The sequence below is a fragment of the Miscanthus floridulus genome, chromosome 19, assembly GCF_019320115.1.
Source record: "Miscanthus floridulus cultivar M001 chromosome 19, ASM1932011v1, whole genome shotgun sequence".
NCBI classification, from domain to species: domain Eukaryota; kingdom Viridiplantae; phylum Streptophyta; class Magnoliopsida; order Poales; family Poaceae; genus Miscanthus; species Miscanthus floridulus.
In genome coordinates, this window is record NC_089598.1 from 82,142,576 (window position 1) to 82,214,393 (window position 71,818).

At 46.4% G+C, this 71,818-nt stretch overlaps 3 protein-coding genes across 4 annotated transcripts; 2 read left to right on the forward strand and 1 right to left on the reverse strand.

The window, feature by feature from the left end:
- Nucleotides 1-12,261: 12,261 nt before the first annotated feature.
- On the reverse strand, nt 12,262-22,894 carry LOC136529617 (uncharacterized). Of its 2 annotated transcripts, none has more exons than XM_066522695.1 (5): nt 22,698-22,894; nt 22,358-22,482; nt 13,381-13,524; nt 12,859-12,909; nt 12,262-12,356 (listed from the first exon to the last, which is right to left on the reverse strand). In XM_066522695.1, exons 1-5 carry the CDS (start codon nt 22,850-22,852, stop codon nt 12,292-12,294), a joined length of 540 nt encoding a protein of 179 aa, XP_066378792.1. In that variant the 5' UTR covers nt 22,853-22,894; the 3' UTR covers nt 12,262-12,291. The 2 variants fall into 2 exon arrangements, with proteins under 2 accessions (XP_066378792.1, XP_066378790.1); XM_066522693.1 differs by having other exon boundaries at nt 13,381-13,542.
- Nucleotides 22,895-32,282: 9,388 nt separating this feature from the next.
- Nucleotides 32,283-33,011, forward strand: LOC136526257 (uncharacterized). The gene has a single exon (XM_066518990.1). The coding sequence runs from the start codon at nt 32,283-32,285 to the stop codon at nt 33,009-33,011; it is 729 nt and encodes a 242-aa protein (XP_066375087.1).
- Nucleotides 33,012-33,601: 590 nt separating this feature from the next.
- Nucleotides 33,602-36,195, forward strand: LOC136526259 (uncharacterized). The gene is made up of 6 exons (XM_066518991.1): nt 33,602-33,726; nt 33,952-33,989; nt 34,519-34,656; nt 34,820-34,923; nt 35,972-36,051; nt 36,144-36,195. The coding sequence occupies exons 1-6, from the start codon at nt 33,602-33,604 to the stop codon at nt 36,193-36,195; spliced, it is 537 nt and encodes a 178-aa protein (XP_066375088.1).
- The last annotated feature ends 35,623 nt before the right edge of the window (nt 36,196-71,818 follow it).

Here is a 71,818-nt window from a genome sequence, read left to right on the forward strand (position 1 = left end):
TATATTTCATTAAGTTGAAAAACTGAGTATGGAATAAAATACAAAGCTAATAGCATGTTTTGAACAAAGCTGATAGCATGTACTGAATAAAAACTGATAGCATGTTCTGAACAAAACTGATAGCATGTACTGAACAAAACTGCATAAGTTGCTGGCCTTTTTTTTGCCTAATTTAGTACAATATTATTGCCTAATGGGTTTGACTAAGTTGCCTGCTGTCATAATATAGTAACACACACTTATACTTATTGTTTTGCATGCAGGTCTTAAATATGAATCTTAACGAGCTGCCACCAAATTTGGATGAAGATTTCTTATATGCATTTGATTTGGATTATGTGACCGGTTGTCGTGGGGTCAAAACCGCAGCAAGCATGTTGTTCGAGTCGATGTCAGAGTACGGGCCCCGGTGGCTCGGGTGGACTCAAAAACACAAGAATCACGCAGAGAAGACACAACGGTTTATCCTGGTTTGGGCCAATTTGGTCCCTACATCCAGCAGCTGATGATCCTTATACTCAAGAGCACCCAAAATCTGGGGGTTACAACAGAGTGTAAAGTAAGAAAGTTTGGTAGGGGGTTAGCTCGGTGCTAATTCTAAGGTTGCCTCACAAGTTTGGTAGGGGGTTAGCTCGGTGCTAATCCTAAGGTTGCCTCACCGCCGGTGGAGTCTCTCCCTCGTCGAAGAGGAAGGAGACGATGGGATGTGGTGGAGAAGGGGCTCTCGGTGCCCCTCTCCAGGTTGCCTTGCTCTTGATGCAGAGCGGAGGCAGATGGAATGGAATGGAGTGTCTCGTGATCGAACTGGGATCCTCTCCCCTCTAGGTCTGATCTTATCCCTTATATAAATAGGTCGGGTATAAGGCGGGTTGGGGGGTCTAGTCTATGCTCTACGTGCGCCAGAGTCCAGGAGGGGCTTATAACGGTGCGTCATGAACCGTTGAGTTGTCTTGGTGCCAAAGAAGCCTGGGCATTGTTCGACTGCTCTGTTCTGATGCCTTGCATGTCAGAGGGTGTCTGCTTGGACCGGCCTCCTCGGGTGAGACATTCTAGAGTCTTCTTGGTGGCGAAGGAGGTCGGCTCCAGGGGCTGACGCGTGGGCCCAGAAGCCCCTGAGCCCCTAAGGTCGCAGGAAGCTTTGTCTTCTTGTGTCACACCCCGGATGTGGCCCTATTGGAGGAGCAGTTGGTAGGGGCACGCCTAGGGAGCGACGCCAGGGAGCCCCCGGACATCGGTAGCCTAGGGCTTGTCTTCTTGTGCCCGGGCCTTGGCTGGCATTGTTAGCCGGACAGGAGCCAAGGACTGGGCTTGGTCATGCCGTAGATCAGGAGCCCAAGGCTCGGGGAAGCCCCCAAGCCCCAGGCGGAAGCTGCGATCGAGTCAGGCTTGGTCGGGTCTCTTTGCCAGAGGGTGCGCGCGAGCGTGCCCGATGGGCATAGCTCCCGAGCCCCTGGGCGATCTTGAAGGGGTCGGTCGGGGGTCTTCTTCGTTCGGGAACCATTGGACCCGAGGCTTAACATATCTATATATTAGGATCTCGTCACCGGTAACCCTACCTTTTGCACTCAAGTGTATGTAATTCCTCAGCCTGATGAATAGCATGTGAACCAGCAGATTTTGCCTAGTATTTCTGAAGTTGGTCACGTTGGTTTAGCAGAGGCGGCTCCTGTAGTTTCAGAAGAGGTTTCTCCTACTGTTTCTGAGATCATATTGTCATTTGAACAGGCAATGTGAGGACAGGAATGAAAAGTTCTACTGTTAATCCCGTAGTTGCTGATAATGAATTAAATGGAGCTGGAAATGAAGTAGCAGAAGAGGAAGGAAAGAGGTGTAGTCTACTCCTCAAATGCCACACAATGGGAATCAACCTACCTTCTGCACTCAAGAAAAATATGGTAATCAGCCTGCTCGGCTGCAATTATTTGGCTGTGGCTGTAGCTTATTGTAGTTATACCTACAGTATAGTCTAGTTTACTTTTACAGCCAAAACTAGCAGCAGTCGTCTGCAAGAAGTTGTATTTTCTTAGGCAATTTAAGTGTCATTCATTAGGCAATAATATCTTCTTAAATAGGCAATTTTGTATTCCGAAAAAGGAAGTATAGTGTTCAAACAGCAACAAAGCATTTTAGTCCTCACCTGCATCAGTCGCCACCCCCCAATTTTGGCACTTGCACAGTGGACTCAGAATCACCCTCTGGACACAAACATCGCCAAACATTGATTTGAGATATGCACAAGTTATATTAAAAAAGAAACAGAAAAAAGGTAACATATTGTTACCTTAATAGACAATTATCAAACAAAAACACAATGACGGTTGCTGCCTCTAGTGTGAGCAGAATCTCAAATACACTAGCTAACTACTGAGTTCTCTAGTGTGAGCAGTACTCAATGATCTTAAATCAAGTACTCAACAAGCAACCGCATGCATCTACAAAAGGGAATGACCAAATTACCATTTCCATCATTCAGTCACACACTTAATAAGCACCGAACCCATTGAGCCCTCAAATACCAACATATAGATTACAGAACTACATATACGGCAACCACGGAAATCTTAAGGAAAATTATAACTAAAATCACTCAATCACAAATCATTGAACATTCAAAACAAAAAAAAAATCATATTCTCACCTCGCTGTCAATCTGTCACTGAGGAAGGATTGACAGTGGGAGTAGACGAGCCCAAGTAGGCAGGACCGCAGGAGCCAGGAGGCAGCTGGCAAACCGGTAGGGGAAGGGGCAGTGGAGGGCCGAAGGACCTGCCGGCCGACAAGCCTGGTCCCTGCCGCAGCCGCACAGGCGGCCTGGGAAGCTCCGCGCCTCAGTGATAGAGGATGGTGGACGAGGCGAAGGGCCACGCCGCGCTGCCGTCAGGCGCCGCACGGCGGAGGAGTGCCGGGAGCCACCGCTGCAGCGTCTGTCGGAGTGGGCCTGGTCCCATGACTCCTGCGACCTACCTCCGCTCTCTGGCCCCGCTCGTCTTCGATGTCACAGGATTTTGCGCCGCCAAGGCCAGATCTGGCAGTAGGGCGGTAGGAGGTGGTACAGGGCCGGTGGATCTGAGGGGTCGCCGGCTCATGGGGAGACGAGATCAGGGAGGCGAGGCGGATTCGCAAAGCAAGGCAGACGATGGTGAGGAGGAGGTGGAGGGTGTAATAGAACCGACCAATTTAAAAGAACACAAGTACAAAAACAATTACTGGAGTGATCAAACCGTCATACTTGAACCCATATAAATCTGGTAGTCCGATAAAACCATAAAGGATTTCAAAACAACTGGCATAAAATCAAGATTGTACATGATTCAACATAACAAGCCACATGCTACATACATTTCACAAGTAGTTCACAAGTATCTCGCGTACATCGGAGTTCACATAGTTATTACAACACGAGTTCACAAATAACGGAAGTAAAGTAGTTGGAAACCCTCACACACACTTAGTTCAAATACAAGCCAGTACCATAGTCATATCCAGCAAAAGCATCACGATAAGATAACATTGACGATCATGTCCATGATCTAGTCTTCATCACCAGCAGGGTGGAGACAATACTTGCAGTAACTGTTATAAAAGCACGTCATCTGTAACAAGAGGGAATAAACCCTGAGTACAAGAATATACTCAGCTAGACTTACCTGTCGTAAACTAAAAATAAATGACCACAAGGAGTATGCAAGGTTTTATCGGCGGATCTCGCTTGAGAACCATTTTGCATAAAATCTTTAATGATACAAGAGCATAATTTAAATTTTGAGTTAAGCAGCAAGTTACCAATATTAAACTTATCATCTAGATTAGCACATGTACTAAAGCAATCACTTGATTAAGATCCACACATTAGTAACCATATCCGGTGTAATGTTGTAACATCATCATCATCATTATAACCATCAAGTTCAATTAGGTGTTTCTACGTTGCCGCTGCTCAGTCAAGTTCTCACTATCCAGGAGACACGACGACTCGAATCAATTCCTATCCAGCTGAAGAATTATTCCTAACACACACCCAAGCAACCTGATCAGGGGGTCATCTCGGGTCACCTTTGGTACAGCTCAGGAACTAAATTCGTAGGCCCGATCAACGCCGCACTCTCAGGGAGTCCACTCTGCTAGGACGTCAATCTACCCTCGGACTTACGCCAATGGCTCCCCGCACATCCTTACTACCACCAGAGTGCACGCTTTCACTTCTTGGCTTCCAGCCTGAGTTGAACTAATCGGCCTCACGGTCGGAATGAGTTATCTGGCCAACTAAGTGATAGGCATGCGTTCAACATGACATAAGGATGTACAGCGAATCGGTCCTTAACCGACACAGACGGGGATAGATCCACACCCAAGAACTCCATGCCTTGTTGCTTCTCTATCGACATCCCGCCCAGCCTCCATTCATTATTAACACGTGATTATTTCCACGATAGCAAATATAGCCAACCGTGACCAAATATCATTCTATCTTGCAGGTGATAGGAAATCACCTAACTTTACCGGTCTAAGCATGGTAAGCATTGATTTGCTCCTGAACCTAAATAGGATTTAGGGTATATTTACTGGACAAGGAAGAGATAGATATGTAACAAGTGTTTGCATCCAACTTCTATAACTTAATGCATCAAACATATAAAGATACTTAAAGTGACATTTTTAAAATATAGGAGACTTAGTGACATTTTTAAAACATAGGAGACTTATAATGCTCCGGGGCTTGCCTTTCAGAAAAGAGGAAGGTTAGTGATCTGGGCACTCAAGCAGTTCTTCTTCGTTGATTCCTCCTTTTGGGGCCTACACTTCCTGCTCCTGAACTTGCTATTGCTCCTTCAGAAGTCCTTGTTTGAATTCGAGAAGAGTGACTCCCTCCGAAACACCTATTGCATGCATATGTACAGCATGAGAGTCATGAATGCAAAAAAGATGGAAGGTGATGATGACTTGTACAACCATGTATAGATGGACATATGAATGACATGATGATATAAGATTAATATTTATTTTACTGAGTAGGTGCATATCTCTTCTTGAAAACAAGAACTACATACTCACCAAGCTTTAACAACCTAAGATAAAGTTGTTCATCTTCAGTAAGAGGTCTAGCACCTGCAACTAACAACTTATCTTAATCAGCCGAAGCATCTAAATCATCACATCAACTCATATAAAGCAATCAAGTCATTCACTGCATTCAACAGATTCAGGGCTGTAGACAACAGTTGCTAGTTTAATTCATAACTAGAGTTATGCCGACCCAAAAGACATGCAATAAGATTTTCTGAAAAGCTTATGGAATTATCTACAATTCATCTTTAATCATCTCAGCATGATTCCCAAGTTAACAAGGTCAAACAGTCACATTTCTCAAATCTGGTCCAGAAATTCCAGAGAACAACTAGTTCTAAAGACCAACTTTGAACAGTCATAACTCACAAATGATTTGGCCTAATGCCATAAAAACTTAACACAAGCTATATAAGTGAGTTATCTACAACTTTCTTATAGACAAGGTTCATAGCAAATATCATCTTCACCATGTAATTTGCTTAACTCTAGAAACTGTCGAAAAAGTCACTATTAGTGAATTTTAGGGAAAATAATATTTCACTACATACAAGAATGATACTTTGAGTACTACCAATGTTACCAACAATTAGCATACATCGAAAGAACACTAGAAAATATAGTGGTCAATCCTAAATAAATTCTTTTCATGCCTTTATTAATTTATTTAGATAATTAGGTGAAAAAATAAACATATAGCAAAAGTGTATAGTAAATTCCACAAAAATTACAATAGCTTATACATATCCCTAATAGGCTAATGTACAAATTTTATAGCATTTGAACATGTATAACATCTTACACGAAAATGACAAGCCAACAATGATTATAAAAGCATTTAAATAGAATAAACCTCAAAGTCCTATTTCTAGTAAGAGCACTATAGATCTAGAATTTTTTTCTAGGCAACACATATGAACACAAGACCAACCCAAGTGGAATCACATTTTCCACATGCACCAAACTCAAGTTATGAATTTCCCAAGTTTATTAAGGAATAAGCAAGATAAATATCCAATAAATAATTTACTGCAGAACATAACACATTTTATATTTTTAATAAAAACTAGACATCACCGAGCACAACCCAATTTGAACCACTTAATTTGGACTCCTAAAACTCAAGATATGATTTTTACAATTTTGTAAAAATTCCTGGATTTAATTAAACTAAAACCCTAGACCTTATACCGCTGACAACTGGGCCCCGCAGGTCAACGGTCCCACCCGTCAGCCGAACAGAGATAGGGGAGGAGGTTTGACCGGCGCTAGCTCACCGACGGTGTGCTTTTCGGCGAAACCGCCCCACCATCGTGATCCTCTCAACTTCCGCGTCGATTGGTGTAGAAGGTTGAAGCGTAGACGCGCCGGAGAGGGCTCGTCGCTGGCCAAGGTGGCACGGCGGTGCTGCGCGGAGGTACACTAGTCGTCTCTAGCCACGGCAAGGCCCTACGAGGGGCGCTAGGGTTTCGTGGTGACCATGTGGACCTACCAAGGCTACCTAGGGTTTGGTTGGAAGCGTCGACGGGGTTCGTCCGCGTGCATGGCGGTGCGGCGGCGAGAGCGCGGCGATGCTAGCCGTCGTGTTCTACTTAGGTGAGACTACGGTTTGCCATAGGGTCACCCCCTAGGCTAGGTTACACCCGGAGCTAGTGCTAACGTGAAGAAGAAAGGAGAAAGAGCAAGGGAGCAAAGCAGCGACGAGCTCACCGTGATGGCGACCATGGTGACTGTGACTTCGGCGAGGACAAGAATGACGAATTCGCCCTCACCATGGCTTGCCTGGCCTGCAACTAGGTTGAGGATGTAGAGAGGAGGTTGGCGAAGCTGTTGGCTAGCTGGAGGCGGCAATGGTGCGGTGGCGAGGGAGCTAGGAGGTGGCAGAGCTTATGGCGACGACGGTGTTGCTGCTGCGGCTCACGCGAGGCAGCGAGGCAATGCGGATGAAGCGAACAAGGGCAGCAGTGCATCATGGCAGCTTCGTTGCCCCTCCGGCCTGACCGGTGGACCCAACGCCGGCGTACGGACACCACTTGGCGCGCGCAGCCTACGCCCGGTCGGCCACGATGGCCAGGCCGAGATGGCCATCAGACCACCATCAGGTGCCTGACAGAGAATCTTCACCCCCTCCTAACTCCTAAATCGTGACACTTTGTGATCAGCCAATTTCACCATTGTGTAGACCTAAGTGAGTACTAAAAGAGCCTGAACTGATTCGGCTTAGTTTTCAAATGACAATGCTCCAAAGAGGAGTAAAAGGAAACTAGAACAACTCCAACACTTAGCCAAAATGACTAAGTCCAAAACAGCCCCCAAATCAGACTTGTGGGCCACTTTTGAGCATGTTGTGAACATTTCTAGCTCAAGGTCATTAAACAACTTTTGTTCCTCATAAAATTTTCTACAACTTTGCTTAAGGGTGCATAGCCATGCAAACACTCTAAGCTAGACTTTTTAATAGGTCAAACAAAAGTGTTCTAGAGAGAATCCTAGTCAAACACAGATCTAGGAGCTTAATTATGCAATGTCGTCAACATGAACATTGTTCCAAATTGCATCCTAAGCATAGTTAAGGTGTTTTAGTGACCAAACATCAACCACTTGCACTTAATCACACATGATCATAAGCATACACATATTGGAAACATAGAATAACAAGGCATGTTTCACATGTTTCAAAGCAATGTTTCATGTTTGAATTGTATGTTTCACATGTAAATGCTCATATATGAATGAATGATGCTTATGCTCATGCAAATGCAAGTGCAATTATGCAATCCTAACACCTAGGGTGTTACAGAGGGAGTGCAGATAAGTTTTGGGATCAACGGCTGGTAGTGATGGAGCAGGCCGTGCGAAGCGACAAACGTACGCACGTCCAAAAGGAAGTCTTTATCAAAAAAAAATGTTCCTTCTTTTGGAAAATCCCCTGACCTTCCTCGATTATTATTGTTGTCCGATTTACCTCTCAAACTAGAAAACATGATGTTTTAGCTCCTTCATCTATTGATAGTTTTCTTCTTTGGTGGTTTTCAAGCGGCGTAGTCTGACATGACACCACATCAGACGTTCTATGTAGCACTACATCAACTATGAGGTAAATCGGACTATTTTTACACCTTGGTAATAAATAGTTAACAAGGTGTAAAAATTTCAGCTTTTATTAGCTATTAAACAAGCATAAATCTAGGTAAATCAATAACTCAGTCGTACATGCTCCACTGAAGCTAAAATTTTACCATTGGTCAATGTGTAGCCTACCATAAATATTTCACCACAATTGGAACATAGGAGCTGGAGTTATGAATTAAACACAGAATAGATCTACAACTACCGCAGAAACTTGAAATTAAAACATGTCATATATATATATATATATATATATATATATATATATATATATATATTGCATAGATCTACTCATGTGGAGTCTAGCAAAATTGGATTTTCCTTTTTTATGATTTTCTACGATTTTATATCATTTTTTCAAAGTTTCAACCAATTTATGAAATAAAAAATAGAGCACGTGGCTCCACATTAGCGGCCACGTAGGCAACAAAGTTCATGAACCCAAATGAGCGAAAAAAAGTTCATAGACCTAGGTGAGAAGTGGGGAAAAGTTTAATGGCCCACCGTGCAATTCACTCTTTTTTTAAAACCATGCTCTATATTATGGTGCATGAATTAGAATTATTTGGATCTTATATGGTCTCGTTTGGATGTTTACTTACTAGTATATGATCTTATATGTTCATTTTGATGTTTATTTACTCTCTTCAATTCGAACGAAGGGATTACCTTTCATGGCAAGATTAATTGAGCGGTGCACAATCGATAACCCGAGGAGACGTAGTGCTGTGATTGTAGGGTTCGTGTCTTTGTGATAGTGGGTGAAGCTACAATAGTAAAGGAGCTTTAAAGCCTGCTAACTCACTCAGATCATCATCAATCCCATCATCCACATTAGCTGTTTGAGGGGCACTAGTAATGGGAGCAGTATATGTAGGATGAACAATCATAGCATTAGTTCCCACAGCAGCTACCAAAGAGCCTACTTGCCCTTTAGAAGCATTCATCGGTAGCCATAAGGAAGATCTATGGTCTTAGGAGCCGATGTGCTGACAAAGGGCAGCTAGGAGCGGTAGATTCAGTATTAATTGGTTTCTTAAAACTAGCATTATGCTGCTTAGTATCCATCCAATTAATAATACTAGCATCCTGTGCCTTTAATTTTCATCCATCCACTTAAGTTGTTCTTCTGGAGTAAATAGACCGGATGGAGGCTAACTTGGAAGTGGATTTACCTTTAATGTTCCATCGAAGGTGAAGACTTGGATGTTGACTTGCTTGTCTTGTTCAGCCACGTTACTTGAACGAGTCTTGAATGAGCATGCTCCTAATGCTGTTGCTACATTAGTAGTGTTCTTTGCCTCCACATCCTTGCGAAGATGCTCCGAGAGTTGATCAAGAGTAGTAGGACAGAGTATATTGCCCTCATTGGACGCACTAGAGAGGTCACCTTCATTCTTGGCTTGATCTTGAGGCATCTTGTTCTATTGATTGATCTTCTTCCCTAGTGGAGTCGCTAAAAAGTACGTTGACGTTGGATTGAGATCCAAATCACACGCCAGTAAGGGCTAGCACAGCCTAGGCTGCAAACAAACTATCGCACGCAACAAGCAACTCTTGGGATCGACTAAACCAATTAGGTCGATCTAGAGCCCATCCTTCGCCGCAAAAGCCTAGGAACGCCTCCTGGGAGGATCCGTCGGCGAGGAGTAGGCCTAAGATTGTTCTAGGATCAGCATGGCTACCTAGAACGCCGATGAATCTCATGGAGAGATGCAACGAACAACAAGAGGGTTGGAAAAGGGAAAAAGTTGGATAATAGATGCAAAAAAGACATTCAATGTTGGATCCTTCAATCCGTCGATCCTTTGATATATAGAGAAGGGGTGGTCTTATCCCAGTAGAAAACAAGTCCAACTCATGTTCTCCACACTTTCTACGTAAATCATGTCCAAAAATCAATATGAAAAGAGTCTGGTTCGGACTATAACAGGAAAACCGGCTTAGTCGGTTGCTGAACCGGCTAAGCCGGTTCTATCGGGGCCGAGGCAGCTTGGCTGGCCGGCCTTACATAGGAACGGGTCTGGTTGGGCGGTGGCTGGCGCAACAGGACCGGATATGGCCTGGCAAGCATGGATGCTATTGGACCACATTTATATCATTTTCTCCAAGGAAGGATATGTCCTCAAATGGCATCTACTACAATATTGCTGCCAAGCCAAACACTACTTGCATAGTCATCATCATGCCTTCCTATGGTACATTTACCTGCACTTTATATTTACCTGCTGTTCCGAACATATTTAGTTTTCTTATAACACCTTATGATACATTTTTTATTAGAATTAGTTACAGTGAGTTCTCTCATGGATCTAGCTGGTGTAGAACAGAAGGGGTCATCTACCATGCATTTTTTGGGCATACAAGGCATTGCATGAGTTTTTCTTTCCAACTGATATAAAAAGAAATTAAAAGACAAATAGCAGTTTGCTTTCTCATTCATTAATTGTATAATGCTGGTACTTCCGACTTTGTTCCTCATTACGATGATCCAGGCATTGACTAGCTGTACAATATTCATTTTAGGAATTCCTTAGATGTGATTCAATGGAACAACATTATAGAGTGCTTCTGTTTTTTATTTTGTTAATTAGTGGTTGACTTGTGCACGCCAACCTTTGAGAGGTGGTCAGTTTGGCATGCCCTGACCAGTCTAGAGTTATCATTGACTCATCCTTTATCTTTTATGAAACCATTCTTACAATGCTAACCCTTTTGTTTAACTGAATAATGAATCATGTTTCTGCATACTAGCCTCATAAAGAAGGTTCTCAATTTTGCATATGAGAGGATAGAATTCATTGTGAAATGGCAGCTAGATATGATGGCCTAATATGTTGTTGATGAAGATTGAAGAATAGACATGTTCTTATGAACTTTTTTCTACACTCTCAGTCCAAGAAACGCATTTCCTGTAATCCTCACCTAAATTAAATAGTGAACTAATATCTCTGTACTTTATATATGTTTCATTTAGTGTTCTGCAGTGCAAAATTTCCCTTTCTACTCTTTTGTACATCCCCTGTATTATATCGCCCGAACTATGTAAGTATCAAATAGTTATTCGTAATGGTGTTGTAAAGCATAAATGATTTAGTCTTATCTCATATATATGTATTTCCAGAAAAAAGATAGAATATATATGTTGAGCTAAGATGTTGTTTGGTTCTGAGTGTTTTCCGGCGTGAACCAGTTACATCGATAACAGATAGCGGTAGTTTTTTTTTTTTTTTGGAAACCAGATAGCGGTAGTTTTTGTTTGCTTCACCACCGACGGGATCCAATACCAGGGTAACCAATACGTGCTTCAGTAAGTTGATTACGCCCGATTCGATCGGTAATCGATTGCGCTCCCGTCCGCTCTTTATCACCGGTGAACCAAACAAACACATAATCAATGATTCCCTTCCCATTCTAGCGACGGAGACGTTTACTTTATTTCACGTAACTTTTACATAACCAAACAGCACCGCTTGCATTACTTTAAGATATATGTTCAATTTTCAAAAAAATCAAAAACATTAAGGGCTCGTTCGTTTGGCAGGGAATCATTGCCTGGAATGAATCCTACCTGGATTGCTTTGCAAAATTATATAAGCATTGATCAATTGGAATAATTCCTGGTGCAATCCAGCAAAACCGAACGGGTCCTAAGTAATAATCCTAACATAGGAGAAAGAAAACAGTGCTAATGCAAATGGTCTGCACTAGCTAATAAGTCATTGCTTTGAATGATGCCCATGCTAACGCCACAACTGTATTTCAGAGATGCACGTGAAAACAACCAGATAATGATATTTTTTTCCCATGGCTTAAGTTTCACGCAATTACTATCAGTGCAACAACACATATTCTATTGCACGTGCTACTGCTACGGCATCTAGAAAAACAAATCAAACAACTAAAAGATAATATCATTTGTTGTTGCACTGATAGTAATTTTTCTCAATACCAATTAACATATAAAAAGTAAAAACATCTAGGCTATGATAGTTTAGTTTTTTTTGTCTAGGAACTCTTCCAGTGTAGATATATTCTTGAAGAACCATAGTACAATGCTCATGCTAGCGCTACGGTAACATTCTAGGTAATGCAGTTTCAGCCGCTTGTAGGAATTGGTCTTCCATTCAGTTTCAGCCGCTTGCACACGTCCAATATCAATCCTGCACCAAGAAAGTATTATATATTTGCTAGCACCACAATACATTGCTACAGATCAAGTATTCACAAATATTGCAGTGGTATATGTAAGCTCAAGGATTTGACTATTTAATTAGTTGGCAGTTGACCTAGGACTGAAATAAGAAGGCAAAGAAAATCATTTGCTCAAGCTGATGGCCTTTACGGTTGCAGACTTGCACGTCACTAGGAAAACTAAAAGGGATGACTATTTCATCAATTCGGAGACAATTGGATTATTGTTCATGTGCTCTGGAAATTCAATCTCTATGTATTGAAAACAGAGGGTATCAACTGGAAACAGAAGCTATTTTATTCATTGCTGAATATACACAAACGGTACTGAATCAGATTATGTAATTAGATACTCAGTCCAGGCAAAGATCATACACTTGATATTAGCCTTAGTTATTTTTTTTTTGTATCAATCCAGCTACCATCATGACCATCAGTAAAGAGTAATAATAGAACAGGTCGCTAACTTACCCTCTCCTCCATGATCCATAGCATTGCCCATGGTATGAACATTTGCATCTTCTGAAAGCAGCAAAAAAGAATGGACTGAAATCAATTTCCATGATTCACCCTGAAATCCAACACAACCAGTCGTATTCTATGAAATCCAACACAACCAATCCTAAACACTGAAATCTAACAACAAAAATTTGACCACAATTGGAACAGTATGATCTTCTTAGATAAAATAGTGGAAAATGTCATTTAATAAAAAAAAAGATCCGCGGCAGTTTCATATTATTCTCTATGACAGTTTGCCAGCAAATCTAATTAGGCAATAGCTAAGTTCACTATCTGACCACTTTAGAGTCTATTCCCAGTCAAGTAATTTTACTGAGGTATGATTCTTTTACACGATCTTATATTAAATAGTCAGCTCAAGAGAAAAGTGGAATGATAAACTGGAGTTTATAATTTGAATAGTAAAACCAGCATGACAAAAGATTAGGATCCTAACAGTATTATTGTCAATCCACAAGGAAGCAATCTTACCACTAGGAGTGGGCTCAATTGCCATCTCCCAAATAACAACAATACCATGCGAAGAAGTAGAAGCAAAAATTGCAATAGTATCAGACACCACCCTTCTAGCAAGACAGGTGATCCCTTTCTTATGCATCCCTGGGAGCTGCAAGTCTGCAACGCATGAAACCACTGCAAAGAAGGTGTGAACAGTAAGCTGCAGCTTACAAAATGTAGCAGACCAGGAGGTAAGGCTAAACATAAGAATTAGGTTTGTGTGGAGATTTGATTTTCTTTTTGTCGGTGCAGAAAGTGACCAACAAGTAAATATTTGTAGTTTTGTCGTACGTTGTGATCGGAGGTGGCCCAGCACTTAATGATACAGGGTTTATACTGGTTCAGGCAACGTGCCCTACGTCCAGTTTGAGTCGGTCGGTGACTTTATTCCTGAGCCCAGGTGCTCGAAGTTTGCAGTGGGGTTACAAACGAGAAGGAGAAAGATGGGGTGCATGAGAGGTCCGGTCGGCTCCAGTCGGAAGGGCTGAGAGCGACAGGAGCTCCTCTATGAGCTAAGTGTTCAAGCGTGTGCTTGAGGTCCGAACCTGACGGTTCTGTGGTTGTGAGCTAGTGAACTTGATCGATCTGGATTAACTTGTTTAAACTTGAATCAACTTTTGTCTCTTGGGAGAGAGCGCGTCCCCTTTTATAGATGAAGGGGGTGGCCTTACAAGTGAGAGGGAGAGAGTTCGTATGCTTCTAAGTCTTATTGCCCACGCCAGTGGGTACGGGAGGATGGTAGGCGCCCACAACACTGTTGGATGTCGGTTGTATGTGGGAGGTTACATCTTGTTTCGGGTATGGCAGATGTCGGCACCTGTATATACTGTTGATGCCCAGAGGCATGTGAGGAGTCTCACCATGTTCACTTGGTATGGTAAATCCCGGCGCCCGCAACACTGTCGATGTCCAGAGACATGTGGGGGGCCTTACCGTATGGGAGTTAACGACGCCCACAATATTGTAGAGGAAAATGTCGGCGCCTACAATACTATTTGTGTCAGGGTGGTTACAGAGTATTGTTCCTGTAGGTGACAAGGTACGGTCCCTGGTATCATGGTTTGACTTGAGCGCCTTGGCTTGCTTTCTCCATTCGTTCCCTGGTCCCTTCCGGGCGGGCGTCCCCGATCCGTTGGTCCTAGTCGGCTCTGGTTGTGCCAGTCGGAGAAGAGCAGTGAGCAGGGTCTTTGCATACCACGGTCGGAGACGTGGGGTCAGAGTCGGAGGTAGTGCTTTGCCAGGCCTTCCGGTCGGAGAGACCGTCCGGAGGCGCTGGAGATAGAAGTGAGTGCTCCGGTCGGAGAGGTGGGCCGGAGTCGACAAGCGGGCGCTGTTCCTCCTCGGCCTGACCTTCCGATCGGTGATTGGACCGCCCTCCTGGCCTATTGTTTTTGACACTTGGGCCGACCCATGAGTTGCGCGCTATCTGCTTAGGCCGAGCCTTTGCGGGGAAGCCGGTTCGCGAGAGACCCCGGGTTTATGAACCCAACAGGAGCCCCCGAGCTCCCGGGCGATTCGGGCAGAATCGTGTGGGGGATTTTTTGCCTCAACGGCGGGTGCGCGCGAGCGCACCCACGGGTGTAGCCCCCGGGCGGTTCGGGCAGAACCGTCTAGGGGGTTTTTCGTGTTGCCAGCGGGGGAGGTTTTCATTTCGTCGGCGGGTGCGCGCGAGCGCACCCGTGGGTGTAGCCCCCGAGCCCCCAGGCGGTTCGAGCAGAACCATCTGGGGGGTGTTTGTTTAGCGGGCGTGTGTGCGTGTTTTTCAGTCGAGACAGAGTCATCGACCAAGGAGTCGTTGCGTAGCCGAGGCGGTTAGTTTCGAGGGATTGGGTGAGACAGAGCTTGCGGGTCCTAGCGTCGGTGCGCGCCATGGGACCGGGCGAGGCAGTTAGTCTTAGGGATCGGACAAGGTAGAGCTCGTGGATCTTGGCGTCGGTGCGTGCCGTGGGATCGGTCGAGTCAAAGTTGTGGATCCTGGCCCCGGTGCAGCCCACGCAGCCGAGATAGTTATTTTTGGGATCGGGCGAGGCGGCAAGGCGATGCTTGCGGATCCTGGCATTGGTGCAGCCCACGCAGCCGAGGCAGTTAGTTAGTTTAGGGATCGAGCGAGGCGGCAAGGTGGTGCTCGCGGATCCTAGCGTCGGTGCAGCCCGCGCAGCCGAGATAGTTAGTTAGTTTAGGGATCGGGCGAGGCGGCAAGGCGGTGCTCACGGATCCTGATGGGGCGAGTTTGGGGTCGCAGACCTAGGCATTTTGTGTCTTGAGCCCCCGAGCCCCGTTGGGCTTTAGTAGGGGTCGGTTTGAGTTGTGTGCTTTACCCCGTCCTCGGTTCCTCACAATCGGAGGGGCTGAGTTTTGTCACTTGTTCCAATCGCTCGGGCTCGAGTGACGTGCTCGGTGAGTTCGCTAATGGGTATCCATCATTCATGACAGGATCGGCATAGCCCTCTTGTGACATTCCACTGCTCCTTTACCTACAACCCAACAGATGCCTGGGTTGTTCCGGAGACTGACCCGGGTGTCCTAATGGCCTCCCCTCGATGGAGATTCTGTGGGCTTGGTAAGAGGTTCAGGATCAAATGAGAAGGTTGAGATGACCCTGTCTGCCAGACTGGGTGAGGGCCACACGGGGCTCATCTGTGTTTTTCTCCCCTGGCTCTGTTGTTGCTCATGTCGAATGAGGCAATTGCCGCTTCAAGACGCAACACGGAGCGTTGTGATGCATTTCGCTGCACGTGCGATGCTTAGTTCTCAAGCCCCCGGGCGGTTTAGGGCCCAAATCGTCTGAGTGGCACGGGCGTATGGAATGAATGCGCGTATGGATGTATGAAATGATTATAAAGAAATAGAGGGGGTTTGGTAGTGTTACCTTGACGACCCGAGTGACGGGGTTTGGAGAGCTGCAGTCGGAAAAGTCTGACCGAGACCCGTGCTTGTCGTTCATGACGGAGTCGGCATGGCCTACATGGGGCATCCCTTCACTCCCTACCTATCTCTCGGTGTGTTTCTTGTATCAATGAATACATTAGTACTGTTTTTTTGATAGAAATCACTATCCATTCCTTGTTTTTATCCTAGCATATCTTTTGTTTTTTGTCCTTTCTTTTTCGTACCCGCCCATTAGTTCCATAGGCTATAACTTTTTTAAGAGCCTAGGCATGGCCTACGGGGCTCAGCTGCTCGTAACTGTAGGTCGTGGTGGGGTGCATTCGGTTAGGAGTAACAAAAGTTACGTAGGGCAATCAAAGGAAAAGGAATGCACTTCCGTTTAGGGATGAAGTTGTTTACCATGTGTCAGTAAAAAAGGGAATAAAAATGAGAGGTAGTATTCAGTATTGTACCCTTATGGAGCCCCCGAGCGATCTAGGCTGAAAGTGTTCGGGTTGGGGTGCTTTATAGGGGCAAGTGTTGACTAAAAAGTGGTTAGACCAAATTTAGGGGAAAAACGACGTAGTTGTTCAATGTTCCAAGTGTTGGTGAGAACGTTGCCGTTGTTGTCCTCCAGTCGGTAGGTGCCCGGTCGGATTACTTCGGTCACCGTATAGGGCCCTTCCCATGGTGGAGAGAGCTTGTGTTTTTCCTTCGTTGATTGGGTCCTCCGAAGTACGAGATCGCCAACTTCGAGTATCCTCCCTCTGATTTTCCTTTTGTGGTACCTGCGGAGGGTTTGTTAGTAGCGAGCAGAGCGAATGATGGTCATCTCATGGGCCTCTTCGAGCAGGTTGACTGTGTCTTGTTGAGCCTCCGTGGCTTGGTTGCGGTCGAAAGCCTTCACCCTTAGGATGCCGTGGTCGAGGTCAGAGGGCAGCACTGCCTCAGCTCCATAGGCTACGAAGAAGGGTGTGAACCCTATGGATCGGTTTGGGGTCATTCTTAGGCTCTAAAGGATCGCTGGGACCTCTGCAACCCATCGCCCGACATACTTGTTGAGTCGGTCGAAGATGCGTGACTTAAGTCCTTGGAGGACCATGCCATTAGCACGTTCGACCTAACCGTTAGTTCGTGGATCTCCGACCGAGGTCCAGTCGATCCTGATGCCGTATCCATCACTGAAGCCTAGGAACTTCTTTCTGGTAAAGTTAGTCCCGTGGTCAGTGATGATACAGTTAGGAACGCCGAACCAAAAGATGATGTCGAGGAAGAATTTGACTACCTCCTCCGAGTGGATGTTGGTAATGGGCTTGGCCTCTATCCACTTAGTGAACTTGTCGACTGCAACGAGTAGGTGAGTGAAGCCGCTTGGGCCCTTTTTGAGGGGCCCCACCATGTCGAGGCCCTAGACCATGAATGGCCAGGTGATGGGGATGGTTCGGAGCTCCTGTGCCGATAAATGGGTTTGCCGAGCGTAGAACTGGCATCCTTCACACCTACGAACGACCTCCTCTGCATCTCGTAGCACGGTGGGCCAGTAAAAACCTTGGCGAAAGGCTTTTCTGACCAGCGACCTTGGGGCCACGTGATGTCCACAAATCCTAGCATGGACCTCGAGGAGGAGCTGCTTCCCCTGGGTGGTGGGGACGCACTTCATGAGCACTCCTAACGAACTCTATTTGTAGAGCTCATCACCGAGCGCGAAGAAGGTCTTGGCGCATCGAGCGATTCATCGGGCTTCAGTCCTTTCAGGTAGGAGAACCTCCTCGAGGAGGTAGGCGAGTAGCGACGCTCGCCAGTCGGTTTGACCGAGTGCCAATACGGCGACATTTGTAGGTGATGTCATCATGGAGGTTCTGGGATCGGAGCCCCTGAGCGCCGGCTTAGCGTTGGGGTCAAAGCCCCTGGGTGCTGGCTTGGCATTGGGGTCGGAGCCCTCGAGCGTCGACTGGGCGTCAGGGTGTGTCTGGATCAGACCTTCCAGGATGCAGGCGAATGGCTCATGGATGTCATTGATGAAGACCCCGCTTGGGGATGGATCCCTCCTGGCAGCCAATTTCGCAAGAAAATCGGCGGCATCGTTGTCCCTTCGAGGGATGTGATGTAGCTTGATCCCCTAGAATTTGTCCTCGAGCTTGCACACCTCTTGGCAGTATGCTGCCATGAGGGGGTTTTTGCAGGAGGACTCCTTCATGACCTGATCAACAACTAGCTCTGAGTCATCTCGAACGTAGAGTCACATAGCACCGAGCTCGATGGCGATGCATAGTCCGTTGATGAGGGCCTCGTACTTCGTGACATTGTTTGAGGCTAAAAAGTGGAGGCAGATGGCATAGCGGAGCCTACTCCCGTCTGGGGAGATTAGAACCACTCTAGCCACCGAGCCGGGTGCCATTACAGACCATCGAAGTACATTGTCCAGTACTCGTGGGTGACGTCCGGGGTCGGTAGCTGTACCTCTATCCATTCAGCGATAAAATCCACGAGAGCCTGAGATTTAATGGCGGTATGGAGGCATGGTTAGTGGTGACGTCGAGCAGGTCGTGGGTGGTATGGGGTTTCAGGCATTCACACTTGTGGATTAGGGACTCGTAGGTCATCCCGGAGAGGAACGCGCTGATGACATCCGTGTCAACGACATCAGGGAGGGAGTTGCATCGTTGGGAGAACCTTTGGATGTAGTCCCACAGGGACTCGCTGGGCTCCTGCTAGCAACTCTGGAGGTCCCAGGAGTTCCCAGGGCAGACATATGTCCCCTAGAAATTCCTGATGAAGACCCACTTGAGGTCCGCCTAGTTGCGGATGCTGTCGTGTGGGAGGAATTCAAGCCATGGCCGAACATGTTCCCCCACACAATGGGGAGATACTGAATGATGAAATAGTCATCATCCACCCCTCCGTCTCGGTAGGCGAGCCAGAAATCTTGAAGCCAAATACCGAGGTTTGTCTCCTCGATGTATTTGGTGATGTTGGTGGGCAGTCGGAAGCGTTGTGGGAACAGTGCTCTCTGGATATGCCGGTCAAAGGCCCGTGGCCTCGAACCCTCAGGGCTAGGACTTCGGTCGTCTGGTCGACAACCGTGCTTGGGGCATGTTTCACCGCTCCCCTCGATGGTTCGACCGAAATCCATGTCGCATGCTATTGCCATCGCCCGATGGACATCATCATCGTGCCGGGCCTGATGCCGGTTGTTGACGATGCTGCGAGCGTCCTGGTGTGGACCGGGCCGCTTGTGTACCGACAGTTGGTGGGGAGCAGGTGCCAGGTTAGACCATGGCATGGCTGCCACCCCTCGAGCTGCACCTGGCGGCTGTAGCAGTGAGCGGATGGAGCGATCCGTCTAGCACGTCCCCGTTCCCCCTGTGGGGAGAGAGGGCACGTGTCGGAGTCGTGATGCGGAGCTTTCCGCCTATTGAACAGTGGCGGCTTCTACTAGAACCTAGAGGTTCTGGTAGACTGCCCGCTCATGGGGGTCGATGGGCTCGAGAACGCCGTGCGGAAGCATTGCCACAGTGGCAATGTTCTGGCCAGCCCAAGCGAACTGTGGGAGATCGTTCCCCTCGCTCATGATGCCATGTTGAACTTGACGAGTGCCACCCGCCGGGCCATGCGCATGGGGCGCAACGTGCTGTACCGAATGCGCCGCCGCAGGCGGTGGCTTGTTCTGCCGTCATTGTCGTAATTCCTCGGCGTGTGCTTGCGCAGATGCGAGGGCCCCCGCACGCGGGTCCGGAGGGGTGTGAGTCTGCGTAGATTCTACAACCACTGGTGGCTGTCCCAGTGCGTCCGCCATAGCGCACTCCCAGGACGGACAGTGGTGAGGTGCCACGTCACCGATGCTGGAGCCGTTGCTCTCACGCTCATCATCTGGGAGTTCGTGGAGAGTGGCAGGAGCATAGCTCGTCATTCCCATGAATTCGGATGTGAGGGGGGATGGTGCCAGCATCCTTTGGAGCCCCTGAGCGTACGCATCCACGGGGGGGGGGGGGGCGTGAGGCCGTAGGGGAGCCAAAAATATGGTGTTCGTGGCGCGTGCAGTACGGTCCCTCCGGATGATCGATGAAAGATAGTAGATAAAGAGTAAATAACAATATGCATATTACTTACAGCGGGGTTTGAGCAGAGAGTTTGCTCGGAATGGCACATAGATGCCGCGTCGTTGAAGTCGTGTGTCCTGGAGTCGATGGAGGGCACCCCTCCGACGGGTGCTGGGACGAGTGCCTCCTCGCAGAGGTGTAGTACGCCGAGCCGGTCAGCGACAAAGTCCAGGCTTCCGAGGAGGAAGGCCTAGGATGGCTCGAAGACGAGTGGAACCCACATCCCAACAGGTGGGAGCACGGGAAACTATAGTGAGCCGAAGCGAATCGAATCGCCAGAGCCCGCCACGGCGAGGGTGGCAGAAAAGTGGGCCATCCGAACGTACAACGTCTTCCCCACGGATGGCGCCAACTGTCGGTGCAGAAAGTGACCAACAAGTAAATATTTGTAGTTTTGCCGCACGTTGTGATCGGAGGTGGCCTAGCACTCAATGACACATGGTTTATACTAGTTCAGGCAACATGCCCTACGTCCAGTTTGAGTCGGTCGGTGACTTTATTCCTGAGCCTAGGTGTTTGAAGTTTGTAGTGGGGTTACAAACGAGAAGGAGAAAGATGGGGTGCACGAGAGGTCCGGTTAGAAGGGCCGAGAGCGACAGGAGCTCCTCTATGAGCTAAGTGTTCAAGCGTGTGCTTGAAGTCCGAACCTAGCGGTTTTGTGGTTGTGAGCTAGTGAATTTGATCGATCTGGATTAACTTGTATGAACTTGAATCAACTTTTGTCTCATGGGAGAGAGCACATCCCCTTTTATAGATGAAGAGGATGGCCTTACAAGTGAGAGGGAGAGAGTTTGTATGCTTCTAAGTCTTGTTGCCCACGCCAGTGGGTACAGGAGGATGGTAGGCGCCCACAACACTGTTGGATGTCGGTTGTATGTGGGAGGTTACGTCGTCTTGTTTCGGGTATGGTAGATGTCGGCACCTGCATATACTGTTGATGCCTAGAGGCATGTGAGGAGTCTCACCATGTTCACTTGGTATGGTAAATCCCGGCGCCCGCAACACTATCGATGCCCAGAGGCATGTGGGGGGCCTTACCGTATGGGAGTTAACGGCGCCTACATTACTGTAGAGGAAAATATCGGCGCCTACAATACTATTTGTGTCAGGGCGGTTACAGAGTACTATTCCTGTAGGTGACAAGGTACGGTCCCTGGTATCATGGTTTGACTTGAGCGCCTTGCCTTGCTTTCTCCGTTCGTTCCCTAGTCCCTTCCGGGCGGGCGTCCCCGGTCTGTTGGTCTCAGTCGGCTCTGGTTGCGCCAGTCGGAGAAGAGTAGTGAGCATAGTCTTTGCATACCCCGATCGGAGACGTGGGGTCAGAGTCGGAGGTAGTGCTTTGCCAGGCCTTCCGGTCGGAGAGACCGTCCGGAGGCGCTGGAGACTGAAGTGAGCGCTCCGGTCGGAGAGGTGGGCCGGAGTTGACAAGCGGGCGCTGTTCCTCCTCGGCCTGACCTTCCGATCGGTGACTGGACCGCCCTCCTGGCCTATTGTTTTAGACACTTGGGCCAGCCCATGAGTTGCGCGCTATCTGCTTGGGCCGAGCCTTTGCAGGGAAGCCGGTCCGCGAGGGACCCCAGGTTTATGAACCCAACACTTTTCATTTGTATGTTAAGTAAAGACTAACCTTTGTTCCTGTCAAATATAAAATAAAGAGCTTAACATACTCATATATGCTCCACTTCACATCAAAATCTAGTGCACAACAAATATAATTTATCAGAAAGAACAAAAAATCAAATGGCTATGGCAAATGAAGCATCAAATAAAAGGATGGACCAAAACTGTGACAAATAATTTTACAAAAGAAAATAATTAGCAATGTTCATTGTCACAATCTGAACAAAGGATGTGGACCTCTGTGATAACCACATGCTTGTGACACTTGCTGATGATTGTTTGTCCAGTTAAGGTGCAAAGTAATTTCATTCATAAAACTGATGATTGTTTATGTGCAGCTGACAGCGAAGCAAATGAGTTACCCAGGACAGGCAAGATTTTCTTGCAGACATCAAGGAAGGGCTTGGTAAGAATGACTATGTTCTCTGCCTTGACATGCTCCATCCCTTCTAAAGAGGGGTGAACACCGTCTGTGCCATCTATGAACCTGAAAGAATCAACAAATATATCAACCCATCATCGCAAGCTGGGGCAGACCCAGTAAGGGACATGGTGTACACATGTACACCTAATAAATTTTGCAAAAGAAAGTATCGTATTCATTAGGCAAATACATATACAAACTTTCTTTAGATCAGATCCGAATAGGGTTCGGGTGCTCGGTTTTGGACAGAAGCAAGGGAAGAGAAGGGGTGCGAATACCTGGTGGTGTTGGCCGGCGGTGGCAGGTATATGGCGCCAAAATCTCTTGTGTGGGAGGGTATGGGCGCCACCGCTGGTTGGGGAAGAAGACGTGCCGTCCGTTGGAGAAGGGGGTGCCACCGCAGGTGGGGATTGGGTACGGGGCGCCGTCGCATGGAGGAAGCTGTCGTCGTGGTTGACGTCGAGGTGAGTGTCGCCACCGGATCTAGTCCGCGGAGTCGCAGGCTGGGGGCGCCGCCGCTGTCGTCAGAGAGAGGGCACAGGAACCATGGCCGCCGCCTCGCGCCCTGCGGCTCCGCGTCGTCGTTGAGGCAGCCCATCGCGGCGTATCCGGAGGCAAGGGTTTCCTCACGTCTCGCTCCTCTTCCCTAGCGCCCTAGTGGTGGGGCCAGCACTGGCCTCGTGGCCAATGCGGCCGGCGGGGTGGGCTACCCTACGTGTTGGTTTCCTGGCGATTTGTTTCTTCTCTAATCTCTCACGGTAAAAAGCAATGAAACAGCAGGAGGGAGAAGGGAATCGAACCCGCGTCGACGAGCGTGGGTAGATCGCGCGTGTGCATGGGAAGCCTCACATCACACATAAGAGATCGACCATCAGATTTAGTTTAGCTGTTTTATTAGCTCTTATTTTAATGGAGATAAAGTCCTGTGTATATTTTTTTTGTTACGTAATGGTTTGAGGCTTTCAGAGGGTGACATTTTTATAAGAGAACCTAGTATAATTTTAATTGATCCATTATAGCAGATAATAGGAAAAACAATATAATGCATCATACCACTAAGAACCATTCAGCCCGTCATTAGAATCCTCCTCCACAGCCGTAGACATTGCAGGCATATATGGTGCATTCGACCAGCACCTGCGGTACAGCAGCTTGGATGGAGTGACAGCAGCTTCCTTGCAAAGGCCGCCTTCTCCATTTGGCCCCGTTCGTTTCGCTGGAAAAACAAGCTGAAACACTGTTAGGCTGATTTGTTGTGAGAGAAAAAACACTGTTTCGGCTAAAAAAACAAGCTAAAAAGGACGGATTATAAGAAAAACGAATAGGACCTTTCTTGGAGAAGCTCCTGATTCTCCATGAGGGTGTTCAAAACTATTTTGTAGTAGGACGTCCCCTTCTGCCTGCGAGCCTTCTTGGTGGCTCTTGCAGGCTGTTCCCCTTGCGAACATCTATGATGACTCGCAGCCACGTCTTCCCCCTTTGCCTCCTCTTTTGGAACCTTGTGGCCTGCTATGACTCAGTGTAACAAATAGTCAGCGGCGGACCTAGGATTTAAGCACATGGTATGCCGCACAAAAAAATTTCTTGTGCAGTTCTGTATAACCATTTTCAATTGGGTAAAACATATTCTATTTTGGTAAAACCACATGCATTAATAACAAGCCTGAAATTCAAAGATTAAGCTAAAAACTATGACAAATTACGATATAGAAGTTCAAATGAAATACAAAATAATTTGAAATATAACCATCTTCTAATACTAATATTGGGCGAACTACAAACCAATCTCTAATAACTGATCCGGCTAATCTCCATGATACACAACTAATGTTGGAGTGCAGACTTTGTAAAGGGACATGCCACTCTATATAGCTATCGATTTTCATTCCATTTCATGGCGTATCTCACATGCCACAAGATGGGATGAAAAAAAATGCAAAATAAAGGATGGAATATATTATTTATATCTATAATATTTAGAGGGGATAAAAATGAAAAGATAAAAACAAAGACACATCTGAGGTCTCATGAGACAAAACAAGAGGGGATAAAAATAGAAAAACTAAAGGATGAAGTATATTATCTATAGTGAATTTTAAAGGGGACAAAAGAAATGGAAATTTAAAATAGCATTGTACATAGCAATAGTGACAATGAAATGATGCCAAAGTGATATCACTTTTATTTGCCATTCTATTTCAGGGCGTCGTGTCTCACTAGGGCACACAACATCGGATAAAAAATACAAAATAAAGGATAAAATATATCATATATAGTTATTAATACCGAGAGAGGATAAAAGATCAGAAATTAAAAACTACTAGCAACTATGGTTTCACGGCACACAACATGATAGGATAAAAATAGAAAAACTAAAAACAGAAATATATTATCTATAGTTAATTTTGAAGGGGACATAAAAATGGAGAATAAAAACAAAAAATGCAGCTTAGAATGGTTGAACAAGCGACCTTATGGTTAAAAGGATGACAATCCAGTGTTAAGTACAAGGCATGCCCCACAGGGTATGCCATGGCCCACCTAGCATACCCCGTGTGTGCGCCCATGCAAATAGTTATGGACATTAGTATTAGGGTTCTCTCGAGGCTAATAATACTATGCTACGCAAAGTTTACTATGCGACCGTCGTGCGGACGGAGCGACGTGGGCCGGCCCACCCTCTCTCTCTCCCTCTCCCTCTCCCACGCGATCACGCCCACGCGCCCGCGCCCGTGCCCCACCGGAGAGGAAGAAGACGACAGCGACGTTAGGATTAGGGTTCCGACGGGTTAGGGAATCAATCTTCGGTGGCCTTAGAAGGGGGGTTTTAGGGGCGGCAGCCACGACACGGCGGTAGAAGCTAGCGAGACGACGTCGTGGAAGGCGGTTGGGCGGGGCTGGCGGCGGGGACGTCGTGGCGGAGCTCACCGGTGCCCTGCCCTGGGATTAGTGTGGGCGGGGTAGAGGGGTGGGGGCGAGGATAAGGACAACGCTGGTGCACCACCCTGTGGTTAATGAAGGGTGGGGTCGAGGGGTGTGAGAGGTGGGAAGGGCGGCCAGCGGCGAGGCAGTAGCTAGCTAGGGGCGACGGGGGAGGAGGCGGGGGTGGGGCAGGCAGGGCGACACGAGGCGCACAACCGGTCATGGCATATCAACCTCCATGCTATAAGGTAGCATTTGGTTGGGAGTTAAAGTGGAGTGGGATGGTCCCGACACTGGTTTGTGGGGCGGGACGACTCCATTCTTTGTTTTGTGTATGAGGGATGGGACAAAGCCGTTTTCTGTTTGGACCAGAGACAACAAAAGTGGGATCTGGTACTAAGAGGTGGGACCTAATTGTTAGTTTTTTTTACTTTTTTCTCCTTTTCTTTCTCCTCTCCTTTCTCTTCATCCCCACCGCTTGGGCTCACGCACGGGCATAGCGCACGCACACCTCGTCTCCTCCACTGGCGCCTCCTTCCCCAGCAAGCCAGCCCTGCGCCTCCTCCTAGTCGTCAGTGAGCCCGTCCCGCTCCTTGTTCCCAAGCGAGCCCGACCGCCACAGCAGTTGTCGCGCTCGCAACCGACGGGCGACGGCGAGGATGAGCGGGGCCACGTTATGTGCGGCGCTGACAGAGCTCGTCTCGCTTGCCCGCCCGCCGAAGCTCGTCTCCCTCGCCCGCCCATCGGATCGTACCTCCCTCGCCGGACAGCTGGAGCTCGCTTCCCATGCTCGTCCGCCGGAGCTCGCTTCCCATGCTCATTCGACGGAGCTCACCTTTCCCGACCGCTGGATATCGCCTCCCCAGCCCGCCGGAGCTCCCCGGGGAGCAATCCACGCCGCCGTCGCCGCCCCACCCAGCCTTGTCCTCACGCGCCCCTCTCTTTCCCACATGTGCCCATGCTGCTCGTCCCACTTAGTCCTTCTTCGTCCCCTCAATTTTTGGTTACGAGGGCATCCTGCATATCGGCCGAATATTCCTGCAGGGGATGTCCTCGTTCCTACATGACTGCCAACCAAACAGGCCAAAAACAGAAACCATCCCACCTCATCCCACCAACCAAACTCTAGATAATAGGCTATAGCAGACCAAACAAAACTAAACCTGAGTACAAATAATAGCAGAAGAGATTTGGTACCTTGCTCCGAGGACATCTTCTAAAACCTCACGGTCCACTTCTTCTCCACATTCCTCCTTGATGTTGCTAAGACCTTCACCAGCCTGCTACGTGAGCCCGCACCCACTGATGCCAGAGCTGTGTCGCGCACGTGCCTCGGCGTCGGTGGTCCTGAGCTGCAGCGCGCGGATCTCAGCCCACAACCCCATCTCCGTCTCGGCGGCCCTGCGGATCTGAGCCTTCGCCTCAAGGGCATTGTACTTGTGCGCCTTGATCGTCCTCAGCCTCTGTGAGCATAAGCTCGCGTGCAGCGAACACAAGCGCCGCATCGACGAAGTCGGCTGTGCGGTGGGAGCGGTTTAGGTGTGCGATGAGTTCTCAGGGTTGAGCTAGGGCGCAATGAGAGCGTTGTCCGTCGAAGCAGCTCCGGTGTGGGCTCGGCAGCTACCTCAGGCGCGAGATCCGCGGCCACGGGATCTAGAACCTGAGACCATGCTTCCTTGTAGCTGTAGCTTGAGGGGATCAACACGGTGAGATGGCAGCAAGGACCACGAACCCAGCGAACCTTTAGAGATGGAGGAGGCGTCGGTGAGTACTAGCTATACGGCGGGCGTATGGAATCAGGAATGGGGGCAGCTAGCTCTCGCTCACGCCGCTGGGTCAATCGGAGGTCCGAAATGGAAGGTTGGTGGCTACGGCTGGTTTGGTTGGTGATGCGGCCTGTGAATTAGATTTATTTGGGCATGGCAGCCGGAGAAGTGTGAGCCTGTGAGAAATGGAAAGCGGCGAACCAGAGAGGTCTGCTATTGTTGTGGTACTAGCTGTAGTGACATTAGCAGCTTTCCACGTGCATAGTGTTGTAGGGCAAGCCTTCCTTTCGTGCATGCAAACCGGGCCGAATTTTTTTACTATTTAGCCTTTTTTTTAAGTTTCTCTCAAATAGACCCCTGGTGAAAATAATTCTAGAAATGGACCCTTGGCTCGGCGCTAGAGTGACTGGCGCCGAGCTCGGCGCCACGGTCATTGGCGCCGAGGTCCTGGGCACGGGAAAATGGCCTGCCAGGGGCTCGGCGCCAGAGTGACTGGCGCCAAGCTCGGCGCCGTCGATCTTGGCGCCGAGACACCTGCATTTAACCCAGCCTGCACTTCTTCCCCGAGCTGACTTTTGGCTTATGTCTGTCCCACGGTAAAAATCAAATTTGACAATGTCCAAGTCATGGTAAAAATCAGCATGTCCATCTCATGGTAAATTTAAAGACTTAGCCAAAATTTTATATATCCATCTCACGGTAAATTTAGGGTGTTTGATGTGCTTGCTAACCATCGGCCTCACCAAACGTAGGCCTCCAAAGGGCAAGGTCAACCCTTCTGTTCTGCTCGCGCTTCAATCGACCCAATCGACCCTTCTGTTCTGCTTGCTAACCATACGTTTGGTAAATTTAAAGACTTAACCAAAATTTTATATATCCATCTCACGGTAAATTTAGGGACTTAGCCAAAATTCTAAGTTGCCGGTGATTGTGAGGTAGGGTGAAGTGGCGAGAAAAAAACCCGAGACAGAGGAGAAATAAGAAGAAGAACGCTTGGAGAGTGACTGCATAGACACCAGGGTTAAATGTAGGTGGCTCGGCGCCATTCAGACTGGCACCGAGCTCGGCGCCAAGATCGACGGCAGTCACTCTGGCGCCGAGCCAAGGGTCCATTTCTAGAATTGTTTCCGCCAGGGGTCTATTTGAGAGAAACTTTCGAAAAAAGGGCCAAATAGTAAAAAGTTCGGCAAACCGGGTGGGGATGGAGCCCACGAGGGAGGGGTGTGCATTGTGCTTTTTTTCAACCGTTTTCCTTGTGTTAACCTAGACCCACAGTGCCGATGAGCTGTCTGACGCACAGTGCTTTGCGCCTCTGCTGCAGCCGCTGGTGGTCATCCGCCAGCCAGCCATTAATCGAAAACCAGTGTGCTAGCATAGATTCATATACTCGAAAAAGGCAGCAAATAAATGCAGAAGATCAAACATGTTAGCTTGTGTACATGTGCTTATGAGTTGTAAGTAATCATAATCCAGTGTGTTGGGATATGTTCATAAATGAAAACGGCAACAAACACTACGCCATATCTAATAATCATTGTCGGGTCGGAAGCCCCCATTACTGCCAGAATCCATGCCGATGAAGATTAATCGGCGATGATAGGGTGGCCTATAACTGCCAGGAGGTGACCCAGCAGTGATAATAGGCACGACACTATTGGCCTATTGGGTCAGAGAAGAAACCGACAGTGATATTCATGACTATCACTATCGGATTGAATCATCAACCGGCAGTGATGTGCTGAGTGTCATTGCCGGTTTAGGCCATGACGCGACAATGGCACTTATGACACCAATACCGAATCAGTGCACACCTGAAAGGTCCTAAATGGCTAGAGGGGGTTCAATAGCCTAATAAAAAAAATCTACAAAACACTAGAGCAATTGGTTAGACAACTAACTGACGATAATGCAATTTTGCTCTAGCTCTACAATAGTAAATGTCACTCACTCAAATTAACAAGTTAAGTTGCTACTTCTACCACAAGTGCACTAGAGAACAAGCTAGTTACAAATAATTACAACTAAGCAAAACAACTAGGTAGGCAACTAACAAGATAAGCAACTACTATACAAGAGATATATATATGTATGAAATGCAAGAGTAGTAGAGAGCAATACCAAACTGGGCAAGTGTCCAATATGAAATCCAGTGAGACACAATATTTATCCCGTGGTTCGGTTGCTTGCCGGCAACTTAATCCACGTTGTGATGACGCACTCACTTGGTGGCTCACACATAATAGGCATCAAATGCCTAGCCCAACACTTGGCGCCGTAAGAACCACAACAAGATGAGGGTACACAAGTCGCGAGCAATTTACTAGAGTTGCCTTTCAACTCTCATGCTATAACAGGGGTAAGCCAAATGATAAGTGTAAGGCATTGATAAAAATAATCCAGAGATAGAAATAGATACTCATAAGTGTAGTATGGCTGGGCAGGAGATTAATTATGAGAAAAGATTCCTAAGTCATTTCGTATTTACTAAGTCTTTTGTACACTCTAATATATATACTTTCATCTATAGCATAACTAACTCTGTATCTACGCATAAGGAACATTACTAAGGAAGATCAAGAACAAAGCTTGATTCCCTTCGCAACCGGGTTCTACTTGTTCTACAAATGGGGAGTGGACTACAAAGGACTCAACGAGAGTGTCACACTCGCGATCTACCACATGACCCGGAATATAGAGTGCATCCGTAGGTAAACAATATTTAAGCACCATGCTTACATAATGTCGACCACTTAACTCACTCGAGTACTGAGCTAAGCGTTTTATGAATATATGTATAAATTCATCATCAATCATAACTATATCAAGCATATAACTAGAGCAAACTAGGAACATAATAAATAGAAACATAGTATTGAAGTAGCACAAAGTCATAAAATAAAGAGAGATACAATGGCTTTACCAGCCTCCAGACGGCGAATCCGGAACCCTAATTTTTTATCCTTCTTGACTTAATGATCAATGTTATACTAGGAGGGTGGCAGGGGCTGTTATACATAGGGGGAAGCATCAATCCTGAGCCCTCAGATCAAACTGGCTTGAAAGAACGGCGGAGATGCGAACCCTAAGACGGCGGAGAACTGACATAGCGAGGAGGGGCTGCCCTGTGGGCCCCCTGGGCCGGCCGACCTGTAGGTGGGGCCGGTCGGCTCCACCTGTCACCCTCTCGTGCCCTGCTTCGGTGGAGTACCTTCTGGTGTCCTCTGGAACCTTCTGGAGATATTTTCGTCGTGGATAATTGCGATTAATTCTGACGATTGGGTCCACCTCGATGGATTTCTGGATAAACCCTGCTAAAAACACAGATTCACCAAAACTTATAGAATTTGTCAGTTTAAACCCCTAAACCTATGTTGGTGATCATTTTCATGTATTTCTACAAGTTATGTTGGCGGTTTGTGATGGATGATAACTACTGTTAACATTAGCTCACTAGGATCTAAATGCATATGCAATGAGTTAGAACTCCTAGTGGCACTTGATAATCGCATTTCACCATGAATTTCTCACCTCTTCGTAGTATGGCTATCTATCCTAAATCCAATCACGCACTCTATTGCGTCTTGATTGGCAAAACAAAATGGCCCTATGGTTTATACCTTTGCCTTGAGCCTATTTTGTTTCTCTCTTTCTTCTTTTCCAAGTTGGAGCACTTGATCTCCATCTTTTGACCACCTCCATCACTTGAGTGCCATCTAGCTCCATCACTTGGACTTGGACAAACCTATCTCATCTACACACTTAGACATAGGGCTAGTCCAATAGGTTTCATCAATTAGCCAAAACCAAACTAGGGCTTTCAACACCCGACAATGAATAGTCAAGTGCCACTGCATGCCCAATACCACACCTGATAATTCTCATTTCTGACACACACCGAACATTTCTCACAAGGTACAATACATCATGATGACATGAAGTGGATTATATCATTCAAGGAAGATCAAGCCAAGTGTGATTTGTGTCGATAGTCAAGTGGCTTGATGAAGGACTACGGAGGAACTTCATGCTATGGGCATTTTTTATGATATATTGATGTGTACCTATCTATAATATTTTTGAATATTATGGAATTAGGGAAATAAAATTCGCACACTTTCTCATTTCATTCGCGAGGAGCTGGATGAGAAGAACGTTTAATTTGCCCAAGCCAATCCTATATAGTAACATAACATTTTGCGTTAGATCATTGGAAGTGTGGGTGTGCTGTTGGCAATTTATCATGTGGTGAGTTGTTACCGAGAGATTCAATAAACTGATATATCTGATTTTTGTTGATGCATGCTTGTGATCAATCAAATCGAATTGTGCTGTCAGTAAATCCTATCAACAATATTGCTGCATTTGTGGATTACGGTATCACTTTGTCGCAAATGGGTTGATGTTTCTGTTTTAATCAAATCTGTTGTAGCAAAATACTTATTGCTGCAAGTGACTTTAGTATAATCTATTTTAGAAAATGCTGAAATGCTAAAAATAAATACCAAAGGTCCGGGATTGGAATAGTTCGTTATTCGAAGCAGCAACTAGGACAACTAATAATGGGCTATAGGTTTTAAAGTTGACAGACGAGATCCCCATCCGAGAGAGCCCAACGGCTGAAAAAATATGAAAAAAGTCCATTTTGCCTCCCTCACCTATCGCAAAAGTCAGCTTTTACTCTCTCAACTCTAAACCCAGACATAGTTCCTCCCCCATCTCTCAAAACCGGTCGCTTTATCTCCATAGCAGTTTCCGTTGGTGTTTTTTTTATGTTTATTTTGGCTCAATCTTTAAAAAATCATAGTAAATCATAGAAAAATCATGATATATAAAGTCGGTGGTTTTTCTTTTTTCCACCGTAGCTGTTTCCTTCGGTGGTTTTCCTTTTTTTCCGTTTTACAAACACCTTGGATCCAGCCTCGATTCGTTTATCGACTTGGGCCATACGGCAACTGGCCCATCTATCTATCCAACTTCGGGTCGAACTCGAAACCGCGTGGCTGGGCCAGATCTAGAATCCAGTCCAGCTGCATATATCCCACGCCCTCCCCCTTCCCTTTCCCCCTGGCGCGAACGCAATTCCTCTGCTCCCTCGCCGTCGCCTTCCTTTCGCAATCCACCCACTCTCTCCGCTTCTCGTCGATCCAATTCACCCGCAGCTCTCCTCCGCCTTCCATGGTGATGTATCTGCCGCCGCGGTCCTCCTCCTCCGGCATGCGGAGCATCCGCCGCGAGCTCCAGTGCAGGAAGTCCAAGCCCTTGGCGCCCACCAGGTCGGTCGCCAAGAAGCCGTCCGCGCCGCCGCGTCACGGTTCGAGCGACGCCGTCCAGGATCCATGCCCTCGTCCAACGCATCGAGAGGTACCGTCTTCGACGATCTCCCATTCCCGAGGCTCCACCGTCACCGACGCGTCACGACAGCCCCTGCCTCGTGCTTTGTCCCGTTGCACTCCTGCCACTCCGTCTCCGCCGCCGCCTCGGACCGCCCCATCTTCGGCCGGGTCTGCGTGCCGAGCTTCTCCCAGAGTCCCCGCCCATCTGAAGCCTGGGACGGTGGTTCGTGTCCGCACGAGGACTGCGACGTTGAAGACGGGTCAGGTTCTTGTGCTCTGGCTCAAAGCCACGATCTTGTCGTCGTCCACCAACGGATCCGGCTACGCGGTCGTCTACGACGCCAACTGGCCACCCGGCGATCCCAAGGGCACCGTCCACGTCGCGCCGCACCAAGTCAAGGTGATCAATCCGTCTCCGTCGCCGACGAATCCACCGCAGTCCCTGCATCCGCCCGCAGCTACTGTCGCCGCCACGCCCAAGAAGGAGATGCCGAGGCCAACCACGGCGGGGAAGAGCCTGCGCCTCATCCGCAATCTCTTTCCGGAGATGGAGCTCCCGGCCCGGGCTTGACCTATCATGAATCGGATACTGGCTGCTTCGTGATTCTGTGCTGGATGCGCTGGATATGCATTGCTTGTTCGTTCATGAGTAGTCGTTTTTTTTGTTTGATTAGTTCATGAATCGTGCAAGTCCTAAGTGATCGTGTGTTATCGGCAAAACTAAACTTCTAGTGCCAGCATAGTTAGTTGGTGTAAATCCTTTTCCTTTTGGTGATTTATATATGTATGCTTGTATTGATTATAATGTACCTTCTTGATGGCATCCTTAATGAGAAATCAATTTGTTTGAGTGCTTGTTATGTTCTTCTTGCTTCCCAATTACTACGTGCATGTTTGATATGGTTACTACTTTTGTGGTATTTTTGCATTATTAAGCAATTGATGGTGGCCTGCTTCTTGATCGACCGTTCTCACTGCCTTGCTTCTTGATCGACAATTTTCAGTGCTTTGTACAGACTAGAGAGATTAAAATGGTAGTATTTCTGTTTTCTCTTTCCTGATGCCTGCTTGTGGTCAATCAAGTCGGTCCTCGCAAATCGTACTTTAATGTAACATATCATGAACTTATGAAGGTTTTCTTCATGATTGTTAGGATAGTTCATGATTGCAGTGAATCAAATGTATTCATTTCATTTCCTTTCTGCGGGGACTCTGGTTGTTAGAATAGTTTTCTTGCCATTTGAGGAGAGTCCATATGCCACCTTTGCCCGATTGGCAGGTTCTTTGTTGTACACTTGAACTTTGTGCTGACTATTGTTTTACCTCAAGCTTTTGGCCTGATTGAACTTTGCACTCACATTATTGATATGGGCTATTCTATCTGGAGAAGGCCCTATATAAATTTTGCCTACTAAGCATCTATTTAATATTAACAAAAACTGCTAGGATACTGTACTGTTATCATAGCTTTTGATTTATATTTACATGTATGACATTTATCAACAGGAGAGAGTCTCCGAAATATATCCAAAGCTTATTATGCTAATAGGTACATTTTTTGACACTGTTACGCTTGTATTCCAGCATTAATCTACTCACAGACACCTTATCTCGTCTGAGAGGGTGTTTAGATCTAGGGACTAAAGTTTAAGATGTGTCACATGGGATGTCACATCGAGTATTTGGATAGTAATAATAAAACACATTACAGAAGTCGTCGGTAACGTAGGAGACGAATTTATTAAGCCTAATTAATCCGTCATTACCGCATGTTTACTGTAGCACCACATTGTCAAATCATAGACTAATTAGGCTTAATAGATTCGTCTCGCAAATTAGTCTCAATCTGTACATTTAGTTTTGTAATTAGTCTATATTTAACACTCTAAATTAGTGTCAAATATCCGATGTGATAGGGACTAAAAATTAGGAGGGGAAACAAAACACCCTCTACGAATCAGTCAATTGGATTGCTTGCATTCTTCTTAAGAATAACTTTTATTTGCTATCAACTTCACTGTCCTAGTTCATTCAAGAACTCCACAGTCAGTGAATATAGTCATTCTCTAACCGTGCAGGTTTGGTCTTCATTTCATTCGGCCCAAGCTATTCATATACCCTTCTAAAACTGCTCTTTGGGAAAAGACACAGTGAAGGAGAAGCTTCAGTTATTCTTCGTTACTATTGTTTATATATCATCAGTTTAGCGATGAATGGTTTAATTTGTATTCATTACATCCACTTTGTGATTATTTCATGACTATACTTTTGTTTGATAAAGCTAATTAATTAATATATATTTCTTTTCTGCGTTACTATTATTTATATATATTCCAGTACAGATTGAATTGTGCTGATTATGTTCATTTAAAATTTCAGGCATTTCTGAAGCTTTTCTTCATGCTGTTGCAAATGAAAACCAGCTTAAGCAGTCAAATGATATATTGCTTCTGTTCTCGGTGATTTACATCACTCTAAATGTGGTAATGCTCTCCTCATGGCGTCCGTGCTTCCTTGGCCTATGCGCTATCAGCCAAATAATGCCTGCTCTCTCAAAAATATATCTCCCACTCCCCACCGAGAGTCATCCCCTCCACTCCACTCGTTCTTTTCAAAGCAAATAAGGCCTGCTGCTGTGCCCACGCCCGCGCGAGACCATAACCGGCCATGTTTGGCGTCACAGCAGGCTTCACCCTCACGCGGGCAGTGTCCTGCGTGTCTTTCTGACCCGGCGCCGTCTTCCACGCTCCAGACCCCTCCTCATCAGCACGGTTCCTGGCCAGGCCGAGGGCGTGGGGGCTGCCGGCGAAACTCGTGGTGGTAGCGCGGTACTCGCCCTTGTACGAGAGCAAGGAGAAAGAGGATGATGATGATGATGGGCTTTGGGGGCGGCGGAGGCTAAGGGAGGAGGAACCCCGAGCTTGCTGGCTACCGCAGTTTCCCACCAAGCAGGTCGGCGACGTTGTGTTTCAGGCGTTTCAAACTCATGTTTCAAGTGTTTTATAGGGATGTTGCAAAAGTAGATCCTGGGATGTTGCATATGTTGCAATGACAATATATGCATGTTGCAAGTTTATGTTTCAAGTGTTTCAATTATTTTCAGATGTATGTTTCAAGTGTTTTATCTGGCTGGATGTTGTATAACATGTTTGTTTTGAGTGTTTCATCTAGATGTTGTAAAAGTAGATCCGGATGTTGCATACGTTGTTATGGCTATATACGCATGTTTCAAGCGTATTTTTCAAGTGTTTCATCTATTTTCAGTCATAAGTTGCAAGTGTTTCAACAAGATGTTTTAGATGTAGATCTGGGGGAGCACATGTTGCAATGGCCCCGGTGGCTGGGGGACTACAGCCTGCCGCAACCGCCTACTACTACTGTTGGGGCGCCGTCGTGGGTCACCGTGCGGGCGTCTGAGGCCGGCAGACGCCTCCGCGGCACTCATCCGCAGGCAAGGTGAGGCGGGTGCGTTCCTGTCTATTACGGCACTGTTACGCGGGCGCGGTGGGCGCGATGTATTCGAACGGGGAGCACCATCCGGGTGCTAGCCCTTCCATTCTTATTAAATCTTCTGGACCTATTGGGTTAACTGCTGCTAATGCCATTAGTATCATTTGATAACCACTATCCAATTTACTGTCCTAATTTTTCTTGAATGCATTTTTCCCTGCACAACTTGGTTTGTGCCTTGACTATCTGTAAAGTTGCTACGAATAATGTGTTCTGTATTTATAAAAGATTATTTCAAGGTATAATTCTGTTCATGTTTCACACTAGGATCTCTCTAGTTGTCTGTTCTTTAATGGAAGTTAGCCAAAAGATTCTGCTACATTGGTTTTGAATTTCAGCAGAAGTTAGCCAAAATATTCTGGTACATTGGTTTTGAATTTCAGTTCCATGCACTCTGTTCGGCAAATGTTAAACTATGTTAACAATTAGCAAATACGAAAATACCAAAAATAAGCATCAAATATCTATCCATTTTTTTGAGAAATACACTCAACAGAGTGTCTAAATATATCAATGAAAACAATAGCTCATACAAAAAGGATAACTTGACACAAAATGACCTTTAAAAAATAAGAGTACATTGAAGATCAAACGTCATCTTTGTCCTTTGATCACCTATTGCTTGTCGAAGATTGAAAAATGCACCGAAGAGAAAGCAAAGGAAAGGGAAACCTGCAAATACCCTCGCCATACAAGGCTTTGAAGATCGTAAAATCCACCCGTCACTGACAATGAGATCTATAACCCACTGGAAGAACATTGGCCGTAAAAAGGGGTGAGGAAGAAAGTCGACTAGCCACACCCATGTCTCATCCTCAGGAGAGATGGCACTCTAATGGTCGATCGGGTCGACTCACATGGTTTCGAGAACACGACACAGGCGTTAGCTTTGCTAACTAGAAGTGGTAGTCCGATCTTTGATCCAATCATCATGGTTAAAGACGGGATCGAACAAAGCGGGCTAAGGGGAAAAGGAAGCAGTTTTGGTCTCTCTCAATCCATACGCCATTGAATCAGCGAGAACCTAAGAGAGGGTGGACTAGGAGGAGAAAGGGAGGGGCAGTGGTCAACCTCTTCCAATTCACACGTCAAGGCAACAGACAGGGCATCGGAAGGAGCGGCACACAAGAGAACACCAACGAGAAGACAAATGCCGAATTTCACTTGTAGGGTACCACGGCATAGGTGCGCTAAATGGTACTAGACACCCCTAGGGATTTTAGCGGTGCGGTTGTCACCGTGAGAACCTAAGGACTGCTATGGTCTAAAATAGGTACAAGCATACAAGGGGCTCGAGCATGAAAGAGCCAAAAGAGGGGAAAGACACAGGATTTGCCTTTCTTTGATCCACTCGCCATAGCAGTCGACGGGAATCAAAGGAATAGAATCAAGAAGCAACAAGGAACACCAAAGGGACACAAACAAGCAAAAAGGGACTTTGGTTCCATGGTACTTCGATCCACATGTCATGGCAAAAGACATTAATCAAAGAAGTTGGAACAAGAGGGCTCAATCCGCATCTTAGTGGATCGATGAGGATAAAAAAAAGAGAGAACAAGAGAAGGCAGAAGAACGGTCCTCGTATTCTCTCGACTAACAAGCCATGGGAGCGAGCGAGGGTTGAAAGAAAGGAGGCAAATCCCTTGGTCTCTCAATCCTCACCATCTTGTAGGGCACCACGACCTATGTGCAACTAGATCAGCACTTGCAATTCTCTGGGTTCATAGCGGTGCGGTTGTCACCGCGAGAACCATAGAAATGCGGTATAAGTGGCACAAGTATATGAGATGGTTAGGAAGAACAAAAGAGCAAAGGAGAGCAAAAGAGCAAAAGAGGTAGAGCTTGATGATCATAGCGAGACAACTCGCGGTCATGAGCTTTACCCACACGGGTTGGCTTCTATAAGTTCCATGACGGTTGTCCCCTAGTTTGTCTTCAATAGACTAGGTCAAGATGGGCTCATCATGTGTGGGTAGGATGTGCACCGATATCGAGCCCATGGTGGCCATGTCCTAGAGCCGTAGGAGGGGACACAACACTATGAAGTCAACTAAAAACGAGGGGTCAAGTTACGCTTGACATCACGGCCATGACGAGATGAACCCATGACCAAAACGTTCGAATGAGGTATGATCCCTCGATCAGCTTGAAGGCTTGGTCCATAGACAGACAACACAAACACACAATGAACCAACACACAAATGATGGAAGGAGTAGCACATTGGCATAGCACAAGAGATAAACACCATAACATAAGAGATAGACCCGCATGAAGGCACGACATAGGCATAGATAGATAGATCATGTATGAATGAGTATAGATAACAAGTATAAATGAAATGAAAAGAAAGAGCTATGTCGATGTCGAGGCTGGCGTCGACAGGGTTGAAAGATTTGACCTTGATGATGGCGGGGAAGGTGAGGCTCGTTGTGGGTGATCAGCGGAGCGTCGAGACGAGCTACGACTAGCTGTAGCTAGCTTGGGCTAGTTTGGGCTTGCTACTGCCACCATTGGCTGGCTGTGGCCTGCTACTACCCAGCTGCTGGCCTACCCAGCGTGGGCGACCGAGGGTGGCAACAGAGATCTGGTGATGACACAATAGGGCTGTAGCTCCCTCAAGCTACAGGAGGGCTGGGCGATGGGGAGGTGATGCCGCTGTCCTGTGGCGAGGCGGTTAGCATGGTCAGTGGCTCTAGCTCCTAGTGTGGATGGCATGGCCTCCCTGTGGTAGTGAACAACCACGGCACGAAGGCCGGTCTCAGCAGAACAACGATGGAAACAATGAAAAGGTGGAAGCTTTGGGGCTTTGGGCTCACCAGTGGTAGTGGAGGTGCTCTGGTGAGGTGGTGCTGCTGCCCTCGGCGAGGTGACACTGCTATGAAACTTGACAAGGCACAGTCAAGGAGAAGGCATAGTCAAGGTGGTGGAGGGACATGGCTGGCCAAGGTCATGGCGTGTCCACGGGCTGGTGGTTGATGTCATGGCTTCGCTGGTCATGCAGTGGCACGACGAGGATAGGGCGACGTAGGCGTTCGACGTGGTGGTTGTCGGTGCACTGGCATAGAAGCAAGGCACTACATGATGCTCTTGGCTTTGCGTCATGGGTGAGTAGCGTCGGGTGACGTCGAAGGCTAGGCGCCCACAGTAGGAGCGGTCGGTGGCACAGGCTTGATGGAGCAAGGGCTCATGGTGCAGGGCGAGGTCATGACCAAGGCATTGGGTTAGCCATCATGGTTGTAGGGGCAGTCAGTGGAGTGGCCACGGTCACCAAGGTGTGGCCTTAGCCTATTCATGGTGAGCCGGGCATGGTCGTGATGTGGCCATGGCCAGCCGGAGATGGAGACACGGGGCCAACAAACCTTGGTGTGGCTTAGGGTCATTGAAGGTATAGGCGCGGTGGGTGATGTTGTGGCCCTAGATGGCGAGGCATGTTCATATGGGAGGTGGCAGTGCGTGGCTACCGTGTCCATCGGTGAGGTGGCCACGGTGAGCTTGAACGAAGGCATGGCGAGGCAAGGACGTGGTTGGCCATGGTGCGGACGATAGAGCAGATGCCATAGGGTTGGAGCAGGAGCTTGGGGTGGTCAATGCGGTGGTGGCATAGAGGGAGCTCTAGGCGACATGGAGAGGAAGGCGAGGTAGGCTTGGAGATGCATGACGCTAGCTTGATGGGGTAGGACACTAAGGCCGAGGCAACTCTGGCTGGCGTTGCTTCGATAGTGGCTAGGACCAGCTATGGCCGACCGAGCGTGGTAGTGTAGCACAATGAGGTAGTGCTGCCCTTAGCGAAGCTCCGGTTTCATGACAAGGAGGAGGTTGGAGGTGGGAGAGCTCGTGGCGATGGCAGATGGGGAATAGGAGAAGAGGAACGGCTGTGGTGGATTTTATAGTGCAGCGAGCTAGGGTCGTAGGTAGGGCGACGATCCTCGTCGTTCATGCAGTGAATGGGACATGTAGCACTGGATGAGGGGTACTAGAGTACGGATGCTGAAGCATCAAGGTGCGTGGGACACGAGTCTGTGGCGGCGGTGGTGGCCTCTGAAGCATGTCTACCCTAAGGTTTCTGAAGCTAGGGCGTGGCTCTAGGCCAGTGGGGGCTGGAGCTCCACTAATACTAAGGGAACGTGGCATTGATGACTGAGAAGGAATTCAAAGGGTTTTGTGATAAAAGCCATTTTTAGATTTAGTTAAGTTAGAGTAAAGTTAGAAATCAGAAATCGGCTAATTCAAATCGGCTCTTCTTGCCGAACCAAAAAGTACAGTTATCATCAGGTTTATGTGCTATAGATACTGGAATGTAAATTACAAGTTAAGAGCATCATGAATTGCTCGTAGTGCTTTCAGTCGAATAGCATCAACTTTTGCAATTTGTTATTTATCTTCTTCGGCTGATCCGGGAATGCTCTCAAGACTGTTGCGAATAGTTTTTCCTTCTTTGACCTTGGTCAACATTTCTTGCTTCTTCTGTTTGATAGCATTGGGGATCTGAGTCAAGTTGGACTCATGACATTTGATAGTGGCTTTCACACTTTCCATTTGTTTTTCAAGCTCAACACGCCTAACTCTCAGCTGATTTAGTTCTGGTTCAATTTTGGAAGAAGAATTCTTCAAATTATCAATCAGTTGTGATAATTCTTTGGCTTCCTGTTTGTTAGAATTCTTTTTGGCCATCAAAGCTTCACGGTCAATTAGATTTCTTTAAGCCTTTTTCACCTTGGGAGCTTGGTCTTCGATATTGGATATAGGTATCAAGGCCTCAACAAGATTTGGGGTGAAATTATCCTTGATGGCCAAGAAGATTCTTCTCATTGGGTCTGCATCCTAAACCAAATCGGCTATATTCCTCTCGAGCATTGGCAGCATGTCTTTTAGCCAATTTTTGGTCTTATCTGATAAAGTCTCTTGGGAAGAAATGGTTGATGAGCTAATCTTACTTTCATTTATGTATTCTTCAAAGTTTAAGGAGTAGCTCAGAGTTGGAGAATTAAGTGCCTACATGTGAACAAAAGGAATTTTATTAGAAATGGCAAATGGGTTGGCAATGAGATGAATGGTGAGGGGAACATAGTACCTTTTCTGGAAGAGTCTTTGGCTGAGGAGAAGGAACATCCGATGATGTGCCAACATCTTTTTCAACATTTGGTTGAATCGGCTTTGGACTTTCGATGCTAGTGTCTGCAGGCATCAAGAATTTTTTTTGGTTTATATTTGTGATAGAAGGACAAGAATGAACATATGAATTTCTTACCATTGATTGTTTGCTAAGTTGGAGAATCAACGGTTTGGGTATTAGCATCAACAAGATCATCTTCAACCATTGGACCTTTGCTCTTGTGTAGATGTTTTCTCAGGTGGTGTCTGATAAAGGAGAATGATCAGAGAAGAGTGAGGATTACATAAGATTAAAAGGATTGAGGAGTTATCTTGGTAGCATCAGGAGGTGAAGTAGAGAGGTTCTCATCTTCTGCTATTTTGGGTCTGTTAGAAGCATCGGTTATTTCAATTGTAATCGGCTCCTTAGGGGATTAGCCGATGAGAGGTTGGTAGACGTCAATTCAAATGCCTGGGACAACAATTCGGCACCTAAAGCAGATTGAGATGCAATAGTCAATGACTGCAAGAAAGGAATTGAATTTGAAGTTGAATATCATCTTAAGAGGGAAGATAAGTTAAGTTATCTAGGCGATTGATGATTTTGTTTTGCGAAGTCTCTTCCCGGTGGTGGTTTTCTGAGTTACACCTTGGGTTTCCTTGCGGTTTGAAGACTGATATGTGAGTATTGTTGGGGTAGCTGGGGTTTTCATCAACTTTTTTAGAGTGGGTGCAGTTGATCCCATTCTTGAGGCTAGACATGGTGGATAATATTCTATGGGATGCCCTTTCCTGTCCACACTTGGTGGATCAAATTTGGTATCCTGCAAAAGAATTTGTTAGATGAGTTGATAGAACTTGTTAGATAATCCTTTTGAAAGAAAAGTAGTAAGTTACCTCACTATCAGAAGCAAATTCTTCATCTAGGGCCAAACAGTTGGGATGAATTGGACTATAGAAGAGGTGAGAGTGCCATTCTTGCCACCAGGAATCAAACAAATTTGAGGAGAAGGTAGCTCTTGTCCATTCATGCAGGCAAAGGGAAGGAAGGTCTGATCCTAGTTGAAAAACTCTAGAAGCTTCCATCATCTCCCTGATACCTTCTCTTGGCTTCAGAGTGTTCCTAAAGAATAGGCGAGGAGGTAGTTGACCAAGGCTGAATTGATGGTCCACAAAAGAAGGATTATAGAATTCATAAGCTGGGAGATTATCTGGGAGAAAAGAACTAGTAGCCATTTTGCCACGGCCATGGTGAAATTCGGCTGGCAGTACACAAGGTTTGATAACACAACTAAAAATTATAGCAACTGTTTCATCTGAGCAACCTGATTCAAACCAAAATTTGACTAGTAGAACTAGTTCATTGTCTTCATCCTCATCATAAGGCAGTCAAGTCAAGATGTTTGCATTAAACCCTTTGAAAAATTTGTTGAAAAGGTGGCCTACATCAATAGTAATTGTTATGGCTGATGCAGCTTCACCATAATTCATACACTGTCGAGTTCTTCCTTCTTTTCCTTTATAATCTTTAGCAAAGTTGGAAGAAGGGAAGCTCAGATTCCTAAGATTGGGTCTTATAATCTTATGCATGTACAGATTCATCTACAATTGTATTAGCCGCCAAGGGCCACTGATGGTATGCACTGGTTCATTTTTTAGTAATTGAACAGATACTTAGTGCATCAGGTGATAAGTAGACCCCAACAGATATTTTCTGAGGGGGAATTCATTACCGGCTGCTAGGCGTTCTACCATGTATTTATGATTATAAGTTGGTCCGCAAGATGACCCATAAAAGATGAATTTTTCCAGCCACATGTTCAAGAAAGCTACATGTTCTCTTTCATCAACAATCGATCCATCCCTCATATGGTTCAGAATATAGCTTGCCCATCCTATGTAGTTTGATATTTTGGCTAATTTCTTAGACCCAGCACTTAAGAAATCATAGGGTTGCATTGATCCTATTATTCTAAGGCCGATCAACATGTAAATATTAGCCAAAGTGATAGTCATTGGACCGTGACAAAAAATAAAAGCATTTAAAGTGTTGGACCAAAAATAAGATGTAGAAATCAGAAGTGAGTCATTCCTCTCCATTCCAGACAGTGAGAGTGTCAGGCATTGATTTAAGTCACAAATTTCCCAATCTCTAGCCTTTTTCTCTGATACCCTATGGAACCAATCCCTCCATCCCTTAGGCATTTTGGGCCAGTTTCTAAAGGGAGTTTTAGTGTTCCGAGAAGACAAATCTACTATAGATTGTTTGAAAGGGATTCAATTGGTTTCTTGATTGATAAAATCAGATAGATCAGGGTCACTCATGGGTCTAAGATAATATGCATTAGGAACAACAGCTGATGGAATCAAAATTTTGTTCCTCATTTCCTAGAAATCAATTGGGATGAATTTAAGAAAAGAGGAAAAATACAGAGTAGCGGCTAATACTTAAAAGACAGAAATCTGAATGCATACCTTAGCAACGTGATTGCTGGTCGCCATTATAGCCAAAATGGATCTAAATCTGAGGAAGGTTACTTGAATGATAGGTTGGTAGAGTAGAGGATTTGCTAGGGTTAAGGCTTTGGCGGTGGCGGCTTTTACTATTGAAGTTTGCTCGAGAAAGAAGGGGAACGTAAGCAGGCCGAGCGAGCTCGAAATGATACTGCTGGGGTTATATAGAATTCGGCCCGAAACATCAGGAGCCACGCGTTTATTTTAGAATGAGCGGTTGTAACACGGTGAACTGATGAATAGAAATTTTAGAATAAAATCATTTTTATCCTAAAATTGGGGGGCATGTGTTTACACCAAAATTTGAGAAGAAGAACGCAGGAACTTGAAGCTTCCAGGATTGTGTCATCAAGAAATCGATTAGATGTGAATCGGTATCAGTTGATTTAGATGCGATGTCAGAATTGGCTATTTTATAGATGACGTCAGCAGATGACGTCAATATGTTATATTTGAGTGGTGCCAGGAAGATGTGTCAGACTCTACAAATAAAGAAAATTAGGGTCCAAGCTATTATTTAGTTAGGAAGTTTTCTTTTATTCCAAGAATTGTAATGAGTCGTATTTGAGTAGGATTTATGTTTAGATTTCGAGTATAAATATTAGACCCTGGTTATTGTAAAAGAAAAAGATGAACACTCAATCAATACAATCTTTCTGGCTTTTGCCATTGCATTAGGAATATGAGTACTGTAGATCTTAGTGAGTTCTTAAGCAAATAGGACTGCATCGACTGATCGACCTCTAGCTTGCTTCTGAGTACCGTCATGACTTGTATTGTGCTTGTAAAGCTGCATCAGCTGATTGTTCTTTTATGAGCCATAATATAAGTTAGTTATCGATCTATATCATAGTTTGTAAGGCTGCATCAGCTGATTGATCCCTTACGAATCATAATATAGATCAAAGTTATTGATCTTGTGTTAAATAACTTGTTGGTTAATACAATATCACCCATTCTCGAATCTTCTAAGATTAGTAAGATTTTTCTTGCTGTTTTTGGTTGATTCACCAGTTATCGATCTTGCTATAATTAATGCTTTATTAATTATAACAAAATTACCTGATTGAGATAGAGATAGATCGGCATCATTCCATCTTAATTGGTCGTCCTCTGATCTGGTTACGCTTTAAATCTTATAATTGATGGCTTAATTCCGCTAGATCGGCTGTTTTATCTCTATTCCAATCAAACATAGTATGCATCCAAAGATATGTTTCAATCTTGAATAAACTCACTAGTTAATGAGATCTATTCTAATGACACTACCATAGCTGCATCGATCCGGTCGAACCTCACTGGTAAGACTTTAGATTAGAAATTATCGATTAGTGGTCTTGTTCATGATCAAGATATGTACTCTATTTGTTTGCTATGACTGCATCGGCTATTTTGGCCGATTTGCCTATAGTCTCACGTATATAGAATGTTTTTATGAATCTGTCAACATATAGATAGTTTTATAGATTCTTTGGCTTTAGTTTATTATCATTATCATAGCTGCATCGATCCGATAGAACCTCACTATTGGTGATAATAGATTAGACTCAAAACTGTTTGTAGATTCATTTATATTTGACAGTTGATTTGTTCGCATGTTATACTCTTTTCATCAAACTTATAGGCTCGACGCTTTATATCGATCATGTTCCATTTAGTCGATGATGCTTTTTGATGTTCCATGAGCATCTGTTATTTTGATTCATATCATTATCATTTAATATTAGCCGATAATCCTTGATTTAAAGATCTTTATTTCATGGATATGCTGCATATCGACTATTTAGTCGATAGCCTCATTGAATTGGCTATCTAGCCATACATTTGGAACTGTTTGGTGCACCACCGACACGTTCCACCTTAAATTACTGATAAGATTTTCTCTCCTTGTTAATTGCAGGTCAAATTGACTGGCACATCATTGGGTTTTCAGAATCGGTTGGTTCTGTGTTGAAGCCAAGTATATCTCTAGTCTCGTTCCACTCAGATCTTCTAGCTTGGGGTGTGTTGATCACATCGCCACATTTTTGTGTCAACACCCACATATGATTCGAGGAACTTTAGAGATTCAAAAGGGATTTGAGGGGACTTTGCTATGGCTTTGTGCACTCTGGCAAAACACAAAACCTAAAACTAAATCAAGGACAAGGCACACACCTACAATGAAATCTAGATGGATGTAGTAGTTTAGTGGTAAATCCTCCTAGGTTTGACTCAGGTTTGACCTAGCGACCACATGCTCCACACATTTGTAGAATTTTTTTTAAAAAGCTCGTATTTTTGGTTGCACGAAAACCCGAGTTGTTACAATAACCAAGGAGGAACTTGAGTTGCATCTCCAATGAACCCCAATTCATCAACCAAGAATCAATGAAAATCAACAAAGGTTGATGGAAGAAGAGCATTCCTCATTGGATGGTGCAAAGACAAAGCTTAATGTAAGGAAAGGTCCTGCTCAACGGACTATGAACTCTCGCCAACAGGTAAATCAGATAAGCCTCTTTTAGGTATGTTTGTCATTAATCACTTCAATAAAACGAAGGAAAACATAGGGTATATCCAACCAAGCATTATGCGACATAAAATCACATTCACAGGAGAATTCTATCATCCAACTTGATTCTGCATTCTGCAAAATTCAAGTATGGGGGATGGAGTTCTTCGAATCATCTCATGTCATGTTGCTAATTTATCTTGGTCATCCCTACCTTTATAATGAGCTCAACTTGTTAAATCTCTAACAAGTAAAAATTTAAATAATCATGCTCCTTTGGTTCACCATACATATTCTTGTTTCTACTTAAATCTCTTGAGCCTTTCAAGCTTCCTTGTTCTGCTATAAGTGTGCTTTGGAATATTATTCAAACATAATCATTGGATCAAAACATACTTGTATAGAATTTGGTTATACAGATAAGGAATGTTAGGAGATCATTTGTAGAAACAAATTAAGGTTTGAGGAATTCTTCAAAACAATTTCACACATCTTTGTCTTAACCTTGTTGAAAATTTGAAGTAGTGGTGAACAATAAAGGCACATTATTTAAAATATGGGATAAAGATTCTATGCTAATTAATATGTTAAAACCAACTCTGTTATAGCATAGAGGATGACCTTTAGTTCTATGACAACACTATCCTTGCTTTGAATCATTTGTATACTCCTTTGGGTATATGTTGTCTACTAATCCCTTATAGAGAAGATATAATGAGAGGAGCAGAAGGTCTGATCAAAATGCCAAGAAAGAACAAAAGACGGCATGATGGAAGAGTTATGAACAAGGAGTGCAACATATGAGACAAGATGCTCATGAACAACTCAAGATGCAAGGAAGGAAAGGACCACCGAAAGTCGTCTACCCTTCATCACATGATGTCATCACGCTCCAATGATGAAGGTAACATCTTAAGGTAAGTGGTCATTGTTTTCCTCTTGATCTTGGTATGCACATAAATGAAGGCACAAACATGTTTGAGTTACAACTTTGCTTGATCCAACCGGATTAACTCAACATGTCTTGTTCCTTAAGTTTGTTCATAGCACCACTTTCTTGATCCCAGTCTTAACCAAATGAGCTAAAATGTTGCATATCTTATCTTTGGAAGATGATAGTCATAGTCATGAAAAGTTTGATACATTATATAAAGATATACAATCCTTCCATAGGTTAAGCAACTCCATTCTTTTTGTCACAATCAAAATACTACATTCATGCTCATCCTTTTGATCTTATCACCCATGTTATAAATGAATAATGCAAACAACATCAATCTTATCATAATTCAATGTGCGTAAGGCTAGAGAAGAATAAATAAAGTTTTGGTTCTATTAGTGTTTTTCCACCAACAGAGCCCATGCACTTGATCTCTACCTTGTCTTCATAAACAGAACACACTTTGAGCAAGTGTGGGGGAGTCGATCCCCCAAATTCTACAAGTGAAAGTTCTAAACTGGCAATTATGATGCACACAAGATGTCGCCAGTTTCTATTATTTATGGTTGACTTCAAAACACTAAACAAGGAAGAGAAACAAGTCAATAAAGGAAGCACCTATCAAACCAAGATCAAATTCAAAATTAAGACGGGTTTGACTGAAGAAGGTGGCACCACCATTGGAAGCGACACTAATGGAGGCGCCACCATAAGAATCTTCATCTTCAAGAGCGAACCTAGGTACTCAATCAATGAACTTCCACAACTACCAAGGGAAAGATTATGAAGCAACCTCAAGTGGGCATCAAGGAGGATGCATATCTTTCTCTGGCTGAGGGTATCATGACTCTTAGGAGGCCTACCACCGCTTTGACAACATACTTGCAACCATTGAAGAGACAAATGCTGCCATACAAGGTACGTTACATAATCATTGTCCATGTTCCGAGTAAACACCAATGAGTAAATTTGTATTATTATGCGTCTGGCTCGGATGGTGTGCTAAGAGGACACGAGGTTTATACTGGTTCGGGTGGAATATCCCTACATCCAGTTCATTGCTGTTGCTCATGTTACTAGCACTAAAAAGTTTGTAGTAGGGGTTACAAACAGGCGAGAGAGGGATAGGTCCCAACTCTCTGGTGGAAAGAACGAAATGGGTGCTGAGAGCTCCATCGCTGCTCGGCTATGTGTTCGAGGTTCGATGCTAGTGGTTTTGCTGTGATGCGGTGCGATGTTTGATGCCCCTTAATGGGACGCCCTGCATTCCCTTTTATAGGCCATGGGAAAGCATGGGTTACAACGGAGGAAAAGAGGAGAATGAGAGGGAGGGGAAGTCCTTCAGGGTCGTCGGGCCTTTCTTTTCCTTTGTGCGGGCCCTGCTGACACAGTAGGTGGTGAAAGAGATAGCTCCACACCGAGCGCCTATCAGCCCAAGATGCCATGCCCTAGTGTTGTTAGCGGGTCATGATGTCCCACTCTACCCCAGCGGGCAGCACGATGAACCAGCATGCTGATCAGCGGTCGTATAGGGAGTAGGCAGCATAGTGACCATGCATCCATCACCATGGGCGATGTGAGTTCCATAGAATGACATCATGGGGACATGTCATGTTGAGATGTGACCATTCCCTGCACGATGCTAGAAGTTGGACCTTAGGTTGTACTTTCTGGATTGTAGTGGTTGGTGGTGGCGTGAGCTTTCATTAGGATCCATGCCCGGGGGATCGGGTGAGGCGGAGCTAGCCCTCAGACATCGAGTAAGGCAGAGCAAGCCCTTAGACGTTAGGCGAGGCGGAGCCAACCCTCAGGGGTTGACCAAGGTGGACCCACCCTCAGGGGTCGGACGAGGTGGAGCCCTTGGCCCCGGTGGTCGGCAAGAGCTAGAGCCAACCCTTGGGGGTTGGATGAGGAGGAGCCCGTGGCCTCGTTGGTCAGCAAGGGCTAGAGCCAACCATTAGGGGTTAGATGAGGTGGAGCCTGCGGCCTTAGTGGTCAGCAAGAGCTAGAGCCAACCATTAGGGGTTGGACAAGGCAGAGCCCATGGCCTCAGTGGTCGGCAAGAGCTATAGTAGCGCTCTTGACTGCTCGGATGAATCAATGTTGATAGTTATTAGCTCCTCCTCTTTGGGTACCCTAGTATTGGTCCTCGACATTAGCCCCCGAGCCTACAGAGGAGTAGAATACTCCTTCAGAGGTTTTTCCAAAAGGGAGGACTCTGAGGGCCCTGGCCTTCTTTTGTTGCCCACGGCTTGTCTTGGGAATGGTGATTCTCTCTTGTAGAGGTTGTACCCTTCGCGGGTATGGCCGTGAGATTTGGTAGTTCATTAGCTAGCTAGTTCAATTAGGTCCCGGCATCCTGCTCATGGGGATCCATCTAGGGTCAGCTTGGTGATTGATTCTAGATTCTTGGCGGTCAATCCGTATAGTTCTCGAGTCCATTCGACCGGTCCTAAGGGCTAAGTGCCTTTCTTTGAGGAAAAACCATGGATCGTAACTAGCCAAGACTCAAATGTGAGCTAGGATGCCCGTGGCGCTTGTGCGCCTGGGTACTAGCCACTTGTGGGCCCATCTCTTTCCATCCCTTATTCTAAGGGCGCCTAGAGCAGTTGTCGAACCTATTGATGGGCCAACCTTCGAACTCTTAGGCCTAGACGGGCCATAGAGGTGTTTTTTCTGATCCATATTCCTCTTACTTGTGATGAGTCATGACCCACCCGGAGAGGCGAAATGTTCGGTGAGTCTTCTGAGGGAACAGATAAGGATTGTGTGCGCGCTTCCCATGGTAGGATGTTGTGGTGGATCATTGCAGGCATGGAGATCTAGGCCGACGATTGGTTTCCTCACATCCATCACCCCTATAAAACCAAAGGGTTCACCCCCATGGTTTGATACCTTGCATCCTTGCCTCTAGAGCCACGACTGTTGCCACCAATCGCCTAGGGTTCCCTATCTCTATGTCCCTACCACCATCGAGCCCGCATCCAGCTGCCCCCACCTCCAATGGATCTATGGTGCCGCTCCGACATTACCTTCCAGCACATGGAAGTCTCATCCATCATGGTCTTTTCCATGCACAGACCTCGGCCGAGGAGTGGTTGCTGCCCAACAAGGAGTAGCTACCATCGCGACCTAACGGCTATGTGGTATCGTTCGCTCACTTCCATGAGCGTGGGTTCATGACCCCTGCCCACAAATTTCTTCGAGGGCTGCTTCATTACTACAAGATTGAGCTGTAGCACCTCAATCCCAATGGGATCTAGCATATTGTGGCATTCATCGCCCTATGTGAGGGATTCCTAGGGATCAGTCCCCACTTCGATCTATGGTGGCACTTCTTCACCGTCACCCTCCAAAAGAAGAGGGAGAAGAGTGGTAGGTAGGAGCTGCATATGCTAATGGGATGCGCCGACATCCACCTCCAGAACAACTGGGTTGGCGAGTACCCATCTATGCGGCTGTTGACCTCCAACAAGGGGTGTCATTCGCAGTGCTTCTATCTCAAGAATGACACCACTGCCCCCTGCCGGAGTTCACCGGGTGCCTAATTGAAGAGGCCCCAGAGTCATGGAGGAAGTGGGGTGTCCTAGAGAAGGATAAGAAGAAGATCTAGGACCACCTTGCCGCCATCCACATCCTGAAGGAGAGCAGCCTGAAGGTGTTGGGCATCATCGGGGCCTACCACGCAAGGAGGGTGGTGCCGTTGATGAGGTGCGTGCTCCCGCTGTACGTGATGGTGCCCGAGGCATCATTCGATGAGAGGACACATGCCAAGGGAGTGCTCTCCCACTCTAAGGTTGCACAACACATTAAGGAGGTGATGGAGCCTTTGTGGGATGACGCGGGCGCCCCCTTGATTTTGTGTACCCGGTGTCGGGCATCCTCTGATGCGGCCAGAGCCAGACTACGTTGTCTTTGTAAGTTCCCCCTTTTTGGGGCTTCTCTTCAATTGATCTCCTGACCTCTTGATACTAACATTGAGAGGGGGGACCAGCCGAGGGACCTTGTCCTCATGGATCACCTGGCTCCATTGCCGAGGGATTCGTCCATAAGGGCAGCGAATCACACTAAGGGTGAGCGGCTGAGGAAGGCAAAGGAGGACAAGAGGAAGAAGAGGCAGCAAAAGCTACAGGCATGGGAGCGAGGGGAGGACACCGATAGTGACAATGATGATGACGAGGAAGACAACGATGAGGTAGTCGATGACATCGAGTGGGATGATCTAGAGAGCGAGGATGTGCAGACAGATATCGGCTCATCCTTGCAGGAGTTGGGACCCTTCCCATTCCATGGAGGGGAGGGCATGTCCATGGAACTAATGGAGACGAGCTAGATGAAAGGTCCTAATATGGCCAAAGGGGGGGTGAATGGCCTATTTGAAAATCTACAAACCAACTAGAGCAATTTGATTAGTATAACAAATAGCAAAATGCAAACTTGCTCTAGCTCACCAAGGGTTGCAAGCAACCTATCCAACAATTTTAGTTACTATGATCACTAGTCACACAATTTGCTAAGTCAGTACTCACTAAGAGCTCTCACACTTGCTACACTAAAGAGGTCCACTAGATGAACTCAAATTACAAAGGAAGCTCTCAATTCTAAGCAAGCTCTCAATTCTAACTACACTAAAGAGCTTACTCAACTAGTTTGTGAGAATATAAATGAGTGAGTAGGGTGATTATACCACCGTGTAGAGGAGTGAACCAATCACAAGATGAACACTAAATCAATCATCAAGAGAATACCAAAGGGCAAGAGACAACCAATTTTCTCCTGAGGTTCACGTGCTTGCCAACATGCTACGTCCCCATTGTGTCGACCAACACTTGGTGGTTCGGTGGCTAAGAGGTGTTGTATGATCCTCGTCCACATAATTGGACACCACAAGAGCCTACCCACAAGTGAGGTAACTCAATGACACGAGCAATCCACTAGGGTTACCTTTTGGTGCTCCACCGGGGAAGGCACAAGTCCCCTCACAATCACCGGGAGATGGTCACGAACAATCATCAACTTGTGCCAATCCTCCTCCGCTGCACCAAGACATCTAGGTGGTGGCAACCACCAAGAGCAACAAGTGAATCCCACAGCGAAACACAAATACCAAGTGCCTCTAGATGCAATCACTCAAGCAATGCACTTGGATTCTCTCCCAATCTCACAAAGATGATGAATCAATGATGGAGATGAGTGAGAGGGCTTTGGCTAAGCTCACAAGGTTGCTATGTGAATGCAAATGGCCAAGAGAGTGAGCTTGAGCTAGCCATGGGGCTTAAAATAAAGAGCCCCCACGAATAGAGCCATTAGCTCTCTGTTCTCTAAAAAGTCGGGGCAATCGAACGCACTGGTTAGATCAACCAGATGTAGGACCTAGCGTCCGGTCGCGTGATGCATGCCACATGGCCCCTACTTCAAATGTTGATTGCCCTATCTCAATGGTCATTAGTATATTTATGTTATGACCAGACACACTATAGTGTACGGCCGGACACAGGACCCCAGCGTTCGGTCACTTCCAGTAAGGTACCACTCACGATCGGACGCGTTCGATCACGCCTGACCAGACTCACCCAGTGTCCGATCACTCCCTGTCAGCTCTGTGCACTGCCACATCAGCATAGCCAGATGCTGAACAGTGTTCAACTAGGGTCTGGTTGCCTATGTCTGGTCAAGAGACCAAGGGCAGCCTTCACTGCACGCCACTGACTGAACACAAGACCCCAGCATCTAGTCACTGTGTGACCAGCATCTGGTGCACTCTATGAAACCCTGTCTTTTCTATATAGGGCGCCGGAGAAGTTTTGAACCCTTGCTCCCAAGTGCTAAACACAATGTGTATCACCTTTTGTGCACGTGTGTTAGCATATTTTCACAAATGTTTTCAAGGGTGTTAGCACTCCACTATATCCTAAATGCATATGCAATGAGTTAGAAAATCTAGTGGCACTTTGATAACCGCATTTCAATATGAGTTTCACCCCTCTTAATAGTATGGCTATCAATCCTAAATGTGATCACACTCTCTAAGTGTCTTGATCACTAAACCAAAAAGCTCCTATCAATTTCACCTTTGCCTTGAGCATTTTGTTTTTCTTTCCTCTTTTCCAAGTCCAAGCATTTGATCAACACCATGGCATCACCATTATCATGTTATGATCTTCATTTGCTTCATCACTTGGAGCAGTGCTGCCTATCTCATAATCACTTTGATAAACTAGGTTAGCACTTAGGGTTTCATCAATTCACCAAAAACCAAACTAGAGCTTTCATCGGACCGTCGGCTTGCCCCAGGAGCCAACAGGGGCGAGCGACTCTGCTGCTTTGCCCGAGGTGCCAGCGGAGGCGGGTGGCTCTACTGTTGCACCCCAAGATCCAAGGGGAGTGAGCCCCCCTACTCAGGGGCAGGGGGTGAGCTCAAAATGGCCTTGCCCTAACAAGGCGGAGCAGAGGTCTTGGGGTTCGCCCCTAAACGTATCTACCGCCCAACAACACCGATGTGAGTCATCAGCTCCTCTATTTTTCCCTATTTTGGTCAGATTTCATCGTGACTTATGCTTTTCATTTCTTGCAGCATCATGAGGCAATGTAATCCTTTGGCACTAGCGCTAAAGAAGAGCGTCGCCCTTCAAGCGGGGCGGTAATCGTCGGTTGGCATCGCACCTGTTTCAGGCGGGAGCGGCGTCGGTGTGACTACGTCGCCAGCTGATCAGGCACCACCCATGGTGGCACCCATGCCCTCGACAGAACAAGTAGGCACAGGGGTTCAAGGGATGCCTTCAGAGGTCGCTGAGCAGCCAGCGATGGAGGTGATACCGCTGCCGACGATGATGCGAATGGAGCTATCAACCGTGCTCGTGGCGCCGACCGTGGTGAGCGTGATTTAGCCTGTCAAGCCACTACCGATGTAGGCGGAGGTGGTGGTGGCTATGATAGGTGGGCCACAGCTGGACGCAACTGTGGCGGTGTCTGAGGCAGTAGCATGACCTGTGCCACTAGTGGCCCAAGCGACGGTGCCTGACGTGAGCCGGATGGTGGGGGACATGGCCGAGGGGTCCCTAGACATCATGGTGGTGACAAAGAGGACTAGCAGGTAATTGTCCCTACCCTTGATGTTAGTAGGCAGTGACTCACTCGGGTGGGGTGAGCCCCTGCTTCGGTGGACAAATCCGCTAGAGCTGACGTCGATGCTCTTCACCCTCGATGATGCCACCAAGAGCATGGAGCGAGAGAGCCTTGACATGGGGATCATGTCCATGCTAGAAGCCTTAGACCATGCTAGGGGTGCCTTCCACAACATCGTCATTCCCTCTAGCTAGGTACTCGCTTGATCCTGCCTTTTGCCTTTTTCTTTCTTGACGTATTTTTTGTGTTCTGACCATCATCTCCTTTTAGTCCCTTATCGCTCGTAACCAGGGGAAATCTTGGTTCCTTTGTGAGCAGAAGGAAAACTGGGACCACCTCGACGAGGTGGTGTGGATACATGAGGATGTGAGCATCTAGCTTGTTGCCACCCAGCAGAGGGTGGCTGAGCTGACTCCCCTTGCTGAGGAGGCGGACAGTCTCCGATTGCGGGTGGCCGAGGCCCATCAGCATGCGGACGAGGCCGAGAGGGCATTCGAGGCCCTATCGGCGAGATTGTGGAAGGATGATTAGGAGGCTACCAAGGTCAGGAGGGAGCAAGACGAGCTGTTCTAGAAGGACATTGAGACCCACTGGCGGATCCTCAACCTTCTGGCTGAGGTTGAGAAGGAGCAGGAGCTAAAGCTGAGAGCCGAGGAGAAGCTCACAACCCTAGAGAAGAGGGTTAGACTAGATGTTGAGGTGATCGCCCAGCTATGCAAGGAGCGAGATGAGCTACTCCAAACCACAGAGAGGCTCTACTCAGAGCGTGGCACGACCCTCTGAGAGCGCGATGACACATAGCATAAGGTTGGCTCTCTCTAGGCCGAGCTTGGAACCATGATGACCTAGAGGCTAGAGGCCAAGGGCACCTCTACCGGGCTAGGCACGAACCTCACCAAGGTGAGGATGATCCTTCAGGCGAAGAGCGACGAGCTCGGTATCCTAAGCGCCACCCTTGGAGTGGTCTACAATGACCTAGAGGTAGTGCGGTTGGAGGGGACTAGTTCACTCATAGCCTGTGCCATCAAGATCATGGCGTGGGTGTGCCAGCTCAAGAGGAATGCCCTTTGCGCTGAGGTCAACCAATCCTTCATGATTGCTTATTCTCATTACAGGGACAACATTGACCTACAGACAATGAGTCTTGGCTTCATGCCTGGCTATGAAGCCCATGAGCTAGATGAGATAGAGACGACGATGGCTCCCCTTTTGTGGGACCTGGTGGACAAGATAGAAGACATAGTTCTCCTCCGAAGGGGTTAGTTAGTCAGATAGGTTGGGTAATCATTCATGTAACAAGCAGACAAGCTCTAACCCTTCTGTACTATCGAACAAACTTATCATTTTGTTTCATTTCATTGAGTTTGTTTTTCCTTCCTTTTTATGTGTGAAAAGGGGTTCATGTGTTCTGATCCTTCCGTTTATTAAGACCGTAGGGCCCTAGGTGCAAGTGGGAAACTCTGATTACGCTAGTAAGAAAAAGTGTCATAGCCGCTGGGGCATAGGTTTCTTGCATTCCAACCAGCCTTGCTCAGTCATTCATTTCCGTAGACCTTGCCACTAGGTCTAACATGAGGGAAAGGTTAGGTGTGGTGACTGTTGCAGAAAGGGTGTATTTATACCCTTATCGGCCCTCGAGTGAGATCCAACCCCTTGCCGTTGCTGGGGTCGGGTGTCACTAAAGATTAAGGAGAGGATAGCGAAATTAGTAGGAGAAAACATCTCTTGTTTTCACACGTATCCCCTCCCTAGGTTCTGAGCCACCGTTCTACAACTGTGTGTGTAACACCCCAGGTGTTTGTCACCAGTTAAGCAATGGGTTTAAACTCAAACATGACATGTTAAGTGGTGATGAAAGTTTCAAGATCAAATCTACAAAATGAGCGACCACTTAAACTTGGATCATGCACCATTGCTTACATGTTGCCCTTTCCAAAAAGTATGCTTGAGTAATGTTGGATCTACTTCTTTCATGTGCCTCACATCAATTTCCACCCACATGGATGATTGGAAAAGTTTCGTGAAGTTTGGGATCAAAAAGTTACATGAAATGATAAGTTATAATCTTTCTTGGATTTCTTTATTAAGTGAATGGAATTATAGATCATCAACCAAACCTTGCTACCTTGCCCAAACGACTCAAATTGAAATCTACAACAAAAGTCATGAAGGGTTCATGTTGAGAAAGGTCAAGTAAACGCCTCAATCGGTAATGAGCTCTAATTTAAGCTTTACCGTGATGCTACATTAACCTGGTTTGAAATATGGCTTACCTTGTTTGCATGGCAGTGCACCCTTAAGCAAAGTTGTAGTACTTGATTATATAAACAACTTTTATTTTTGGGTCATGAGCTAATTCAGTGCTTAACTTGGTCATTTAGAGCTCACAATAATCAGCATGGTACTGTTTTGGAACTTAGGAAAATTTTCTAAGTCAAAGTGAGTTTACAGTTTCGATGTGCCTGACTTTGTGACGATGCAACTTGATATCCTTTGCGAATTAGATCAAGATCACTTAAGAAAAGTTGGAGATGGTATGTAGATCTATAACTTTTATTAAAAGAGTTTTTGCTAACTCATCGCGGTTTAGGAGTTACGGAGGCACGAAATATGGGTTTCAGTTGTATTTTTGAGGTAGAATTGGAGATTTGAATTTGGTGAACAGTGGCAGACCGACTTCTGCTGCCGGGCGCCGCGTGGCCGCCATTGCCTAGCTCTCTTGCCGCGTGCCCTGCCTCCTTTACCACGCGCCCTGCCTTCCCTGCGCAGCACAGAGGTGGACGCCGAGCTCCCCACTCCTCAGCGCTCTCCCTCACTCGCTATTTCTAGCTCCCCCTCGCCTCGCTCCGCTCCGCGCCGGGGCGCACGTCCACCATGGACGCGAGCTGAGCTCGCTGCCGCTGCTGTGCTACGCGCCTCCAGCCAAGTGCCGCCACCAGCTCGGCCTCCCTAGCCTCGCAGCCGCCTCGCGCCACCGCCGTTCTCACCCATGTGCGCGGCGAACCACCGGAGCGTCGCCACCGCCATGGCCGAGCTCTGCCGCCACCGCGTTCTGCCGCTCCACCACTCCTCGGCCAGAGCCAAGAGCCTCAGCGCCCTCGCCTTCACCTGCCGTGCACGTCGGACCCCTTAGCCAACCCCCTCCATCGCCTGTGCTGCTCGTCGTCGGAGCCGCGGCCGTCGCCGCCGCTTGCTGCCGTGGCCGTGCCACCACAAGCCGCCTCGGGCCGAGCTAGACAGACCAGCGGGTGCACGTGGACCCCCTGGTGCTCCGCCGCCGCCCCATCGTCGCCGACGAGCCTCCTCCGGCCGGATTCGATGAAGTCCAGTGCATCCTCTGCTCCAAATCCCGTCAGGGACCTCGTCTTAAAATTCGACTAAAGGGAAGGGCCTAAATGCGATGTCATTGACTCAAGTGAATAGTGCCTCGAGGGACCTATTTGTTGTAAATTGGGTGAAACTTTGGAAATTCATAGTAAATCGTAGAAAATTCGTAAAATAGTAAATGAGGACTTTTTGGAATCCTTGTGAAATTCTCTATGCACTAGATCTATAATATGTCAGGTTTTAGTTTAAAGTTTTATCTGTAAAAATGGATTTGTGCAGTCAGGGTTTGAATGCTAGTCTTACTTGTTTTTTTTATAACTGCAGTTGATGTGCTCAAATAAATGTGAAATTTTTGTGGAGTGCTACTAAGGTGATTGTTGTTATCTGGTAAAAATTTCATGAGTTTAGGATTTATAGTTTAAGAGTTATAAAAATAACAAATGCCCTGTTTTGATTTGCTCCTATTCTGAACAGTTCTGCATGTTTGAATTAATTGGCTCAGTTAAGTTATGAATCATGATTTGATGACAATACATGAGTTTTAGTACTTTTCTTAAGATTTCCAAAAAGTTAAATATCATGATTTTTGGCTAAGTAGATCTTGAGTTATACTTGCTTAAATCTCTGTGGCTGTTTCTGCCCAAACCCAGATAGGGTTTCCTTGTTCTTACTGTGGGGCCTTCTTAGTAGTAGAATTAGCTTTAGGTGTTTACAACAAAGTTGTTTAGAATTTGCTAAGATTTCTAAAGAGTCTAGAACCACATTTATTGGACCTATATAACTCCATTTATAGCTGTTTAAAGTGGCATGTCAGTTTCTGTCTATGTTTTGGACAGAGGTGCAATTATTGGATTAGTTGACCCTTCTAACTGTAGAATCATCTTAATATGAGAATAAGAAAGTTGTAGGTAACTTCCTAAGCTTTTCAAAAAGTTATGGTTCATGTTTGTTGGAGGTCTAGAACTCCAGTGATGCTTCTCTGATGATGCTATCCGTTTTCTATACTACTGCTGTTGGGCTGGATTTGCAGTTTTGCTTGTGCAATTATTTTCGTGGTGTAAATGATGTTTGCTATGGTTGTAGTGAATACAAAAGTTGTAGCAAATTTCATAATCTTGCTTGTGTTCAAATTGTAAGACCATAGGCCTGATAGTTTAGGAGTTACATGACTTTTAAGTCTTCTATCAAGTTTTGATTTTATTCTGAGCAGATCCGAAAGATGCTAGTGTTTGATGTAGTTAGGATTTGAATGAGTTTTTGGTGATAATAACAAAGTTGTAGATAATTCATGTATCTAGATTCTGTTAAAAATTGGTGGTATTTGGCCAAGTAGTTTGTGAGTTATGCCTGTTTAAAGTTGGGTTACAGAATTGATTACTCTCTGTCTTGTTTAGACCAGTTTCTGTAAATGTATAATTTCGACCTACTTAACTTGTGAATCATGCTGTGATGGTTATAGATGAAATGCAGATAATTTCATAAGCTTTCCATAATGTCTTCTTGCAAGTCATTTGGATTTGTGTAACTCCAGTTATAGCTAAATCTTGTAGCTGTTGCTTGCATGTCCAGAAATTGACAGATTCCAATTATAGTTGTTTGCTTGTATATTGCTAAGTGTGGCTCATACCTTTGATGATGGTTGAGTTAGAGTACCTGTGATCTTGGGAAACTTGTGTCATGCTTGGTGTTGTCATCTTCTTTGCTATCGTGGCATGATAAATTGTGCGATATTTATAGTAAGCAATGCGAAGTGCTTGTGCATGTTAACGTAACCTTGTGCTTGTCTTACTTACTGCATGCGATGCATTGTCTATTGCCCTTCCATGTATTCATACACATGCATCTTGCATCTCATTTAGGTACGCTAGATGAACAACGTGAAGGATGTGATGTGGAGTCAAACCCGAAGACGGTGTTTGGTGGATCTATCTCGAAGATGGAAGGACTAAGCAAGTGCTAGGACCGGAGATGTCACCAAGTCGGTGCAAGCTAACTGAACTGACTTGTGTCGGATCCCAGGCAAGCCCCGGAGCATTATAAGTCTCCCAGTAATTTACAAATGTTTACTACGTATTTATGATTGATGCATTAGGTTATAAGAGTTGAATGAAACCACTTGATGCATGTACATTCCTTGTCCAGATATTACACCTTTAACCAGTATAGGTCCAGGATCGAATATATATGCTTAGCCATGCTTAGACCGGTAGAAGTCGGGTGATGTCCTGTCACCTGTGAGATGTAGGTGGATACCGGAGCACGGTTGGCTATATCTGCTATCGTGGAATAGAACCATGAGGTAAAAGTAAATTGAGACCGGACGGGAAGTCGATAGAGAAGCAACAAGACATGGAGGTCTTGGGTGTGGACTTATCCCCGTCTATGTCGATTAAGGACCGTACCGTTGTTGGCGCTTCTGACAAGATTGAACGCATGCCTCTCACTTAGCTGGCCGGATAACTCGTTCCGACCGCGAAGCCGAGTAATTCAACTCAGGCCGGGAACCGTTCTGTTGTGCGCTCCTTCCGGGGAACGATCAGACTGAGCCCAAGGGTAGGCTTGGCCTGAGCATCCTGGCATCTGGTGTTCCAGATTGTGCGGCGCGGTACGGACCCGTGAAATGTGTACCTGAGTTGTACCAAAGGTGACCGTTGATCTGGTCTGCCTGGGTTTGTGTTAGGAATAAATTCCCAGCTGGTTGAAATCGATTCGAATCGCCGTCTCTCCCGGATAGTGAGAAACTTGGCTAGTCCCAACATCGTAGTAATTGGATTATGGAATGTGATGGTTCGGATAAACATGGAATTACTATACCTGCTATGGTTACTATTGTATGCTCTAAAAAGATATACCACATGTTTGGCACAGGATAGTTGCTAATCTAGAGATGGATAGTTCTAATTAACTTGATGACAGAATTATAATGGTATAATTGAGTTAATCGCTTTTTATGCAAAATGTTGTCAAGCTACCTCCACTTATAAAGCCTTGCATACTCCTTGGAGTCAATTTTATTTCTGGTTATGACGGGTAAGTCTAGCTGAGTACATTCGAGTACTCAGGGTTTATCCCACCATGTTGCAGGTGAGGTTTCGGCCTGTTGAAGATGGTGGCTAACCGCCGGTGGGCTCGGTGACTCTATATTTATTCTCATCTATATGCTTTTATCTGAGGATGTCACTTATGCTAGCAATGTATTTGGAACTCATATTAATGAAATCCTTCGAAAGCAATGTTGTTTTCACTAATCGGTTTTGAAATCCAAACTTGTATTATTATTTATGAACCTATTTGTAATATTATTTCCGCTGCAACTCTGCGTATGTGATGTGTATTTGCTTAATCACGCGATCTTGGTTGTGAAGTTGATTTACCGAGGTCCTGCGTGACACTCGGCGGACTACTGGGTTTATATAAGTGAGAGTATGCGCGTGTCAACGTGTTAAGCGGGGACAGCCGTACTTGATCTTGTATAAATTGGGCGGTTCTGTCATAGTGTGTTTAGTTTCCTTGTGAGTCCAACTTTCCTCAAGCCCCTATGCGTAGCAGGGGTACAGTCGAGGGTTGGCTTGTTTTTGTGATCGTCGCCCGGTCAGTGATTTCTGCAACTAGAGGGGTTGAGCTAACGCCACTGGCCTCAATGGCTTGAGTGATGCGCTCGGTGATCTCGCTAACGGGCATGTTCAAGTGGAATCCAGGTCCATCATTTGAGACAGGGTCAGCAAATCCCTCATATGGCATTCCACTGCTCCTTAACCCACCTTCCAGCAGATGCCCCCTCAATAGGGATTCTATGGCCTTGGCTGGAGGTTAGGATCGAACAAGAAGGTTGAGATGACCCTGTCTGCTTCTAGGTAGGTCGAGCAAAGGCCATTGGGGCTTATCTATGTTTTCTCCCCTGTCACTTGTTCAACGTGAGGTGGCCTTGGGCCCTCCATGCGTTGGCCTTCGAACCACAGTCTACTAATTTAGGGTCAGGCGGCTCGAGCCTCTGAGCCTTGTGGGGCTTGGTAGGGGCCGATCGTATTTCATGCATCACCCCGTCCTCAGTTTCCACAATCGGAGGGGCTGAGCTAACGACACTTTTCTCGATGGCTTGAGTGACGTGCTCGGTGAGCTCGCTAATGGGCATGTTCGAGTGGAATCTAGATTCGTCGTTCGTGATGGGGTCAGCAAAGCCCTCATGTGGCATTCCACTGCACCTTAACCCACCTTCTAGCAGATGCCCCTCAATGGGGAATCTGTGGGTTTGGCTAGAGGTTAGGATCAAACAAAAAGGTTGAGATGACCCTGTTCACTTCTAGGAAGGTCGGGCGAAGGCCGCTGGGGCTCATTTGCATTTTCTCCCCTGGCTCTTGTTCGACGTGAGGCGGCCTCAGGGCCTCCACAGGCCTACCTTCGAACCTCGGTCTCCTGATTTAGGGTCTGGTGGCTCGAGTCCCCGAGCTCCATGGGGCTCAGTGGGGTCAGCCATATTTCATGCGTCACCCTATCCTCGGTTTCCACAACTGGAGGGGCTGAGCTAACGACACTTGCCTCGATGGCTCGAGTGTCGCGCTCGGTGAGCTCGTAACAGGCATGTTCAAGTGGAATCCGAGTCCATCATCCATTGATGGGGTCGGCATAGCCCTCATGTGGCATTCCACTACTCCTTAACCCACCTTCCACAGATGCCCGTGTCACTCCAGAGAGCGACTTAGGTGGCCCACTGGCCTCCCCTCGATGGAGATTCTATGGGCTTGGCTCGAGGTTAGAATCGAACAAGAAAGGTCGAGATGTCCCTGTCCGCTTCTGAGTAGGGTCAAGCAAGGCTACTGGGGCTCATCTCAGTTTTTCTCCCCTAATTCGAACCTCGGTCAATCACCGCTCATATCGAATGAGACGACTACCGCTTCATGATGCGACGCGAAGCGTTGTGATGCAGTAATTGCATATGCAATGCTTAGATGTATGAGATGAATGAATGGATGGATGAATGAATGAATGTACGAATGAATGAGAATGGATGAATAAATAATCATGCAATGGCTAAAGAAAGGTGGGAATCGGTAAAGTTACCTCGATAGCTCAAATGATGGATTCGGAGAGCTCTTACTGGATATGTCTGTGTGGGGTCTAGGTCTAACATTCATGATAGAGCCGATGTGACACACAAGGGGCATCCACTACTCCCTATCCATCTCTTGGCAGCGGCCTGAGCCATTTGATTGACCTGGGTGACATGCCAGCCTCTTCTCGATGGAGATTCCATAGGTGAGCCCCTCCAAACCCTTCTTGAGAAGGTGGAGGCCAAAGCTTGGGGTGCGAGGACAAAACTCTAATCATGCTAGTGAGCAGAAACATCATGGTCGCTGGGGCATAGGTTCCTAGCGGCCTGACCAACTTTACTCAGTGTTTGTCTCTGCACACCCTGCCTCTAGTTTTTAACGTGAGGAGGGGTTAGACATAGAGAATGTCTACCGAATAGACACCCTTGCCAGCCCCTGAGTGATGCCTGATCACCTGCCGCTGCTAGGGTCAGAGGCTCGGTAGTGAAATTAATGCACATAAAGTAAGGGTGTCCCATCTCTCAGCAGCGGCTTTGAGCCGTTCGATCAACCTAGGCACAGGATTTACCTTGATGGTAAAAGTGATGGGTTTAGGGAGCTCTTACCAGATATGACTGAGTAGGATCTAGGTCTATCATTCATAAGCATTGGCATAACCTGCGTGGGGCATCCTGATGCTCCCTACTCATTTCTCGACAGTGGCCATGCCGTCTAATTGAATTGTGTTACCTACTGAGACAAGACTTTCCTGCAGAGATAGAGGATGAGAACATCCCACACAAGAATTTAGTTAGGTAGATAAACCAAGCAGAGAACTTGTAATAAATGGACAAGCTCTCAAGTTTCGTTATAGCAAAATAGCTTTTAGCCCTTCCCCCCTTTTGTATAAAAAGGTTAGTGCATTCCGACCCTTTCTGTCATTAAGGTCATAAAAGCTCAGGGTGTAGGTGAGCCAATTCTGATCACGCTGGTGAGCAAAAGGCGTCGTAGCCACTGGGGCATAGGTCTCTCATAGTCTAACCAGTTATACTAAGAGCTTGTTCCTGCAACCCTAGCTCTTAGATCTTAATGTGATAGGGTTCAGGCATAGAGAATGTTTGCTAGGCGGACAGACTCTTAAACACGTACCGATTCTTTCAGTGGCTAAGGCCAAAAAGCCCAGGGTGTGGAAAAAACTCTAATTATGCTGGTGAGCAAAGGCATTGTAGCCACCGAGGCATAGGTGTCTCACAGTCCAACCAGTTTTACTTAGTGTTTGTTTCCATAAACTTTGCTTTTAGGTCTTAATCATGAGAAAGGGTCGGACATATAGACTGTCTACCAGATAGATATGCTCTTATTAGCCCCTGAGTGAGGCCTGACCCCCCGCCATTGCTGGGGTTGGGTGTCACTAAAGGTTAGGGGTTTGATAACAATATAGATAAGAGAGAGTGTGCGCTTATTAAGGGTAGAAATGACGTAGCTGCTCGATGTTCTAGGCATTAGCGAAGACCTCACCGTCAATGGTCTTGAGCTTATATGCGCCTGGTTGGAGCACATCCGTGACGACGTATGGTCCCTCCCATGGAGGGGAGAGCTTGTGGTGGTCCTTGCTGCTCTAGAAAAGGAGGACCAGGTCTCCGATGTTGAAGGCCTGACCCCACACTCGTCGGCCGTGGTACCATCGCAACGCCTGTTGGTACTTGGCCGAGCGAAGGAGGGCAATGTTGCACACTTCATCTAGCTAGTCCATAGCGTCCTCGAGGGATGCCTCATCTCCCTATTCATCATATGCCCTGACCCTTGGCGCTCCATAGTTGAGGTTGGTCGGGAGGATAGCCTTAGAACCATAGACCATGAAGAATGGTGTGTAGCCGATGGCCCAGCTGGGGGCGTCCTTAGGCTCTAGAGCACCATGGGGAGCTCGGCGACCCATCATTCTCCAAACTTGTTCAACTAGTTGAAGATCCTAGGCTTGAGGCCCTATAGGAACATGCCATTCGTGCGCTCGACCTGCCCGTTCATGCGGGGGTGTGCTACGGTGGCCCAATCGACCTAGATGTGGTATTCATCGTAGAATTAGAGAAACTTCTTTCTGGTGAACTGCGTGCCACTATCCATGATGATGAATTTTGGGACTCCAAAGCAATGGACGATGTCGAGGAAGAATAGCACAGCTTGCTCAGATTTGATCATGGAGATTGTCCGAGCCTCTATCCACTTTGTAAACTTGTCTATGGCGACAAGCAAGTGGGTGTAGCCCCCGGGTGCCCTCTTGAGTGGTCTGACCAGATTGAGCCCCCATACCATGAACGGCCACATGATGGGGATCATCTAGAGTGCTTGGGCTAGTAGGTGAGTCTATCGAGCATAGTACTGACACCCCTCGTAGGTGCGCACAACCTGCTCGGCGTCGGCTACTATGGTCGACCAATAGAAGCCTTATCAGAACGCATTTTCGACTAGGGTTCTAGGCGCGGCATGGTGGCCACAGACCCCATTGTGGATATCACTCAGCAAATGCTTCCCCTATTCGACGGGGATGCAACACTGTAGGATCCTGATGTGGATTCATTTATAAAGTTTGCCCTCCACAAGGACAAAGGACTTGGCACGATGTGCAAGCCATCGAGCCTCTATCTTATCCGTTGGTAGCATCTTGCAAAGGAGGTAGTCAAGGAAGAGTGTCCTCCAGTTGACCAGAGGGTCGGGCTCTATTGTTGGGTCCTCTTCGAGCTCCATGACTTCAGGGTCGAACAGAGCTGATGGTTGGTCAGCCCCTGAGTCCTAGGCGGGTAGCCTATCACCGGCTTTGTTTCAGCCCCTTGTGGCGAACTGAGGGCTTGTGCTAATCACTGGCGAAGATGCCTGTTGGCATCGACTGTTGGTCGGATGCCGCTTTCACCAGCATGTTGGCCGTCTCATTAAGACTCCTTGAAATGTGATTGAGCTTGAGGCCATCAAACTTGTCCTCCAGCTGGCAGACTTCTCGATAGTATGCAACCATCTTAGCATCATGGCAGCTTGAGTCTTTCTTGACTTGGTCGACGACCAGCTAGGAGTCACCCTGGACGTCAAGGCATCGGGTGCCCGACTCGATGGCGATGCGCAGACCATTGATGAGCACCTCATATTAGACAACATTGTTGGAGGAGGGGAAATGGAGGTGAACCATGTACATCATGCGTACCTCGAAGGGCAAAATGAAGGCTAGCCCTATGCTAGCACCTTTCTTCATTAGCGATCCATCGAAGTACATCATCTAGTACTCTTGGTTGATGACCGCTGGTGGCATTTGGACCTCAGTCCACTTTGCAACGAAATCAACCAACACCTAAGACTTGATGGCCATCCAAGAGACATACGTAATGCCCTAATCCATTAGCTCGAGTGCCCACTTCGTGATTCTTCCCGTTGCATCCTAGTTTTGGATGACCTCACTGAGGGGGAAGGACGTCACGACCATCACCAGATGTGACTCGAAGTAGTGGCATAGCTTCCTCTTGGCGATGAGGATGGTGTATAGGAGTTTCTAGATCTAGGTGTAGTAGGTCTTAGAGTCCGATAGGACCTCGCTAATGAAGTATATGGGGCGCTGTACTTTGAGGGCATGCCCCTCTTCTTCTTGCTCCACTACTAGGGTGGTGCTAACCACTTGCATGGTGGCCATAATGTAGAGCAGAAGGGGTTCTCCATCGATCGGAGGAACTAGGATCAGGGCCTTCATCAGAAGCTGCTTAACTGTGTCAAGTGCTTCCTAGGCCTTGGGCGTCCATTCAAAGTGGTCGGCCTTCTTTAGTAGTCGATAAAGGGGGAGACCTCATTCGCCGAGGCACGAGATGAAGCAGCTGAGCATTGCGAGGCACCCTGTAACTCACTGTACCCCTTCATGTTCTGAATTAGGCCCATCCTTGTGATAGCGGAGATCTTCTTTGGGTTGGCTTCGATGCCATGCTCGGAGACGATGAAACTGAGCAGCATACCCCTTGGGACCCCAAAAATGCACTTCTCGGGGTTGAGCTTAATGCCGTTTGCTTGGAGTTTTGCGAAGGTCTACTCAAGTGTAGCACCCGGTTTTAAAGACAAAACCAGATACACACTATATGTGAGCCCAGGAAGTCAAATCTCACATATAGCCACAAATAAGGGTAATATCAAGAGACAATACTTATTACATAATGTATTAGTAAATGGAAAATAACCTCAGAGTATAGATAGCGGAAAGTCGACTTCGATCTTCAGGCAAAGACTCCAAATCCATAGGGATGACTGACTGGTTGACCACAAGCCTAACTCCCCCAAACCAGCAATCTGGTACCCATCCAGGATTTTTATCCAATGTATAGAAAAGTAAAGCAAGCATAAGTACTATTGTACTTAACAATTATATCATGGGGTTCATGAGGCTTAAAAGGCTGACACTGGTTTACTGCGATTGGCTTTAATAAGTCATCTTTTTATGCAATTGAGTGGCAAAGAATTTATCATTCCCATAAACACATGATCGGGTAAACATGAATAATGTATAGCATAAACAATTAATCATTAGTACCATTAACCATTAGTGATTATCTCTATTCCATAAGGGTCCAAGGCCGCTCATGACCATGAGCATGGCTGTTATAACAGTTTTACACTATGCAGAGGTTGTACACTTTCACTATGAGTCGTGATTTATCCTTTCACCCGAGGTAGCTAATCTCTTGACCCACTTCCAAGGAAGGTCGGTAGGGTTCACTATGAAGCCTTTCAAAGGTTCGTCTAACAAGTTAGGGCCGCTAGGCATATGTGGCCCTCCTCTAGGAGTGGCACGCGTGGACATCACAGCATGGTACATACATCCTAGCAGGAAAGGAAACATACCCTCGTGCGTCATAAAGGTAACCACTAACAAGCTAGAAAAGGTCCTCATACTAAGCAAAAGCTAGAGCCATATAGCCCTCACAGCTGTACTATAAGTCCCAGATGATCGCTTACAGATAAGTCCTTAGGGAGAGGAATCTGAAGCATTTAGAAAGTAGCTAAACACTCTAGCCCCCTGTTTCTATGTTGCTAAAAAAGTCATGTTTTAATATTTATTGCATATACCATTAATCAAGTTACAAGATCATGGTTTTGATTAAGCACTAGCAAAAACTACCCAATACAATGTCCCAAAGGTATCAAGGTACAAGATATCAAATATCTAGGGTATCCTTATTGGCAACAAGGTAGACACATGCAATATGAATTTAGTGATTAAATGTGAATAAGTAACAAGGATGGTCCCACGCTATACTTGCCTTACACACCTATCCTTCGGTAAGCTTTAATCTTCATGTCCTTCTTCTTCTAGATCACCACGTGTATCTCACCGACTGGACGTAATCGTAGAACACCACACAAACATCCATACACATACATGCATAGCATATAGTTGCATCTATATCAGAATAGTACACCAATCATAGAAAAATAAGTAAAAGAGTTTGAAACACGATTCTACGCATCGCTACGAACACACAGTCGCGAGAAACACGCTAATTGAAGCTACGGTTGAAAAGTTACGACTACCGAGAGATTTGCTTAATACGTGGAAAAGAAAACTATAGGCTTCGTTTATGTTAACTATATGAATTCATATATATAAGATATTTTATAAATAATATAGATTAAATTAAGTCAATTTTAGCTTTGAATTATAAAACAAAAGTAAAACAAATCATATTTTATGTATAAAACCCAGTTGCATAATCATTAATCAAAATATAATTTAAAACATGTTATTTTAGAAATAACAATATAGTAAACACTATTACTAACGCGTAGATCTCGTCGCTACGAATCTAACACAACTTGAACGGACTATTTCGGAGTTAAAATGAATAAGTTATGTTTTAAACAAGTTTTTCTATAGTTAAATAATAGATTAGATCTACCCATAAATTTTAGATATTGAAAACATGCATAACAGTTGTATAAACATGTAGAAAACATAAATACAATCCTAAAGCAATTCGAACGGGTCAAATCGGACGTAAAATACAAAAGTTACGCATGAAATAAGGTGCAATGGCATTTCTATGAATAACTCGAACTCATTTTTGAATTAAAACAATTAAAAATCTGAATTTAAATGGATTTTGGACTGCGCGCACTAATTCTGGAAATGACAGGGTCCTAAATGAATAAAAATAGGACTAAATTGTATTTATTTTAAACTGTTATGGATTGCGGGTTGATTACTTGAAAATCCGAGGGCTGAACTGCAAAACAGCGTGGCTTTGACTATGGGTTGACTGCGCACTGACTGGACAGCCATGTGGTAGCACGTTGTTGGCGTGGTGCACCACGCGTGCGGTGGACGTGGTGCGCTGGCGCCATGGACCACGTCCATGGGTCCATGGTGGACCAATTACGCATCCAAGCGGTAAGATCTAATCGTGGCCGTTCAACACAGATCTGACGGCGCAAGTGAGTGCGGGTGACCTCCGGTGGCTACAAGGCACCTCCGGTGAGACCTCCATGGCCGACAATGACTGGTGCTCCACGGCGAATGCCGGTACGGCGTTCTGGTCCATCCCGATCGAAACAAACTACACGAAAATGAAGTACACGTGCTTGTGGACTCAATGGGACGCAAACTGACAATGAGGAACACATCGAAGCATGGATCCCACGGTGGCGCCATGGCTGGCAGGGTGAGAGCTTGCCGATACGATGCTCCAGGGCATTACTCGATGAATTAGAGGCACGAGGAGAATGTGATGCTCACCGCGAGTCGATTGGAAAGGAGCGCGCCGTTCGAGAAGGCCCCAAAGCGGTGGTTCGTCAACGGCGGTGGCTGGAGAGAGAGGGAGGGCGTGGGTGAGGGTGAATCCGAGCATAGGGTTACCAAATTGACAAGATGGAGGTACCTTTGTGATGAGGACATCGCCAAGATGGAGTCGAGGACGACTCCAATTCGAGAAGGGGAGGATGATGAGGACATCGCCACGCTGGACACACCGACGCCATGGTCTTCTCCAAGTTGCAATTCGTTCCCAACTCAGCTGCCACGTCGTTCTCGGATTCAGCAGACACGTCGTCACTGTTTTGATCATAACTTCCTCATACGACATCGAAACGGGCCGTTCTTGGATGCGTTGGAAAGGGGACGACGACGCCGTCGTTTTGGATCTGGTCCCAGCTCCAGAAGGTCCGTGGATCATTCTGTGTGACCACAGCAAGGTGCTGCGTCACCTATTTGGGCCAACTTGGCCATGTATCGTGTCGGGCCTTAAGCCCAAGTTGTGGGCGCCCAACCCCTGGCCGTCCCCAACCCTAGGTCGAGTCTTAGACTATAAACACAGCCGCCGCCACTACTACACAATTGGGTTTTGTTTAGAGTTTAGTTTTCCATCGAGAAACTGAATCGTTCATTGTAACTGTGGTGACAAATCCTTTTACAGTGATCCAGGGCCCCCGTTCTTGATCTCCTCCACTGTGTCGATTAGTCCTTTGGAACCGAGTTCTTGAACCCTCTATTGATATTCGCGACATTCATATTTGCAATTTCAGATTGCGTGTTTTACCTTCTTGCTTGTGCTCTTCGATTCGCTTGCAGGAAAAGCCTTCTTGGCGAGGTCAATCAAGTTGTGCTTGGTTGATAACCAACGGAGCAGTGGTGTAACGGTTGCAAGGTTCAAATCGCGTCTGATTTGAAGCCGGATCGCCAACGTCGAGATCTCCACAAATCGAACTTACCGGCTACCTCTCGGAAGATCGGGCCTGTACTCATCACTTTGGCTGCGTTGGGTCATGGCGAAGCTCACGGGCACGGCGGCAGTGGCAGCACGCTATGGCGGCGGTGGTGAGCTTCGAGCGGCGAATGGAGAAGGGGCAGAGGGGAGGGCTCAGCTCAGGTTTTATAGGCAGGGAGAGGGGCTATGTAGATGGTAGGGAGAGGGGTGTAGTGATTACGACGCTTTCCATGCAGGCGTAGTGGGCTGGTGGCTTGCCGCGCATGGCAGCGCCATTGATGGGGCGGAGGAAGGAAAGAAGCAGGGGAAGAAAAGGAAAGGAAGAAGGGGATAGGGCTGACTGTCGGGTAGGACCCATGGACAATGAGGCAGAGTGGATGGGCGTGTGTGGCCGTAGGTGCTACGGGCGTAGGCCGAGCAGCGTGTGGTGAAGGCCAAGCGGGCCGCAGCAGTGGGCTACCGAGCGGGCTGCTGCCTTGCGCATGCGAGCGGCTGACACATGGGGCCAACGGCGCTGAGCTGGGCTACGTGGGTGCGGTGGCGGGCCGAGCTGGGCTGCCAAGCAGGCCGCATGGAGCGAGCCAGGGGAGAAAGGGGAAGAAAGGCTGCTGGGCCGCTAGTAGGCTAGAGCTGAGGAGGGGAAGGGAGAAGAGGGCCGGGCCAAATCCTAGAGTTGGGCTAAAAAGGAAGGAGAGTTTTTCAAATTCAAATTCTTTTCCAATTTCTAGTTTTCAAATACAAGACCAATGCAAATCAAATTCACGTATAGTTTCAAATATACTTCCCTATTCAAATAAAATTGAACAATTTTGTTAGGCTTCCCAAGATGAACTTTACAACTTTAATAATACTTTTATTTTTCTAATTTTCTTTTCCTTCTTTTCTTTTATTTCAAAGCTAGTTTTAATTTCATTTCAAAAGCATTTTAACTATTTTGACTTTTCAATTAAAACCACTCAACCAATAAAATGAAATGCAATGGCATGTATGCTCAAACATGTTGCTACCTTATGATGTATTTTAATTTAATGAAAATTTTTATTTTCGTATATTTTATGAGCACAAAAATTCCAACTTAAATCATTTTAACTCTATTTCAAAAGAGGCAAATTTTAGGGTGTTACATCAAGGTCGGCTACAAGCTGGTCAGCCCATTTGGACTTGACCATGATGTCATCCACGTAGGCCTCAACGGTCAGCACGATGATGTCTCTGAAACACTTGAGCATACAACATTGGTACGTAGCCCCAGTGTTCTTTAGACCAAACGGCACTATGACATAGCAAAATGATCCAAAGGGGGTGATGAAAGATGTCGTGAGTTGGTCAGACTCTTTTATCATGATTTGATGGTACCCGGGGTACGCATCAAGAAAGCAGAGGGTTTCACACCCTAAGATAGAGTCGACTATTTGGTCTATGTGCGGCAAAGGAAACGGATCCTTTGGGCATGCTTTGATGAGACCCATGTAGTCAACACACATCCTCCATTTCCCACTCTTCTTTCATACAAGAATGGGATTGGCTAACCACTTAGGGTGGTACACTTCCTTGATGAATCTAGCAGCCAAAAGCTTCGTGATCTCCTCACCGATGGTCCTGTGTTTCCCCTTGTCGAAGTGATGCAG

Coding starts and splice junctions, on each gene's coding strand:
- LOC136529617 (XM_066522693.1), bottom strand. CDS start 22,852: ATGCGACGGCGCCCCGTACCCAATCCCCACCTGCGGTGGCACCCCCTT. Junction 22,483..22,697: donor CCGCCGGCCAACACCACCAG/GTATTCGCACCC, acceptor TGATTCTTTCAG/GTTCATAGATGGCACAGACG. Junction 12,910..13,380: donor AATTGAGCCCACTCCTAGTG/GTAAGATTGCTT, acceptor TGCTGCTTTCAG/AAGATGCAAATGTTCATACC.
- LOC136526257 (XM_066518990.1), top strand. CDS start 32,283: ATGGTGATGTATCTGCCGCCGCGGTCCTCCTCCTCCGGCATGCGGAGC.
- LOC136526259 (XM_066518991.1), top strand. CDS start 33,602: ATGATTGCAGTGAATCAAATGTATTCATTTCATTTCCTTTCTGCGGGG. Junction 34,657..34,819: donor CATCAGTTTAGCGATGAATG/GTTTAATTTGTA, acceptor TTAAAATTTCAG/GCATTTCTGAAGCTTTTCTT. Junction 36,052..36,143: donor GCTGCTAATGCCATTAGTAT/CATTTGATAACC, acceptor ACTATCTGTAAA/GTTGCTACGAATAATGTGTT.